Source organism: Eulemur rufifrons, chromosome 3 (assembly GCF_041146395.1).
Source record: "Eulemur rufifrons isolate Redbay chromosome 3, OSU_ERuf_1, whole genome shotgun sequence".
NCBI lineage: Eukaryota > Metazoa > Chordata > Mammalia > Primates > Lemuridae > Eulemur > Eulemur rufifrons.
This window is the reverse complement of record NC_090985.1, coordinates 89,485,847-89,557,935: the sequence shown is the minus strand read 5'-3', so window position 1 is coordinate 89,557,935 and position 72,089 is coordinate 89,485,847.

The following is a 72,089-nucleotide window of genomic DNA, read 5'->3' as shown; positions in this document are numbered from 1 at the left end:
GGCCTGTTCCTAAATGAGATTGCTTCTATTACTAACGATGACATGAAAATGGACACTTATTGATCATGTTTGGAAAAACAACTATCTGTAAGTTTATAAATGATATTCAGACAAAATCAGAAGGGTTTTTTACCCCCGTGGGGATAAAGTATCACACACAAAAAAGCTTTTGCTATTTGTTAGCTTTAGAATTAGATACATCTAGGAAAGCAAACATTAAGACTATGACATAATATATAATCGGGATATATGGGCAAAGGTGATTGATAATTGTGTCTTGAAAATGAAATCATATTGTATTACAGAATATAAAACTAAAGGGAATTTTGAAAGTTAAAAGTTAAAATTTATTTTCGATTATTAAATTTAATATTATTCAATGGCACTAATTTTTTCAATTTTAAGATAGAGTACTATAGAAAATAGTTCTTCCATAATAAAAAAGTAAATAGCTATTTTTATGCTAATAGATTTTTAAAAGTTCAAATAATTTTTTATTCAAAGTGTTAAAAAGAAAATATATATGTTAGTATAATAATGTATAAATAGCCATTTACAAATGTAATCATTTCCTATGTACCTGAGATCTGCTTTTACATAACTGATTGAAAAAAAAATAGACTTCTTTTGATGCTTCATGATACTGCTACAAATCATATAATAAAATATGAAAATATTGAAACTGGTCATAAACAGTACAAAACTGTAAATATATATTAAATCTATTTTAGGTATACCCAAGATATATTTTATCTTAACCATATACATAGTACAGACACATGGGAAATTAGAGGTCTGTTATTATTAAAATACACTACAGAATTAGTATGTTAAATGAAATGAAATTATTCCACAAAAAAGTGATATAATAAAAAATGTATTTTCATTTTAATGTGAAATAGTAAACACTCGTTTTTATACCACAAGAATTCTATCATCATCATTTTAAATGCAATATTTTGTGTATCTACATGAAAGTTCTCAAGAAAATTGAACCATAGACTAAAGAAATGGAAGTATCTGTAACCATTTGTCACAGGAATTTATTTTCTTCCAAAAGAATTTACCCTATAACTTCAAGACATTACTTGGAAACAAATGTATAGCTATCATCACCTTCTTTAAGTTTACAGCAACATTTAAAATGTTTTTGTAAGTATAAATATTGATTTGATTAAATAGCATGGGGATTGAAGTTAAAACTACCTTATTGCTTCAATAAAAAATACTTTTGTTTGATAGAAAAAAGTGCAGAATTATGTGCAAAAAATTTGGCCATGCAAAAATACTTACAAGAAGCACTGTTTTTGGAAAGAGCTGACTTATTTTTGTCCAAATGGGATAAAAAAAATTAATGTATTTTATAATTGATGAAGTGTTTGATTATAAAAATAATTTGTTATAGTGTAATTCAAAATGAGTGTTTGTTTAACTGTACTGTGACATTGATTTATAAGACATTTGATAAAATTACTGTCAAATTTTCAGATTGTATAAAGCAGTGTAAATAATTTGTAAAAGGCTATTTAGAATGATTTTAATCTTTTTTCCTGTTTTATTAGTAATTTTTATATGAGTAAAAACACAATAAGAATATTTCTAAAGAATTTCATAAAGGTACCTAAATTCTATATGTGTTTGTTTAGATTAACATTTCCAGAATTTATGCTAATTTGGAGCATGTAGTGCTGATTCTTGTTATTTCCTAAGGAAATCCATAGTATCAATAGTATCAATGTTATTGCTTTGTATGAAAGCATTATATGAAGTGATTTATATAACAAATGATACTCTAATCCTTTATTGAGAATAACACTATTCTGCTTATCCAAAATCAATTAACATGTGCTATATTTTTTTAAATAATTTGATAAAGATGGTCAGGAATGAAAACACAAGCTGGGATCTCGAAGTAAAATCCGGGTAACCAAATACACATAAAGAAGAGCAGGTTTAAGGCTTAGTATTACACCTGAATACAAATTCTGCACGGTGAAGCCAAACTGCTACAGATACGCAGAGGTGCTCTCCAAGAGCAGGTGCAGGGCAGAGGCAAGGGAAGAGGACAGAGGGACCTTGATAACCTTAAGTGAGGTGACCGATTCATTGATGTGGCTCCTACCATCTCCCCAGAATGATTTGCACCGAGAAAGGCTGGGCACCTAGATCAAAGCCACACTACCCCTCTCGACTCTGGCTAACTTGTCCTCAATTATAGATGACCTTTAGGCAAAGAAAGTAAAAAAAAATGTTTCCTTACTATTAAGTGGAACAAAATTCGTATTTTAAAATTGCTGAGTACACAAGCACAACTGCACTCCAGACAATTTTTAATTTGCCTTTGCTCCACCAACATTTAATTTACTTACTATGTAGAATTTGGGAAGAGGGTTTTCACTTATTATGCATACCTTTAAAGAGCATAATCAAACCTTAATAAGCTTCTAAAATTTCAACTTAATCTATGTAAAAGAATCAAAAAGCATATAGAACAATGACTTATGGGAGTTTTTTTTCTGTAAAAAATTAAATCAGTGTAAAACCTGGATTACTGCTAATGAAAATAATATCAAAAGGGTTGCTAATCATATAATGTCTTGTAGCTATGCAAACACTGTTAGCTCTGCTTGAAAAAAATCCCTTAACCTGTTTACCAAATATTTGGATGATGCTTCAGAGTTATAAGACTGTAGACTATAATTTGAATAAGAAAGAGTTCTGCTGGCAAACCAAGGATTCTGTTTAAAGTATCTATAAAGGACTTTGGTATTTTCAAAATCACCTTTAACTTTATGTAAATTATTTATTTTTAACACAAATACAATTTTTGGTTAAACATACTACTCTAAAATTCCACGTGTAGAAAAGAGAACTCTCACAGAATAATAAGAGTATTGTGAAACAAGAATTCTTAAATATGAACACATTCCCCTCTAGCTAGTGTTTAGTTAATAAAATTTCCCTTATAATTAGGAGTTTACTTTAAGAACTCTAAATCACACACTCAAGTTATCTAATCTCTACTCAAATCATTGTTTGAATCTGTTAAGAAACTTTTTTAAGGTTTATAGGTATCTATTAAAAAAAGAGCATGATCATGCCTGCCCTTCCTTACATCAGGTAAAAACACTTTAAAAGTTTCCTCTAAATTTCTCTCATTCAAAGAGAAACATCTTTCTAAGTACTTTTTTCTTTCTTAAATCCATTGTGTAAAATATTAATAAAAATAGGGAAAAATGTGTAACAAGAAAATAAATCCCAATCCCAACAACCATAGGCAACCACTGGAAATATTTTAGAATATTTCCTTCCAGTCTTTTTTCCCTAGGAACTTGCATTTTATAAAAAATGATATTATAAATTATATATAACTCGGTATTCTGCACTTTTGTTCCAAAGTGTGTTATTAGAATTTTCCCATATTACTGCATGCTCTTTGTAAACAATACTGTAAAAATTATACGATCATTCGTTATATGAAAATGTTTGCTAAATCACCTTTCAGAAACAAGGAAGGAAATTTGTTATTTAGAAGATACTATGATGAATACTTTTGTGAAGATAATAACCACCCAAGTCCTTTTTTCCTTTCTTTTCTTACTTTAATAGTTTACAATTTTGAGGGTTATTTAGATAAAAATAAAGTTTAACAAAAACTGAGTTATAGCGAAAATTTATCACATAAATAGCCCAGCTTTACCGATGTGTCTTGCCTAAAGCTTACAAAGTATTCCTCACTGAAAGGCAAGTGAGAAAGGGCTATAAGAAGAATAGCTGAGATTAGCTGGAGCCAAAGCTCACATAAATAAGAATGTGCAGGTTTAAAAAGATAATGCTGTAATCTTACATTTATTCAGAGCAAACCATAGACATGCAGTGTGACCATTTGCAAATGCCATTTAAAAAGGACATGTACCTATGAATTCCATATTCATTTCAGATAACATTGTTGTTTTGTAGGTTGAGATGACACTTGTGTGTGTGATATGTGTACATTCACCTTAAAATGTTGTACGGAGAATCAAAATCCCAGAACTGCTAAATGAAATAATGAGGAAAATGTGCAAGAAGGCATGTAAACAGGGTAGAATACTTAAGAATGTTGCAGGTAACATAAAGATTTCCTTTCTTTGCTCAATTTCTCACTATTAAAAAATTTCCCTGAAGGAAACAATGGTCCCATTTATATCAGTAGGGTTTTGGAGGTGTTTAGGAACATCTTAATGAAAAATCAATAAGATTTCCTGTCTTTCTTGCATAGATATTTCTGACATACGGCCAAACATCTTGTTTTTCCTCTTTCACTGATCAGTCTATTTGACAGAAATGACCTAATGCTAAAGATAGAGTGGAATACCTTGAGATAAATGTAATGATCAATTTTACAGTGTGACTGATTATTTAATTTGATTGAACAGTTATTTTGCTTAATTGATTATTTTATTTAGGTTGGGGGATGTATTTTAGAATGTGTGCTCTGGGTGTGTGTGTGTGTATGTGCTGAGAGAGAGAATGATGGGTAGGAAACTTTTATGCCTAAGGAGAAGTAGAATGATCACAGATGCAAGAAGTATTTAAAATCATCCACGCAGCCATCTCTGAAGCCCTGATTACAAGTGTCGAATGTTTCTCAGATGGCTCAACCATAAAATAATCCTGGTTCCATTACTTTAGAGAGTCAAAACGTGATGGTATTTGCATGTTAAAGGTCCACATGCAGTATTAATTGTACTCTTTCTTACTGGAATTTATTTTCAAACCAAGTGCATACTATTGAACACATTTAGAAATGTGGTACTATAGATCCAGACTTGTGAAAGGGAATAGAATTGATTTAAATGACTCTGTAAAAATGAATATGTCCTAAAATGTGCTCTCTCAGTTGTCTTGCTGATTTATTTTAATATTAAAAAACCTAATCTCTGCTTGTTAAGAAGATCATGTATGTATTCATTTATTTAAAATTAGGATGTGCTTGATATCATATTAGTTCCAGACATACAAAGCTGAGAAAGAATGATGACCCCAAATACAAAGCAAAAGTCTAAGCTTGAGTATTTTATTATGACCCTCATTTTAAAAAGTAACAAAAATGTTTGTTCTTCAGTTAATGAAAAAAGTAACAGTTTCTACTTTTTCCCAGCAAGTCATGAAATTGAAGAATGAGCACTACTAGACTGAGGGAAAGAGAAAACTAAAGATGTTCTTTCATGTTTTCCTTGGGGGTGTAAAGAAAGATTGTTCTTTTCCAATTTATTTCATACCAGGAAGTTAAATTTTATTTTGTGGATAATTTAATTACCTTCTATTCCCTCATAGATTCAGAATATTTCAAGGAATGTTTCCATTTTCCCCTTTTCCTCCATATCTCACGTAACCACTCATGGAATGACAGAAATCTTTGAAATGCTAGTGTTTTCACATGACACTGATCCTTTGAAAAAATTATAATCTTTGTATTTTTAAGGGAACTTACATGTGAATTTAAAAGTCATATCTTAATATATTAAAATATACCCAATCCTTTTAAAACACTCAGTCAAATATCCCTTTTCACTTAGCCACTTCCTTCCAAGATGCTACAAACAATTTGACTCACAGCTCCCATTTATGCATCATATAATTATTTCCCGATTTGAGGTATCAAAATTACATAAAGCATAACAGTTTTAAGTATAAAGTAATGAGATCAATCTAACAAACAAATCCAAACTTACATTTTCAAATAAGTTATTTTCATTCAGAGGCATCACCTTAAGAGTATGTATTCGTTCCATTTATATTACCATTCTTCTCTTTAAAATGACTTTCTTGATAGGCATACTGTTTGCAAATCTTCAATGAGGTTATCATGTATTGAGAGGGTTTATTATATCATTCAGTGCCAATATATTGAAGAAGTAGGTGATCTAGCTTGGTTGAGATAAAGAAGAGAAGATAAAGAAGAAAAGAAAGATTATAAGAAGCTCTGTGATACAATGTGACCAGTCTTTCTTGTGTGATTCAAGAACAGATTCAGAAGGCAGTTCTAAAAAAAGAGTTTCAAAACAAGTTTTCAGCAAAGACAGTAGTATTGGTGAACTGTATGTATGGGCTCTAAGATAGCTTACTTGAAGGACAATGCTCATTTGGGTATACACATACTCATTTGCTGATTTTAAATACAGCAATCGCCCCTTATTGGAAGATGTGTTCCAAGACCCCCATGGATGCCTGAAACCATGGATAGTACTGAATCCTATATATACTATGATTTTTCCTACACATACCTACCTATGGTAAAGTTTAATTTATAAATTAGGCACAGTATGAAATTAATAACAATAATAATGAAATAGAACAATTATGCCAATATACTGTAATAAAAGTTATGTGAATGTTTTATATATACTCATTACTTTACGGCGACACTTTGTATGCCTCTCACTGCATTTATATCTAGAAAGAGAAAAAAAGGGATGAGCTGTGCAGTTAGAAACTGGAGGCACAGAGTGGAGCTCAGGCCCTGGTTGCCTATTTTCTCCCAAGTTTTGCCATTTGTTACGCAGAGCTTTCCCACTTAGTTCCAACTCATTGTGTTTTGCCTCTAGAATACTTTATTTGATTATTTCTTCTATTAGTCATGCAAGAAAGTCAGTCTTATTACCTTAACATCACAATTTTAGACCCCCAAAATGGCACTATCCAGCTTGGATTACTCAATTTGTAAAGACTTGGTTTTGAATGAATTCTCATTGTTTCCAAAGCCAAAATAATCCTCAAAGGAAAACAGGTTTTCAATCTTTCATGGTAGTCTGTGGTTTGAAGAATATGTTACAGATTGTGAAAATAATTCCCAAAAGTTCCTCATGGTAATATTTTGACCAATGCCCACTCATTAGTTTAAGATGACTATTTGAAGGGGACAGCACTCTGTCCAATTTTTGATGTGTGCATTTAAAAAGTTTTCACAAGAGTTTATTTTTATATATCTATTATTGCAGAACATATTATTTAATATAAAATTTTAAATGCAATGACTATAAGCCAACTTTATCACCTTCATCCTATGAATGATCTCTCAGGGGTTAAATCAACTCAGAATACAAGCTAGATTGAAGGGCACCATAAAACTAACTTTAATCATCAAATAAAATCATTCTAAGGTATAATATTTTGTTTGCTTTTGCCCTCAATTCTAGGAAAATGGGTTGTTAAAATATCATGTTTTGTTGGGAGAAATTGTTTTTTTTTTTTTTTTTTTACCACAAATGTTTGGAATATGAAGAAACTAATATATTTCAACACATTGTCAGAAAGAAGTGAAAAAAAAAAAACCTCAGAGATATTAGTTTTATCAATATGTAATTATGTGCATTTTATCTACTGATATACTTAAAATAGTTAGATGTCTATGGATTATATAGGATACTGGCCAGGGAGCCAGCAAATCCATTCATATATTCACCTGGACCAAGTTCTTATGTGCAAGGTAGGGTATTTTGAAAGATAAGTATATGGAGCAGTTTAATACCTCTTTTTAATTTCCTCTTGCTTTATTTTATGTAAATGAAGAAATCTACAAATTTCTGTTAGGGATAACCTTTATACAGTTGCTGTGAAAATTCATAGCTTGATAGGTTTTTTTTTTTTTTTTTTTTTTTTTAATCTCCTACTCCTTAAGCCTTAAAAGCAAACTTCAGGAAAAATGTCTTGAGCCACATCTATATCTAGGGCACAAGAATCTTCTGAACATTTCAAAGCTTCCCCCGCTTCAGATTTTTTAAACACCAAACATAATCAGTCAAAATTATAAAATATGATTGATCAATATATTATTTTCAGAACAAGAAGAATTTGGTAATAATTTAGGTAACTCCATATTCTGTATACAGGAGGAAACCAAGACCTGGAAGCATGAGGTGCCTTGCTCAGGTCAGGGCCATCGGTATCAGTAGAGTGTGAAGAACTATTCAGACCTTGTGTATTAGGACACACCACCCTGCTCCATGGAGAGTTGAAAAAAAAAAAAATACAATCACTTTTTCTGGATCCATTTATATTTAATGGATCCAATGCTGGTAATTATCTGAAGAGATTTGGAACTCATTTAGGTGTTTATTTTTAAAATTTTTTTCTGATCATGCAAAGATACATTTTTCTCAAGGGAATAAAAAAGAAAACAAGACTAAAATAGGTCAAGCTTTGAAATCACCAAACTAAAGCTGATTCAAAACTTTTCTGAGACGGTGTTTCTCACTATCAGAGTGATGGTAGCTAGCAGCAAGCTTGAATCCAGCCCCTGTCGGTAGGTAGCACTGCCTAAGAGGGGGAAGGGGGCCTGCAAAGTGGGTCGCAGGCTGCTACAGGGATGACCCCAGCGGCGGATTCTTTAAGGAAACCAAAGGATGGGCATTTCAGGATGTTCACTGTGTTCTTCCTTATTTGGAATTCTGTTTATGCTCTAACGTTAATGTAGATTTTCCTTAATGAGTACTTTCCAGCTGGAAGCTGGTGAAAGATATACTATGTGAATCTTTTAAATATTAGTTCATTAAATTAACACAGCTCTGATTTGCAATGAGGCCTTTGTGTTTTGATGTTATACCCAGGTTTTCAGATAATGTTCATGACAATGCATGTGTTCCTTGCAAAGATGATTTTTTTAATCAAAGTCATTTAATATTAGCGGTCTTCTGTAATAATTTGAAAATTTTTCTGTCTCGTAGTATAAAAGTCAATGTAAAAATTTGGCTATTTCATAATTTGGATCCACGCATTTGATTGAAACCATTTTTCTCCTGCAAGTTTGGTGACTCTGCTGCCAAAAATATGTACATTTTGCTTCTTATCCCATCTTTTAAAATACAAGTGTTAAGTTAGGCTATTTTTCCTATTTTCTTATAAATGATTGGGGAAAGTGAGACTCTCTTTCAAAATCCCCCTATGCAAAACCAAAGGGAAAACATCACCACATTCATGATGATTGTATTTACTAAATCACTCCCAAATTAGATGCTTCAGAAACAACATGCTACACAAATAGCAAATATTCAATTCGTACATTGCCTGAAGGCTTTGGACTGCATTACCCTACATATCCATCACAGGAACAATAGAATACAATGATTCTGCAAGGTCAGAAAAATCAAACGCACTCAGCCACTTTTTATAAGGAATATTTGGATAACCAAGGCTGGATGCAAATATTTGTTACTAGCCATTATGACAAGCTGGGGACATTCCATGATCTTATTAGTACGCAGTCATTCACAGTTTGCTTTTTACATATCAAAACATGCACACAGATAATAGAAATAAATTGTTTATTTCCCATGTTACTAGGCAATTATAAATATTTCAGCAAAAGGGTTATACTGTGCCAAGGTTAGAATCTAGTAGAATAATTCAAGATGCAAATGCCATTGTTTAGTAAGCTAATGCTGATGTTCCCAAACAGTCCTCATTTGATTGGTTTCTAAGAAAAAAGACTTAAAACAGAATATGGTAAGCCATAGCTTTTAAAAAACTGCTACTGCTACTCCATCACTTATCACTTCTGTAGGATCTCCTTTATTTTTCCTTCCCCAGACAGTATTCACAGAAAATAATGCTACACACTGCACATAGCTATCAACACCTGGGAACCTCTTACTTCAATTCTAGAATATTTTAAACACAAAATTTACAAGAGTTACAAAGCTACTTGATTATCTTACCACTTTTATTATATAATGTTTTTAGAGGACGCTGTCTATATAGCATTGTAGGCAACTTTTTTCACTATTGTTTTTCATGATTCATTTAATGGTTTGCAACAGCTGATATGTAAAAATAAGATTTATTAACAGGTTATAGCTTCTTAGAAAAATAAAAATATAGTTACAGAACCATGGAACTAGAATAAACCTGAGGAATTTTTGAAGCCAACCATCTCACTCGACAGGTTAGAGAAGACGTGCCAGTGAAATAAAACAATTTGGCCTAAATTTAAGTAAATTTTTGGCAGTAGAGCTAACATCAGCATTAAGTCCACATAATGCCCTGTTTGGTGTAGTGCTCTTTATAGTATGTTACACTGTTTCTTCTTCCTTCTAGAACTTTGCTTCTTTTTGCAGGAAGTGGAGTGGGAGAAGCCTTGCTAAGAAGTCTATCTATCCCTTTTGCATTCCACAGTGTTATTCATAACCTTCTATCTCTGCAGAAATGCTGGACTATCCTATTTATTCACTACTTTCATTATACTTTGCACAATTTTTTTTTTTTTTTGGTATTTTTTCCATTGCAGAGAAGCTAGAAAGGATTGTTAAAATTATTTGTAGTTCTTTTAAGACATTCTGGGAAAACACAAGGACTCAAGATATTTTAAAGCAGGAACATTTCTTCAACTTCTAAGAAATGGTGTAAAGAGGACATTCTTTTCAGCAGTCACCAGGATATACCTATGGGTAGGAAATCAGGAATAGGGTATCTTCCAGAAGGCCTGGGCTTCTTTCTGATTACACTTCAATTGGCTAACTCTTTATTTGTCAAAATGAGAGTCTTATGCCCATTTTGGTAGAAAGCAATCATACGATATGTAGAAAAAAGGCAAAGTCTCTTTAATCTTAAAAATAACAAGGATGGACAGAAACAATATGTTTGTATTGATTTAGTATTTATCGTAGTATTGACTAATAACCAATATACATATTTGTTAGTTGTTTGTTTTCTATGTGGTGGTGGTAAATATCTCATATGTGGGTATCATTGAATTTACAAAGTTCAGAGTTTTTCCAAGATAGTCAAGGCACTTTTTATTTTTTTCCAAAATATGATTCTGAAACATGAAGGAGGCAAATACTATACTCATTGTGCAATCATTAAAATGAAGGCAAATCTAGATGAAGGTTGTTGAGCTCACCACTAGTAGATCCCAGATGAGAATACAATCTTCTGGAATACTTTTTTCAAGGGAATCACATCCTCAAATTTAAAATATCTCAGTTTTGAGATTCACGTTTTATGAGTTTTTACATAGTTTATTTATTAGCATGTTATTAAAGTATGGTCAAAGAGTATTAACAATACTATTTATTCTGAGTATATCAGAATATGTATGTGTCATATATTTTTATATATGAACACAGTTATTGATATAGTAAGGTACAAAGGATAAAACTTTATAGAACTGTATTTTTTTTTAAAAAAAGAAGGACATTCTGGGCTAAAAACACAAACTGTAAAGCGTAGGCTACTAAGAAGCACTCAAAAACTGAGAATGAGACACACTGTATTTAACATTTCCCTTTGGGGTGGCAGAAATGTTTCAGTAGGGTTATTTCTTCATTTCTAAAGGCATACAAGGGTTGGGACACCCAATCTTTAATGTGCAATAAAATGAAATGGCAATTTTCCAAGAGCTGTGAGACTGCAGCTAATTAGCACATTAATTTATATAAATAAAATTCTCTTTGCTGTTCCCCAGTGTCTTGCCTGAGAAATGCAACAAGATGAATGAATATGACAAATCAAAGTGAAATTTACAGGCTTATAAAAAGGATACAGAAATAATCTCATGACCTTATTCCAACTTTTCTGCCTGTCCTTCATCAGTGCCACTCTACCACAGAGACCCTAAATCTGTGGAGCTTCTCCTTGTTCCAGACTTAAATTCTAAAGAAAAATTCCCAAGAAGAGTACACTCAGTTCTTTACTCCTGGACGTGGGCTCACAACTCAAGAGAAGACTCTTGTTGGTTCCTAAATTTACTAAGATTTTGTCATGTACATTTTCTTAACAAAAACATAAACTTTTCTCCATTTAAAAAATATTTTACCTTACATACAAAATATTTTGTTTAATTATATTTAGCTTTAACTAATTTTTATGGTTAACCCAATTTTTTTAAAAAAACAAATATTTTCTTAAGGCAAAGTCAATATTTTAAATGGAATTGCTAGTTGAATAGGAAAAGCAAGGTCCTACTTTCTAGGAAATATTTTATTCAATTTATCTTTAATTATAATTCTTGAAAATAAATGTTCTATAATAAGTACTTTCAGATATGTGCATATAAATTCTTATTTTTACATACATATATACATATGTCTGGATATAACCCCCTCAACAAGATACAGCCTGCACCATCATACAGAGTGACCCTGATTATAACCCATTATTAAGTGGTAAAATCAAGGTTATGAGAAATAAAATAGAACAGAAAATAAGAGGAAGTACCTTATATAGGACATATAAGTACTGTTTGGTGAGACAAATTTATTAGTTGCATGTATCTGAGTGTATACATTGTGATGTAATATGTATTTCTTACTGCAAATCATGTTCATAAAAGTTTAGAAGATCCTCCATAAAACAGAACATAAAAAATACAGGAAAAAATAGAATCTGGACTATTAAATGCATCTCAATTCATATGTTCAATAAATATTTATCACTAGAGAAGAGCAGTGAAAAAGACAAAGTCTGTGGCCTCATGGAATACATGTTATAGTAAGAAATCAGAAAATAGACACGTGAACAAAATGTATATGTGATATGATCTCTAATGATAGTGCCGCGAGGAATAGAAAAGAAGATGGGAGGGTTGGAGAAAGACAACAGGGGTAGGATGGGGCTATGGTAATGCAACTGCTAACTGGAGGCCCACTGAGGAGGTGATGTTGGATCAGGAGCCTGCAGAGTGTGAACAGCACTTCAGCCAAGGGCACAGCAAATGCAGAGTCCCTGAGGTAAGAACAAGCTTAGGGTGTATTGAAGAACTGCAACAAGGCTATGATGAGTGGACTGGGGTGACCTGGGTCGGGGGGAGTGGGTGAAATGACACGCAGAGAGGGACAGCTGCAAATCCTATGGGACCTCATCAGCCTTACAAAGGACTCTGCATTTCATCCCAAGTGCATTGGTGAGGCTGGATCGAGACCTATAGCAGGATTTCCATTTCTAAAAGAGCTCTGGTTACTGTGTGGAGAACAGACCGTTGTGAGGAGGTTAAAGGAAAAAGGAGACTAATTATGAAGCCAACTGAAGTATAGGGAAAACAAGAGGACAATATCTTGGTATAGGACGGCAACGATGGAAGGGTGAGAAATGGTTAAACTTAGGATACATTTTGACCAATAGGACTTGATAATGGAATGTGAATGATGTCTGATGACTATGAAGGAAAGAGACATATCAAGGATGACTTTTTCACTTTGGTCCTAACAATTCTGTGAATGGTGGTGGAACCTCTCACTGATCTGTAGACAGTTTGGAGAGGGGAGAAGTAGGGGTGGGTGATTGGCTAATTGGGCACTTTCCCTTTTTCCTTCCATTAATATATTACCATTACTATAGAATTCTAACAAACATTCATTAAGGAATTGCGAAGAGCCAGGCTCCGTGCTAAGTGCTAGGAACATAAAATCAAAATGAAAGCAACATTTATGCAAATAAAACAAAAACAAAATAAAATAAAACTAGGAATTTTGGCATGCTGTAATTTGTGCTATAAAAATTATATAAAGGGGATATTTGAGCAGTAGAGAGTAAAGAATCTATATTAGTTTAAGGGGCTATCAAGTATTTCCAATACAGATGAAACTGAAGCTGTGTTTCAAAAGATGAGTTGAAATTAACAAGAATAGCAGTAGATGGAGAACACTAGGTGCAGAGAACAGCATGGGCAAATGTATGTGTGTTTGGGAAACTAGAAGTTCACTGTAATTGGCTGAAAGCTCTCTGTTGGTTATTGGCAAATGATGGCTAAAATGTTAGGTGGGGACAAGACAATAGAGAGTCTTGTTTATTGAACTAAGAGGTTTCAATTTTTGCTGAACTCTATAAAGACTTTACAGGGGGGAATGATATACTTAGATCAAGTGGATGGGGACCAGGCCAAAAGCAGAAAATACAATAAGGATGCTTTTGGGATAATCAAGGATAGAAATGGTGAAATCCTAAAATAAGGCACTGATAGCAGATATGGAAAAAAGGATACTAAGTTCTCACTCTTAAGGAAGTAGGAGTTATGAGGTGAGTGCTCTAGGAGAGAGGGAGATGATGTCAATGAATGGGTATTGAGAGTGTAAGCAAATTACACTTTAGATCCATTTTATGCTCTATCAGGAAATATTTAGAGAGTTCTAACCATAATACTTCGCCAGATCTCTTACCTAACTCTTGACTTCTCTAACTTAGACTCTTCCTGAGTCTCCAACCCTTTACACCCTGGGCTCTTACACGAGCTCCTGATTTCTGCCATAATAAACTCCCTAATCTTCCTTTTTCCTTTAACCTGTAGGTTTCTTATTGTTCCATCGCAAGCAGTGTATGGCAAATAGTGGTGTAGGTCTTACACCTAGTGCAGGATTAGCCATTAACCAGTTATTTGACCTTCAGTAAATTTCATTCTTTCCAAAATATAAGGGTATTAATCATAGGATTATTTGTCATTGTGAGAAATAAGACACATTAAAAATGCCCAATAATATATGATCAATTAAACAAAAAAATTTGAAAATCATAAAATATAATACTATCTAGCATTAAAGGTCATGCTTTTAGAATAATTACTAACATAGAAAATGTGCTTGGTATCTGTCATAAATAGAAAGGAGTTTATAAAATTGCATATTTTGTTTTAAGTTACAAATAAACATATATTATGAAAAAAGTTAAAATGATATATAACAAAATGATATTAATATTTATCTATGAAGAGTGATTATGGGCAATTTTTATTTTCCTCTTGGTGATTTTTCTGTTTTTCTTATATTTTCTATAAGAAAAAATAGGTTAACTTTATAATCAACAAAAAAGTAATTAAAATAATCTGTGCTTTGCTCATCCACAAGAATAATTTTAAGTACAGGATAGATCAGATTAGAATATATTCAGCTGCCAAGTACCAGAAACCTCAATTAAACGTGTATTAAAGGGACTTCCTTTTCCACTTAGGATAGAGGCAGCCTCAGGACAGCATTGCTTCTCTCTTAACAGAGAGAATAAATCTGATATGCTATACAGTCATAGCTGTGTTGTTGTGTTTGAAACCATCACAGAGCTGAGGATGCAAAACACCTAAATAACATGATAATAGTAATATAATAATAATAAAATAAATTGTAATATAATTTAGATTTTATTATCTATAATAATCAAATCTAGAAAGTGACAGGTACTTTCTAGGAGAAAGAAAACCCACAACCACTTTCATTCTTGGAGAAACAGTGAGGAGCACAGGACAGGAGGAAGAAAAGGTTACTAAAATTAAAAAAAAAAAATTTAAGGCTGGCTGGTACGGAAAAGCATGACTGTTTTAGAATGCAGTGGGCAGCAGCCACATACAGAATCTGCACACTCCCAGCTCTTTCCCATAGGCCTTCCTTAAGTGCTCAGTAGAAGACTCTATAGAGCTGAGGGTCTAGGGAGGGCTGAGGGCAGGGTAGGAGCCCCATCCATCATGGGATGGGAAGTGGTGGCTGCCTAAGGCTGGGGAAGGGACAGGAGAGCTGAGAGAAACCCCCTCCTGAGGTCCAAGCATGCAGGCCCTGACAAATCTGGGGCAAGGCAGAGAACTGAGAGAAACACCTCAAGGGCTCTCCAGGCCTTCACCAAATCTACCACTTCAGTGGTTCAAAGCGCGTGACAGCAGTTGTGGAAAGGAGTCTCCTAAGGTACAGAAAGCTGAGGGCAGGACTGGAGAACAGAGAGCTCCCCAGCAACTCAGCCAGCCAGTGGCTGCTGTAAGCATGATGAGATCTCCTGTGGTTTGAAAGCTGGTGGGGGACTCTAAAGCACAAAGAGGTATCTAGAGTATCCTGGGTGCTGAAATCTCCAGACTTGCTGAAAGGAAGGTCCTGATTTTGATCTCAAATTATTTAAAGTCATTGGTGAATTGAATCAAACTATAGCAACAGCCTCAACTCATTTATAGATTAGATTGGCTCAGCCTCCCACTCTAGCAGCCTAGGAGAAAAATGAGCCCACCCTTTCCTGGGTTTTACTACTACTTATTGGACTTCAGTCTTTACTGTTCTTTTGGACACAATATATCCTGCATACAATAAAAAGATAATGATGCATATGAAGAAAACAGGAAAGGTGACTCATCATCAAGAGAAGCAGATCCAGAAATGAAATAAATATTGGAATTATCTGGCAGGGACTTTAAAGTAATTATGATGAGTATGTTAAATGAAACTGGGAAAGTGGACAATATAAGTAAACAGAGAGGTAATTTCATCAGAGTCATGGAAATCATAAAAAAGAAAAAAAGAGCCAAATGGAAAAGTAGAATTGAAAACCACAGCATCAGAAATGAAGGATTCATTTCATTTGGTTGATCAGTACACTGGGCACAGAAAAAAAATCAGTGAACTTGAAGACAAGTCAACAGAAATTATCTAAACTGAAACACAAAGAGAAAAAAATAGAGTATCTGAGATCTGTGGGGCAATAGCAAACAGTGTAACATACGAATAATTGGAGCCAGGAGGAGACAAGAGGGAAAATGAGCTAGAAAAAATATTCGAAAGGATAATAGCCAAGAATTTGCCAAAGTTGTTGAAACACATCCACTACAATCCACAATAAATATGTCTACTTGTGAACCCTGAGTAGGTTAAATACCAAGAAAACTGTACCAAGGCATATCATAACAAAATTTCTGACAGACAACAATTGAAAAAAAAATGAAGTAACATATACAGAAAAAATATATATTATCTCATATCATAAGAGGTCTGGAGATGGAATACTTCCAGAATTGGCTAGGTCAGCATTTCATCTGCAACAAAAGCTCAAATTTTTTGCTTATTTCTTCTTTTTTATATTCAGGAAAGAACCTGCCCCCATTCTGGTCAAAGATGCTTACAGAGGCACCAAGGAAAACATCACCACACACATCCAAAGATCAGAAAAGAGAGAGAGTCTCTGTCAAATACTACTTTTTAAGAGTAACAAAACCATCTCAGAAAGACTGGCCCTTCCTGCTAGAATTGAACCACATGTCCATTCCTAAACTAATCACCAGCAAAGAAGAAATAATTATTATTAGCCTAGTCCGATTAATATTCACCTTTGAAGCCTCTTACGAAATGGTCCTTCATACCTTTGCCAGAACAAGAGTTCTTTTACTAAACAAGAAGAGGCAGTGTATGGTTGTTTGATACAAAAAAAAAAAAAAAAAAAAAAAAGCACATGCACACACTTGGCATTTATTGAAATGAAAATTTACTGGTGCAGTAAGAAGTTATTTCATATTTCACCATAGAAAGGATGAACATAATCATCCATAATACAATTGTATTACTCATAATTTTAGCTCATGTAACTATTTGATTATTCTTATATTATTATATTCCATTCTACAACCTGCACTGGGTGCTGAGGATACTTAAAAGGTGTTGTTTCAGCTCTCAGAGTTTGTTTTGTCTCAGGGAAAGATAGACCTAAAACAAACGAGTGCCATTAGAAGACATGATAGCAGAACACAGTATGACTTTAGCTCCTTAATTTACTAGCTGAATTACCGTGAACAAGTTACATAATCTCTCTAAGCCTTGCAGGATCTGCAGTGGTGAAAGGAACTAACGAATATCATTCTCATATAATTGTAGTGACTGCTAAATAGATGATTCATGAAGTGTTTAGGAAAAGTGTTCAATAAACATTAGCCATACTTATTAATATTTATTAATATGTTTACAGATTTTAGTAAGTGTGTATAAGAAGCAATGTCAAGAAAGTCAACATGGAAATGGTAAAGCTTAAACAGCTGTTCACCTATTGGAGAAAAGGCTGAGACAGTAGTAAAAGGCATGTCTGGAAGAATGACCAGGATGAGAAAATATACAGAGGCATGAAAAGTGAAAGGGAAGAGATTCTGGAAAAGCAAACACACCTGAGTTTTATGCGTGGAGTCTAGGGCTGGGAGGTGAAGATGTAGTAACAACACGCAGGTGAGGCATGGAGAATCACATAAAATGTGTTAAATTAAATTTGGCTTAAAGCTGCCTTTGTACTTTGAATCTCTACATAGCAAACTACAGCCTAACTTAGCATGTAAAAAAACTGCAACCTAATTTAAGAGTGTATTGTTGTATCAAATAGCTTAGCTTCAGCCAATCGTAGTCTCCCAACTGACCGGGCCATGTCCATATAAGGCAAATGTCCAGCTGTGACCAATCAAGCTGTTTCTGTAGGGCACTTCTTTTTTTCTGTCTATAAATAATGCCTGCCCACATTGCTGGGTAGAGCTCTCTGAATTTCTCCTTTTCTGAGTGCTACCTGATTCATGAATAGTTCTTTGCTCAAATAAACTCTGTTAAATTTAATTTGTCTAAAGTTTTTCTTTTAATAGATATGAGTAGGGTATCAGACGCTATTCTATAGGCAATAGGGAATCATTAAAGGTTTTCAAACAAGGTAGTACTACCAGATGCCACCTCTAAAGATAATTATGGCAACAATAGTTTCTGATGGACACTGGGAATGAAAGAGAATGTGACATACAGTGTCTTTTCCAGAAAGATACAGTGACATAGTAGACTAACTAATAATCTAGTTAATAAATCATGAGGGTCTAAACTAAGGCCATTAAGAAAAGCTGGAAAAAAAGGAGCAGGCATGAGTATAAGACATGTTATAGAAAAAACTTAGTTCATGGGAGAAAGGTAAGTCTGAACACTATAAAGTCTGAAGTTTATCATTAAAAAATTAAAAAGCTATTGAATGACTTTCAATTACAGACGGTAACATAAAAATAGTAAATAAAATGTTGTAAAGTAGGCGTTCTGCAAAATGTGCATGGATTATTAGGAAAATCATTTGCAAAATTATTATTTGTAGCCAGTAGGTACTATTAAGCTACTTAAAACCAGCCTGAATGTTTAAGAAAGATAAATATTTCCTTCTGCAGTAAGAGAACAATTTTATGTACTTTATTAATCTAATTCAGAAGTCTTTTTTTAAAGAAAAGACAAGTGTATGTTAAGGCTCAATCCATTAATGGTTGAACTATTGTAAATCATAAATTAGCAGATTGTGACGTAATGAGTTTTTAAAATATCTATTCTTAATCTCTATTACTGAAATTTAAATTTCTCTCTTATTTGTTTCTCTGGATATAAAACAAAACTGCTTTACCCTGGTATTTAGGATGTGGTTCTAATGGAGAACACATGTAAGTATCTTATGGATTCACCACTTAAATTATAAATGAATTAACATTTCCTCCTGGACAAAATCTCTGCATTAATCCTGGTGTATTGACAATGCCCTGTATCCCTCTTTCATGTCTTTCCCAATCAGTTTAGAGCAGTCTGTCAGGGTTATTCATTAATCCTCACTCCCTATGAAGCAAAGCAGTCATAGGCTTTATCCCCATTTCACAGATAATTTCTTTATTTAGGCAAAATTCTCTGACACATAAAGCCATTCAAAGGTAATTTTTGTACAGAATTTATTGCATGTATTCTTAGCTGTCAGTTACAAAAATGGAAAACTTTTCTGCTTTCTATGCTTTTCTGAAATTCAGTTAATAACACTTGAGGCTATAACCTGAAAGTTTGTACATTGTTGGTGATTTAGGGAGAAGATTTATCAAGTATTGAGCAATCTCATATTATAATTTTTATAAATTTTGTGATAATCCAATCTACTTTATTGAAGGATTATATTCCAGAAACCATTTTTGCTTTAAGAGTCTAAAAAGAAAATAGCGCCAGTTAGAAAGAGGTTTAAACTATAATAGCAGCAGGGCTCTGATCTCAGCTCTGTCACTAGTTGCACTTCTTTGGTTAATTGGAGTTTTCTGTATTCACTTGCACATCCCTAAATTAGGATCATGGCCCTTGGATCTACTTAATCTCATCAATGCTGTGTGAATGAATGTGATAATTTGTCTAAAGAAAATGAAAGAAAAATACTTCCTATTTTATAGCCATGAGATAAGAGGCTTCCTTTAGAGCCTCTACTGTATTAAAGAAAAATAACTTCTGGATTTCTACTTTTTAAGAAATTAATATTATTTTTAGATGACAAATCATAATTATGATTTATGGGGTACAATGTAATTTCTTGATCTAGGTATACAAGGTGGAATGATTAAATCAAGCTAATTAATATACCCATCACCTTGCTTACCTATCATTTTTTTTGTGGTAAGATTTGAAATTTACTCTCAGTTATTTTGAAATATTTAACACATTATTATTGGCTATAATCACCCTGCTGTGCAATAGATCTGAAAATTTATTTCTCCTCTCTATCTATCTGAACCTCTGTAACCTCTAACCAATTCCATTTTTCCCTACCCCCATCCTCTAGTAACCACCATTCTATTCTCTACTTCTGAGTATGACATTTTTAGATTCCACTTATAAGTAAGATTATGTGGTATTTGCTTTTCTGTGCCTGGTTTAATCCTCTTAGCATAAAGTCCTCCAGGTTGATCGATATTGTCACAAATTACAGAATTCCCTTCTTTTTTAAGGGTAAATAGTATTATAGTACTGTACAATTTTACTTGCTTGGATTAATTGGTTTCTGATCCTTGTAAACTGCCTTAGATAGCAACAGAATTTCTTTCAGCTGCTGCAATGTTCTCTTTGTTTTTTGTTCATACACAGCAAAGCTAATGCTATCCATTAGAGGTGAAGTAATTAAATGTGTCTCTTAAATACTTGGATCTAAGGAACAAATAAACTTCAAGTTACTTCCGTCTGACAATTGCAATTGTTTAGAAAGCCTCCTCAACTCTCCAACACAAAGGCTACTGTCTACTGTTCAAAACCACCCATATAAAACACCAAAATAAATTACTTGAAGGTGAAATGATCACCACATTTAAACATCATTAGAACAACCAAGTCAAAATAAAAACAGGAACAAGCTATGACTATATATATATATATATATATATGCAACATGTATATACATATATGTGTATGTGTGTATAGACATGTTACAGATGCTGAATTAATGTTGGAACCTTAGTAGGAGCTCTTAGATATTTCAAGATTCTGGTCTTCACATTCTAATCTGAGATTCCAATTGGGCCTCTACCCTTGGCATTTTAGTGCTACTGCGCTGGCTGCAATGTGAGCCCAGTGTCTGCAGGCTAGGACTTGTATTAGAAGCTTGAAACTCTGGTTATTATCCAGGCTACTAATCCATGCATATCTTTATTTGAAGGGCACTAAGTGCTTATTAACTAACTTGCAGCATGCTTTTCTTTCTTTATGAACACTGCATCTTCCTTCATTCAGACTGGACCCCAGGAGCCTGGCACGTTACTTAGGCAAGAGTGTAAATTCCCATTTGGCCAGTGCAGAGCTGCCCTTGGAATCGACATCTCTGGCCACAGTTGTGTTTATCCTCAGCATCTTGTTTCAGTTATCTTTTTTGTGCCATTTTGGACTGTGATTGGTTTGTTCCGTTACTAAGTTTCCTACCGTGGAATGGAGAACAGGGCCACGGGGAAGTGGCAGAATGTGGTGAGGCTCGGCCTCATTCCTAGCCCCGTGGCATTTAATTACCGCACTTTGTTTGCCAACGGTTTCTTGGCATCTAATTTAATTTGGGGACCTGCCTAATCATTTAATTGAACTTGGAGAACTCCGTTCAAATATTTATACCACTTTCTCTTTCTCCTCCTGCTACATCATCAATGACTGCACCACATTTTAGATCAGCCCCACTTTTTTTTCCCAAAAATGCTTGGCATTCCTATTTTTCTATTAAATATATTGCCTCATATCCCTAATCCTAATAAGACTTTAATTTTTCTAAAAAAAAAAAAAAAAAATTACACGTTTGAAGCTCTGACTCGGGGCAGGGGGCGGGCAAGGGCAATATACGTAACCTAAACTTTTGTACCCCCACAATATGCTGAAATAATAATAAAAAAATAAATTCATTAATTAAACAAAATTACAGTTTTCTCTCCTTTCCTTCTAAACCTTTTCCTGACTCATAGCTGAAGAATTTTATGCTTTCTCTGTCCATAAAATTTTTTATACCCTCATTTCATTCAACTTGTATCTCACCCTTCTAATAATTTCCTTGTATAAAAATAGGCAGCACAAGGAAAAGAACATTGGATTTATTGTACTCATTACGGTCATGTAAGTTTCAATCTCCTCATCTCTGACCACAACTCTACCTCCTTAGTTTTTTTTACTAAGTTACATTTAATGAGCTCTTGAATTTCATCAACATCTACAGTTTCTTGACAAGTCTTACTTGATTTCTCCATCTATCAGTATTCTCCTGGTTTTACGTCCTTCTGCCTCTAGCCTCATCCTCACAGGTCATCATTTTTAGTAGCCTCTTCTTGGCGCCCTCAAGCCTGTATCAGTTTGTCCTTCTGTAACCACCACTTTTAATTTCCAGGGCTGGAACAATCCAATCATGCCCTTCTTAACTCTGATACAAATACACACAGTACTACATGGGAAGGTACAAATCAGTACATATGGTTTCCAACTCCTTTGGGGTTGCAGTGCCTTTCATCTATATGTATTGTTTTTCGTCTTTCTTCCTCTACCTCTCTTATTGCTCCTAAGTACCTTTTCCAGACATTGCTAAAGCTTCCTAAAGCACAGAACCCATATTTCCTATCATACTTTCAGTTGGGGATTTTCCCTACCTATCCCCACCTCCTTATGCTAGAAGTAGATATATAATGATTTTATTCACAATACTTCAGTCATTTAAAAAGTGTTATACTGGTGCAAACATTGCAAACCAAATGGATAATCTAGAAATAAATTAAATATTAAAACTATTGAAATTAGTAGGAAAATAGATTATTCAATCACTGTATATTTCAAATGGCTAGCCATCTGAAAAAAAAAGTACCTCATAACTTATACTAACAACAAGAACATAGTAATAATTTCTTTTGCATAAATGAAACCATAAACTTACTCATAGAAAACAATGCTTAAAATATTTATAAATTAAGTCTAGGGAAAGCCTTTCTAACCATGTCATAGAAACTGGAAACAAAAAAAAATATGGATAAGTTTGAATAGATCAAAATTTTGTATGCCCTAATCAGAGAAACAAGAAACAAATAAACAAAGCAAATAAACAAAACAAGATGATACAATAATGTTATTGCAGCATTATTCATTAAAGTGAAACTTACAAACAGTTTACATATATATCTATATGGGACTAATTAATTAAATTATAGTTTATGCCTATTATAAAATACTATACTAAAATTAAGACCAAAGCTATAACATTTAATGACATGGAAAGGTAGCCAGACATATTGTCAGTGAAACAAAAGGAGGGCACAGTGCAGTATTATAATATTAGACCAGTGTATGTATATGTGTGTGTGTGTGTGTGTGTGTGTGTGTGTGTGGAGAGTATATACAATATATGTGAATTTCTATAATAGGAAGTTTAAAAGATCCTAGATTGTTTTGAGTTAATATAATATCTCATCCTCCATTTTAACCTATGTGATAAGTACTATTCTGGGCAATTAAAAACACCTTTTCCCCCATTTTATAGGCTGCAAACAATTTTCGAAAGTATGAGCAACTTGACTTAAATGAAGTTGTTGGACAGTGATTGAGCCAGAGCCCAGGTGATTTATTCTTAGTCCAATGTTTGTGCCATCACGTGACAGCTGATCTTGAACAGATCATTTCAATTTAATCAGTTATTTTCTATCTCTACAAGGCAAAGCAGGAAAATAATTAAGATTAATCCACTAGTATAGATATTATAAAGTGTCTTTCTTTCTCTCTTTTTTCTTTCTTACAATAAAGAAAATCTGACAGTAAACCACTGTGATAGGTACCAAAGAAAATGCCTTCTGTTGATTTAACTGCAGTCTCGCCAAGGAGCTACCACCGCTAGTGTGGTTCCCAAGGATAACATCTCTTGGTTTAATATGGTACATAAGATGGACTGAGCATAGCCTAAGACATTTGAAACCAGGTAACATCTACCTCAGCTATTTGAGAACAGCTATTGAAAAAGATCTTTCTTCCTTAGCCTGTGATTCAATTCCACGAATCTCTTCTCAGCCCTGTCCCCCCAGAGATAAGCTTAATTCATACAAGGGATGTAGATAGAATGAGGGGAGATGAGGAAGTGGGAGGCTTATTGCTCATTTCCGAAGTGGAGGCCAAAAGCAGGATCACTCACTTGTCTTTATCCAGATGATTCCTCTCACTCAGGAAAGAGGGAACCCACTGAAGAGTTTTATTTCACAGTCAGAAGCTTCATTTAAATAAGTGGAGAATTATACAAAATCAAGAACAATTAAATACAAATAGTACAGTTATTATAAGTGTCAAAATAAATCTAAAATGGTGAAGGAGGAAAGGATTTAGTAAAACTCACTCATCTGGCACTTTAATCCTCACAACAGAGTCTACCTGACCCAAAGCCTGTGCAGGTAAGAAGCTGGCTTGAAATATTTGAGAAGAAAAATTACAAAACACAAAACCACCTCACTGTATTTAATGACTTACTTCATAAGTGATTATATAGAACTTCTGTGGCAAAAAGAAGGTATCTAGGTCAACCTTTTCATCCCCATATTTCATTCCTTTAAGTCATAGCACTGATTCTCCTGTTTCTGATCAATGTCTGTATTTGTATTTGCTACCCTTCTTCAAATAAAATGGTAGATAATTTCAAACTAATGTTGTAAATGGCACTTTTATACTGTAATTTGGCTAAACAGTGAATATTTAAAAAATGCAGCAGTTCTATTGCACATGAATTCTGCAAGAATATGTCTCCTGGGTTATTTTATAGACTGGTTATGGCTTCAGTGCAGCATAGCTAGTGCTGCTGTGCAGAAATTCTTTTCACAGCACATATATTGAAGTAGGCCTATTAAAGTAACATGCTCACTTTTTAGAAGATGCTGTTTGGAATAAAAGTAGCTAATGGGTGAAGTATAAAAAATATATATATATAGCCAGGAGTCAAAGCTGAAGTCACCTTGCATCATCTATTTTAATAAATTGATTATCAGTTATTGAAAAATATGTAAGAATCCCCAAAGTCTGTTTTTCCTTCAGATTTGACAAATGGTTTTAATGTGTGTATTAGAAAACAACTGTACTAGATAGGTTGCCAATACCTGGATTGGTAGATTTAAATCTTTTAGATATAAACATCGGGTGGATATTGTCACATTAAATATTCAAAACATGTTTTGAACATCTAGGATGAAATTTTCTTTAAAAGAAACAGAACACAAAAGACATTTATAATAAGAATAAATTCCTAAAATTGCGATATACATGTATATATGAAATTATGATTGCTTTTCCTGAACTATCAGATTAAAAGGACCTTATGTACCTTATTTCTGTCTTTTTTCTTTTATTTACTGTGGGATCATCTATAGCCCACACTAGCTGTATATAATGAAATATGAATACATTTATTGCTGCACTATTAACTTGGGTCATTTCTTTTAAAAAATTGAGGGACAACATATGCTTGTCTAAGCATGTTATGCAAATTATTGGCATAAAAGGATTTTTAACATGTACGTAGTGTAAAACATGTCATAGTGACAATTCTTACATTCAGTATTCATTTATCCCGACAATTACCATGGTTATACAGCCTTTCTACATATAGCCATTTCATATGCATGCTGAAAGGGAAGCATGCGTATGCGCCTGCAAGATATTGGAATTATATCCTGAACACTTTATCTCTGAGTTGTGGCGTGGACTCTGTAATTCTCCTCTGTTAATAAAATCGCATACATGAGATACCCCAGCAAGGTGAGTTTGTCTATTCAAAATGTTTGAAGCAGAAATATGTTAACATGGAAGGAATTTTCCCTTTGCTTATTTTAGACTCAGTCACGTGGTCGGAGGCTGGAATTTTCACCAGACATTTTCAGAAACCTTGTGGTAGCCATATTATTGCTTTCTTCAAAAGACAATCACACATTGCCTGTGTTCTAGCCGCCTTTGTAACTGTACTGCTCATGACACAGTCTTCATTTTTAAAATGTACTTTCCTAAACAAGTTTTATGTTATACAGGAGAAAAATATGACTATCATCCATGCAATCTGCTATTCTGCATTGTCAGATATGTCTTTTGAAAGAAAAACCCTATAGCAACCAATCATGTGACATTGTGAGGTCTCTCTCTCTCTCTCTTTTTTAAAGAAAAGAATACCATATTTCATCTATGAAGGAGGCAATATAAAAATGCTACTAAAATATCAGCGTGACTTTTTAGTCATTTGCAAATGCACAGAGTCCCACACTGGCTGAAATAAGGTCTTGCAGAATCCAGCTTGTCACTTTGAGCAATTGTGTGGGGATGGGACAGATGGGTAGTTGTTTCTTTTTTTAATGCCAGATTTATTTACTTGAAATAATGTTGAAAATGGTTTTCTAATTGTTAAAAAAACATAGACTTGTTTATAAAAGAAAATAAAGTTGTAGACATTGAGCTATTAACAAAAGAAAGGTAAGTCTCATTACTTGAATTAAAATTCCCTCACTCATTTTAACTGAAAACAATAGATTTTAATGGCTGTGCTCTGCTGATACTGATCATTTGTATCATAATTGATAGAAAAACTATTTTTTCAGTTTTATAGAAATAACAAAAATACAGATTAAGTCAAATTTGAATAATCAACTAGGCATCATTATTTCTTTGTTAGTGCTTATAGATTTTTCACATTTTGATACCAAATATAAACTCCTTAGCTGTACACTGCAACATAAATTAATTCAAGCTAAAATTATTTTTGAAACCCTTTTGTTCATATAAAAATGACAAGAAAGAATGCCTCTATTTTTAAATCAGCATTTCTTTCTTCTTTCGTAACTACTTCCCCACATTATGAAAGAATAAAGGTTTAACTAATACTCTAACTAAATTGACCAAAGATTATAAATGATGACTTTTCACTATGCACAAATCATCTGTAATTATAAAGAGAAGCAAATAGTCTGTATTGAATGAACAGTATTTAATATATAAGTACTAAATATTGAATATACATGCCTTTATACTAGTGCTTACGTGAAAAAAAAAAAAAAAAAAAAGCTGTATTTATATCCTTTCCTGGGCAGAAACTCATATTCTGGGTGTAGTTCAATGGGGTAAAACATTCAACTCATAAAAAGTACCACACACACAAAAATAGTTTTAATTAGTTGAAACCAAAATGACTTTAATAGAAGGATTTTTAAATAGCAAAATGGGCATTATCATATTATGTTACTTGAGATCATTCCACATAATAAAGCTGACTCTAGAAACTTTCTATATTCTACTGAGAAATCTGAATTTTTTGCACTTCAATTAAGTAAAAATTATTTCATTGGTCAGTTCCATACTATGCAGCAATGCTGACATGTGATAATTTTATATAGGAAATACAGTTCTATTTAATGCTTTTAATGGATTGAATCTGTTAGTATAACAGTGGTTGATTAAAGAACCTATTTTAATATCTTAACTTTAAATGGACTACAATGCTTTATAACTCTAAATTGTTAGATTCCATTTTTAATTTCTTTAAAACTGATAAGCTTCCCTGCCCTTCCCCAAGTTCAAATTTAATTAAATTTACAACACAACCACACTGAAAGGAAAAGGCCAGTTTTATTTACATAACAGAACAATAGCAATAACAATGAATGAATAGCACTAAAGCAACATCAGTCTTAACCACAAAATATTACTCTCAACTCTTCAATGAGCAGCCTTTTTTCTACCCAGCCAGGAATAACATTCAATTTTGTATGAAAATAACTACTGAAATAGAACTCACAAATAAATGAATACATTTCTGGAAGTAAATCAGGGTATTCAACATCACCTTCGTCACTATTACATTTAATTTTTTAGAAACTAAGGAATTCTCCATCTTAATCCACAATATCAGCAGTGCTCAAATTTTATATCTTTTAGGTACCATAAAAATTGACATATATTAAGCTATTAATATAGTCTATGAGGAAATTAAGGTGCAGGTTAAAAAACCGAAGGTATCAAGAGGTTCAGGGGACAAGATCAGAGAAAGAAAAGTGGTAGAACCAGATTTTCAAGCAGTTCCTTTTCCCCAGGTGATATTCAGAGCAGAAGTCTGCTCAGGTACAGTCAGAGGCTGAGTTTCCCTGGAGCAGCTGGCCTGGAAGGAGAGCACCGTCACTTTACGAACCACGCCTCAGACTAACATCTACTCACAGTTTGGGAACTTTGGATTAGGTATGTACTAGCCACTAAGTCATGCTACATACTTGCAGAGTCAAACACATGTGTTGGATATTTGGGAGCCAGAATTAAGGAATTTCTAAGAGGGGCTTTCACAAAAGTTGAAAGGTAATTCACAAAATGGGTTGCTTAAGATCTAACCTACATTCTCCTCATAGTGAATTTTTGAACAATTTCCTAACAGCGCTGTGGGACACTAGGTCACCGTGTCCACTCTGTTCTCATGATTGCTTAAACTTGTCCTCCTTTGTTTGGGATGAGATTCATTCTTCCAAAGAGACCTCGTCCCTGTACTAGTGCTCATTTCTTCTACTTTATTTTTTTCGTTTAACTTTTATTTCTCCTTTAAATATGTTTCAATTTCCAAATCTTAAAAATTCTTCCTCTTTGAAACTACTACTCTGTTTTAGTTCTCCTCCTATCATTTGACATTATTTTATAGCTATGCTCCTCAAACAAACAACCTACATCCAAATTCCATTGATCTCATGGCCGGGCGCGGTGGCTCAAGCCTGTAATCCTAGCACTCTGGGAGGCCGAGCTGGGTGGATCGCTCGAGGTCAGGAGTTCGAGACCAGCCTGAGCAAGAGCGAGACCCCGTCTCTACTAAAAATAGAAAGAAATTATCTGGCCAACTAAAATATATATAGAAAAAGTTAGCCGGGCATAGTGGCACATGCCTGTAGTCCCGGCTACTAGGGAGGCTGAGGTAGTAGGCTCGCTTAAGCCCAGGAGTTTGAGGTTGCTGTGAGCTAGGCTGATGCCACGGCACTCACTCTAGCCAGGGCAACAAAGCGACACTCTGTCTCAAAAACAAACAAACAAAAAGAACAAATTCCATTGATCTCACCACCTATCCCTCACTTCCTTAGACCCCTATAATTTGAAGAGACACAGGTTTGAATTCTGTATCTATTTCGAAGATAGATTAGACAAAATTTGTTGATAGACCAGGTATGAGAAAAAAGAATCAAGACTGACACCAAAGTTTCTGACACCAAAGTTTTTGACAAAGTACCTGGAATAATGCAGTCACCATTAAGCGGTGTAGGTAAGTGAGCAGAAGCCACACACCAATATCTGAGTTTGAAACTTTCAAGTTGGAGTTAAGATGCCTCAACTCTTTAAGTTGGAAATGGACAAATGTATATCAAATAGACAATTGGATATATAGGTGTGAAGATATGAGGAACATTCTAGCTATGGTATATAAATTTGAGAGTTATAAACATAAAAAATGATATTTAAAACCATGACAGGGGAATGGGAACACCTTGGGAGTGAATAAAGATAGGAAAGATAAAAGATCTAAAGATTAGAGTTCAGGAAAATAAGGAACTGATAAAGGCACTGGGAAGAAGTAGCCAGAAACATAAGAGAAATGATGGACATCAAGAGAAAAAAGTAATTTTATAAGAAGTAGGGGATCAGCTGTGTTCAAATGTTTCAGATAGTGCCCAAAATATGAGAATTGGCCTTTGAAATTATCAATATGGATATCTTTGGTGACCTTGAGAAATTTAATAATTCCAGTGGCATGTGGGCAGGGGGAGGGGAACATGATTGCAATAAGTACAAGAGAGAATGGTAGGATAAATTAATGACAGTGGATTCAGAACTTCCTCAAGGAGTTTTGCTACAACAGAGAGAAAGACATGGGGATGAAGCTGTGGACCAAGTGGCATCAAGGAGAGTTTTTATAATGGATGAATTAACAGTATAATTGCACGCTAAATGGAATGAATGATTGGACAGAAAGAAAAATATGCATAATGTTGCTGAAAGTATGGAGAAATGTTGGAGTGGGCAAAAATAGATGGGATTTTGTGCACAGATGGAGATGCTGGCCTGGGTAGAAGCACGAATGGACATGGCAACAAGAGGGATGTGGAATATAAGAGCATAGCTACTGGTGGGTGGGTGATAAATTATGGGAACTTGTGGAAGGTCTCTTTAGAATGCTTCAATTTTTCTCAGTGAAATAGGAAACTAAGGCATCAACTAAGAGTGGTGATGAAGGAAGAGGTGCTGGAGGTTTGCAGACATAGAAGAAATCATGAAAAAATTATCTAACAGAGTAGAAGAAAAATGAATTAAGAAAATATAGTATAACTGCATTAAGGACCCACTTGGAGCTATCGATAATAAATTTAAAGTGAGACCAGTTATCATAGATGTGTGTTTTTCTTAGTTTCCCCAACCATACTGAACTATACAGGTGCAGCCATGTAGCAGGATGAAAGTTTTACTCAACTAGAATTGTAGTTTCATCAGAAAAATATGATGATAATGTAACATTTATTATATATTCTCCCCATTATTCAGCATCTTTATAAAATTATTTAAAATAATAATTATAAAAATATGTTGCTGGATTTGTAACAGGTATACATGTACTATATATAACAATAATAGCACAAAAAGGGAAGAGGAAATAGAGCTACACAGAAGTAACTTCTCTGTATCTCACTGAAATTAGTTAGTATAAACATGAAGTAGTTTCTAATAGGTTAAGATGCATATGATAAGAAAATAACTCCAAAAAATGAAATGAAAAAAATCATTACCAGAATTAAAAGATTACACTAAAATATTCACTTACAGCAGAAGAAAGCAATAAGGTAGCAATAGAAAAATAAAAAATAAACAACATTTAAGACACAAAGGGAAAGCAGAAGAAATAAAACCAAATGTATTAATAGTAACATTAAAAGTGAATGGATTAAACAATACAATAAAAAATTAGAGATTGTCAGACTACATTAGCAGGAAAAGAAGTTCCAATTATATGCTAGTTTAGAATCCAAGGTACAAATAGGTTGATTGGGAAAAGATGGCAAAGTATTAATATATAGTATACAAATAGCAACCATAAGAAAGTTGAAGTGGTTATGCCAATATCAGACAAAATAGACTTTAAGACAAAAATGTTACTAGACATGGGATATTTTACAAAGTGTTGATTTATCAAGAAGATATAACAATTATAAACATATATGTACCTAATAACTGAACCCCAAAATACACGGAGCAAAAGGTAGTAGAACTGAAGGGAGAAATAGACAACTTACTAGTAATAGCTGGGGGCATCAATACCCACTTTTAATTTTGAATAGAACAACTAGGCAGAAGGTTAATAAAGTAATAAAAGACTTTAACAGCACTATAAACCAAATAGTCCAGCAGACATGTATAGAATAATCTATTCAATAATGCTAGAATACACATGCCTTTCAAGGGTAAATGAAAAAATCTCCAAAATAAAACATAAACTAGGTTATGAAACAAGCTTCATTAAATTTAAAATAATTTAAATCATGTAAAATGTGTGTCTGGCCACAAGGGAATAAAATCATAAATCAATATCAGAAATAAATTTGAAACATTCATGATATACAAATTAAACAATGCCCTCTTAAATAGGCAATGAGTTAAAGATTTGTTTTCTAAATAAAATTAAAAAGCATTTGATATCAATTAAAATAAAGATATAACATACCAAAACTTGAAAGCAGTGAAAGCAGTTCTGAGAGAGAAATTCATAGCTATAAATGCCTACATTAAAAGAGAAGACAGATCTCAGATTGGTACCTTAACTTTCTTTCCTAAAAAACTAGAAAAGCAGAGCAAACTAAATCTAAAACAAGCAGAAGAGAAGAAATAATTAAGATCAGAATGTAAATTAATGAAATACAGAATAGCAAAACAACAGAGAAAATCAATGAAACCATAACTCGGTTCTTTGAAAAGAGCAACAAAATCGACAAACTTTTAGTGTGGACTAACTAAGAAAAAAAAATAGAAAAGATTCACATTATTTAAAACAGGTATGAAGGAGGGGACATTATCACTGACCTTACAGAAATACAAGAATTATAAGAGAATACTATGAATAATTACGTGCCAACAAATTAGTTAACTTTGATTAAATGAACAAGTTCCTGGAGACATAAAATACTGAAACTGACTCAAGAAGATATAGGAAACCTAAATAAGCATTTAACAAGTAAAGAGGTTGAATTATTGTATTGGGAATCCCCAAGACCACCCTAAGAATGGGTAATTTGCTAGGAGGTCTCATAGTACTCAGTAAATAATTATATTCATGGCTATGACGTTTTATGGTGAGAGAACACTAAGCATAATCAACAAAGGGAAAAGGTGTGTGTGGCAAAGTGCAGGGGAAAAAGACACCAGCTTTCAAGGGTCCTCTCCCACTTTGAGTCACATAGGACATGCTTAATTCCCCCAGCAACAAGATGTGACAACGTGTAAAATGTTGCCAACTATGAAAACTCACGAAAGACTAAGCATCCAGGCATAGTTATGCGACAGTCTATGTCTAGCATGTACTAAAATTCCAGACTACTAGAAAGAAAACAGGTGTTCAGCATAAATCACATTATTTGGACAAACAGTTGAAGCACAGTGAGCCACTCTTATCAACTCTGAGAATGGTGGAAATCCTTCCAAAAATCCAAGTTCCCAGACACCGGCCAACTGTGAGCCAGTCTTTCTAAGAATCTTAGGCCAGCAATGTCAACTTCTTTATTCACAATTAAAATTTAAAACTTTTTATAAAGCAATGCCAAAACCCCAATTTTTTTTTTTGCTGGTGAACTCTACCAAACATTAAAAAAAAATTAATCAATACCAAATTCTTCCAAAGAACAAGAAGAGAGAACAAATCCCAACTCATTATGTGAGGATAGTATTATCTTGATTCCAAACATCATAAGAACTGAAAACTACCAACTAATTCTCTAATAAATATATATGCAAAAAACCCCTCAAAAAATACAACTAATTCTTGTTATTCACAATAGTTATGCTCTATAAAGTCAGTGAGAACACTGAATTAGTAAATACTGAACCATTGCTCCTAAGGAACTACAGGAGTAGATTCCCACGAGCCCCTGGTTACAACATTTTTATCAACTTATCAATACCTAGCCTTGTTTTATATGGGTTTCTGTTTAAAGACACCTTATTCAATATATATTGTTAATCATTAACATTGAACTCACAGCCAACAGCCTATAACTCATGGCTGAACAAAGTTTGTGCAACACGTGTATTTTCCACGAGGCACATCACAGCCTTCTTACACTTAGAAGTGCCTCATGTGGAAAATACCTGTGTTGCATAAACTTTGTTCAGGCATGAAATAATCGGCGGGGGCAGGGGGCACATTTCAATAGCAAAATCATTAACAAAAAGCAAAAAATTACAAAATATGTGACACTAACTGGACCACACAAAGGACACTTGCTTACAGTGAGCATGCTGAAAGAAGAAGGCAGAGCATTTCCTTTTTGGACGTCAGCTGGAAAAGTGAACATTGGGCAACTCAAATTTTTCACTGCTTGGTTCATGTCCACGAATGACGTGAAAGTGGCCCAAGTATTGATTTCGAGATTAAGAGTACATTTTGGAAAGTAAGTGAATTTACAGATATAAAAACTGCAAATAATTAAGATTGACTATACTAGCAAAATGATTTCAAATAACATATAAAAATAATTATACAATATGACCGAGTGGGTTTACCTCAAGAATGCAAGTTGGTTTCACATCCAAAAATCAATTAAATAATATACCATCTCAACATTAAAAAGACAAAAACCAGGTAATCATCTCAGTACTTCAGAAAAAGCATTTGACAAAACCCAATATCCATTTATACTAAAAACACTCAACGTACTAGAAATGGAAGGAAACTTTTTCAACCTAATAAAAGGCATCTATGAAAAGCTAACATTTTACTTAATGGTGAAAGATTGAATGCTTTCACCTAAGGTCACAAATAAGAAAAGTATGTCCTTTCTTACCACATTTATTCAACATTATAATGGAGTTTCTAGCAGGGACAATTAAACAAGAAAATGAAATAAATGGAATCCAAATTGGAAAGGAAGAAGTAAGATTAACTCTTTTTACAGATAACATGATCTTATGTATAGAAAATTCTAAGTATTCAACTAAAAAATTATTTTAACTAATAAATGAGTTCAGTATATTTTCAGAGTTCAAATCAGTACATAAAAGTCAATTGTATTTCTATACACTGGCAATGAACAATATAAAAATGAAATTAAGAAAAACAATTCCATTTATAATAGCAGTAAAAGGAATAAAATCCTTCAGAATAAAATTGATGAAGTTAGATGGAATAAGTTCTAATGTTCAATAGCAGAGTAGGGTGGCTATAATTAACAATGTATTGTATATTTCAAAATAGCTAGACAAGAGGACTTGAAATCTTCCCAATACAGGGAATTAATAAACACTTGGGATGGTGTTTATTAATGCCTTGACTTGCCCTGACTTGACCATTACATGGTCTATGCGTGTAACAGAATATCACATGTATCCCCTAAGTAGGTACAAATATTTGTATCAATTAAGAAAATAAAAACTTAACAAATAAGGACAAAACTTATACTCTGAAAACTACATTGTTGAAAGAAATTAAAAAAGACTTAAATAAATTCAAAGACATCCTTAGTTCATAAATTGAAAGACTTAATATTGATAAAATGGCAATACTTTTCAAATTGATCTACAGATTCAATACAAGCACCTAAAAATATCAGCAGAACTCTTTGCAGAAATGGACAAGCTGATCTCATAACTCACATAAAATTTCAAGGTACCCAAAATAGGTAAAACAATCTTGAAATGGAAGAACAAAATTGGAGGACTCACGCTTCTTGATTTCAATACTTATTATAAAGCTATGTTACCCAGACATTGTGGTACTGGAATAAGAATAGACATAAAGATCAATGGAATAGAGTTGACAATCTAAAAATAAACTCTCATAATAACAGTTAATTAATTTTGGACAAAGATATCAAGACAATTCAATTGTGAAAGAGTAGTCTTTTCGGTAAATGGTATTGAGACAATTGCATATCCACATGCATAATAATGAAGCCAGACCACTTCTTCACACCATAAATAAAATTTAACTCAAAATGAGTCATAAGCCTCAATGTAAGAGTTAAAACTATACAATTCTTAAAAGAAAATATAAGAGTAATCTTTGTGAAACTGGGTTAGACAAAGCCATCTTAGATATGATGCCAAACACAAAAATGAGAAAAGAAAAAAAATAGATAATTTGGATTTCAGAAAAATTAAACACTTATGTGTTTCAGGGACTACTATCAAGAAAATAAAAAGGCAGCCCATAAAATGGGAGAAAATATTTATAGACATATTAATATATCTGATAAGGGATTTTTATTCATAATATATAAAGAACATTTACAACTCAATACTAAAAAGATAAATAGCACAATTCCAGAATAGGCCAAGGATCTGAATTGTTATTTCTCCAAAAGAGATATATAAATGACCAATAAGCACACTACAATATATTTGACATCACTAGTCATTAGGGAAATATAGATCAAAACCACAATGATATATCACTTCATGCACACGAAGATGACTAAAGTCAGATAGATTATAACAGATGTTGTCAAGGGTTTGGAAAAATTAAGACTCACAGTACTGGTTAGAATGTATAATGATGCATCCAACTTTGGAAAACAAGCTGGCAGTTCCTTAAAATGTTAAATACAGAGTTACCGTGTGACCTAGCAAGTCAATTCCTAGGTGTTTACCAAGTGAAGTGAAAACATAGATGTGAACAAAAACTTGCATACAAATATATATAACAGCATTATTTACATTAGTCAATGAGTGGAAATAATCCAAATGTGTATCAACTGATAGTGGGTAAAAAATGTGATATATCCATGCAATAGAATATTAATATTATTAAGCAATAAAAATGACTGAAGTGTTGATTATGCTACAAGGTGGATGAACATTTTGCTAAGTGAAGGAAGTGAGTCACAAAGACCCCATAGTGTATAATTTCACATATTTAAAATGCACAGAATATACCAATCTATAGAGACAGAGAGTAGATCAGTGGTTGCTAGAACTAGTGTGTTAGAGAGAAATGAGGAGTTACTGCTAACAGGCACAGAGGTTTATTTTAGGGGTTATAAAAGGGCTCTAAAATTGATTTTGGTGATAGCTGCAAAACTCTGTAAAAGCCAGTGGATTGGATACATTAAATGGGCTAGGTGTATGGAGTGTGACTTATGTTTCAAAAAAGCTGTTTTATATATATTATAAAAATCACATTTTCTTATCCATCCATGTCGAAGTGTGACAATACCTAGTGCTAGCATGTATGTTAATGCCGTCTTCTAGTTCATGCCCTAATCACCTCCTACATAGATTACTACAAGTAACCTACTACAGAAACTGTTTCCAGTTTCAATGAGCCATCTGCTGCTGCAATATTAATTTTATTAAACTACCACTTTCATTAAATCACTCCCTTGCTCAGTATCAACGTCTCTAATCTCTTCAGTTGACCATTTAAGACTCATAATCAGCTGGCCCACATTACCCATTGTGTAGAATAATGGCATCTCAAGGATACCCGCACCATAATTCACAAACCTTTACATATGTTACTTTATTGGGCAGAGGACACTGCAGATGTGATTAAATTAAAGTTCCTGAGAATGAGGGGATTATCCTGGATTAGCCAGTTGGGCCCCATGTAATCACAAGTGTTCTTCTAAGTGGAAGAGGGGAGCAGGAGAGTTGGAGTCAGGGACGGGATACGAGGTAGGACACGGAGGTCCGAGTGACGTGGGGCCACAATCTAAGGCATGTGGGAAGCCTCCAGGAGGAGGAAGAGGCAGGAAACAGACTCCCCCAGAACCTCAGAAGCAGTGTCTCCCTCCTGACCCAGTTTTGACTTCTGACATCCAGAACTATAAAATACTAAATTTGTGATTTTAAGAGCCACTAAGTTTGTGGCAATGTGTTATGGCTGCAAAAGGAACAATGCACCCCTGCAGCCATCTCACTAAGGCTCCTCTGTGCAGTCAAATCAGTCTCCTTCCCCATCCTCGACTCAAATATCCCTTCTCCACTTGCCGGGAAATGCCATTCTTTCCCTCGCTGCCAGCTCAAGGCCTACCCGAATACCTACATGCTCGAGAAGTGTTCTCCCACTGACCACGTCTCTTTCACATTTTCATTCTGACCAATATTTCTTTAGAACATACTTATGCCATCTACAAACGACTAGCATCCGCATTACTTAAGGATGGTCATCTGGTTTTAAACAGCATGTGAAAGGCACTTAGCACATTGTGCGGAAAGAGTGCTATGCTGACAAGTTGACTCTTAAAATAATAAAAACAAAAATGCCCTGATCTATAGTGTTTGCTGATTAAATACTCCTAGCAAGACTGACTTCAAGCCACCAATGGTTGACCACTGGCTCCCAGAATCCCTGAATGTTTTGTGCGCTAGTTCAAGCCTCTGTCTCAAACCGAGCAGATCCTTCTCTCATATTTCTTTCCTTCCAATCTATGGTTACATTATAAATGTGTCCTCAAGTAAAGACTTATACCTGTATCTTGCTATAGGCCCAATGGTGCTTAAACATTTCCGAGTCTCCGAATTTAATCATTGACTAGGTGAGGACTCATTTACTAGTTGGGGAGGTCTCCTTACCATTAACCTTCATTGGTTTATATGATTAATATCTACTCTAGGGTGTATAAAATATTTTCCTCTCATGCCACTTTCTCTCTGGCCTTGCAATCCTACTTTTTACATATTTGTAGAAATACTTTTAGTCAACAAAGAAAACATTTAACAATCCTTAAATTTAAAAATAAAAATAACTTGAGGTTAAAAGTCTCAAACTTCAATTTGTGAAAGAACCTTGTCATTTATCACCAGTGGGGAGGAAACCGAGGGCTCCCTACCTGCACAGAGCCGTGGCATCACCCAGTGTAGGCGGCGTATGTTCCCCAGCGTGTGTTTCTTTATTACGTCCCCACTGATCTGGTTCACATTCATTCACTCAACAAATACTTACAGATCGAACTCTCAAGAATGCTCAATATAGGAGGCAAACATATTATTTGGAGACACCTGGCACTTTACTGTCCTTTTCCGTTGCTACTCCCCAGCCCTACTGTATTTGTATTCTATTGTTTTATGACAATTTAGCACAAGATTAGTAGCTTAAATCAACACCCATTGATCATCACACAATTCCACAGGTCAGAAGTCCAGCATGATGTAGCTGATTTCTCTTTTTATGATGTCTCAAGGCTGAAATCAACATGTCAGCTAGACTGAGTTCTCACCATGGGAGACTTGAAATAAAATCCAATTTCAAGATCATACTTGTTATTAGCAGAATTTAGTTCCTAGTAGTCATAGGCCTGAGTGTCTGCTTTCTTGCAGGTTTTGAGCCGGGGCTAATCTTGAATCCTAGAGGCTGTCAAAATTCCTTGCCTCACAGCCACTTTGTCTTTATGCCAGTGATGGTGTATCAAATATTTCTCATGCATTGAATCTTTGACTTCTTCTTTTGCAACGGGCTGGAGAAAACTCTCAGCTCATAAAGGGTTCACATGATTAGGTGAGGCCCACACAGATAATTTCCGTAAGGTCAACTTTGTCATACAACACAAGCTCATCCAGGAATAAAAGTCATCTTATGCACAGTCCTGGGATTTTTCAGAACACATAGATGTGGAAAGGAGGACAGAAAAGATTGAAGGGCATCCCACCATGGCCTTTTTAGTGCTTAGTTTGGTCTAAGAACAGGAGAAACTGGTATTTATAAATACAGAGGGTAACATATAGGCTATTAGAGTAAATTCTTACAGAATGAGGATGTAGCAAGAATTAGGCTTTCTGTATCCAACATCCTACTTTGGGCCAAAAATATTACTCCCAGGTAAGTGCTGTTTGTAGGGTCTCAGTGAGTCATGGAAGCTTCACTGGTAAGTGTGATATATGCAGTGGTAGCCATCTCAATTTTCACAAAATTTCATTTATGTAGATCATGAAATCTCAAGCTTAATTTACTTCAGGAGAGGGGGTACTGACAAGATCTAGAACACCAGAAATAATTGATGTCAAAGGTGACAGCAGTTGGTGTCAACAGTGAGACCACACCCTACCAAAAGACAGACATGCTTCTTGTTTTCATGGAACTTACAGTCTAAGCAAGAGATACAGCTAAAAAAGTAGATGACAAGGAGGCAGTGTGCTGATGACAGTCTAGACAAAGGAAGCAATGTGTGCAAGTGGCCTAGGGAGAAAAAAGGGCACAGTGCCTTGGAGGAGCTGGGAGTATCTCAGTGTGATTGCCTGGTGAAGGAGGGCGGGGAGTGGAGCAGAATGGAGTAGAGGCCAAGAGCTGAGGCTGGCAGGGCAGGCAAGGGCGAGCCTGGTGTGCCCCAGGAAGGTGACGTATCCTGAAAGTAACTGAGACTCCAGCAATTCCATGTGTAGGAATTTATCCTAAGGTGATAATCAGATAAATAAATAAAGATTCAAGGACCAGGAAATTTACTGCTACCTACTGTAAAAGCCACCTATACCACCCCAGGGAAATAAATTCAATGTTCATCAGAAGGGGATTGACAAAAATAACTGATGGAGTTGGCAGCCTTAAAAATGATGACATTTGCATTCCACATTCCTTAACATGGAATAACTGCGTATTGAGGGTGAGGATATAAAGGTGGAATTGGAGGAGGAAGAGAAGCAGCATTTACTGAGTGCTCGTCACGCACCAGGCAGTGAGCTCAGCCCTTTACATTTCCGATGACATTCTACCCTCTCACCCACCCAGTGAGATGAGAACTATAATGACTTCTATTTTACAAATAAGGAAACCGAAGCACAAGTGAGTAAGTAACCTGCCTAAGTACACACATGTATTTAGTAACAGAGCTAGGATCAGAATCCGGGCAGAGGCAGTGTGAATCCAGTCTATGTTCCTAATTTGAATTCTGAAAAATAATGAAGAGCAGAGGAGGGAGGAAGGCAGGAAGTGGGAGGAGACAAAGAAAGAGAGAAAGACAGCAGGAGGGAGAAAGGAGGCAGAAACAGAGAATGAATCATGATCACTGAAAAGAGTAGTTTATTTTTGAGTTGGAGTATTTTAGGTAATTTTTTTCTTTCTCCTTTATACTTTTGTGACTTTGAATTTTTACAAGACCAATTTTGATTTCTTTTAATGAATAGATTTTGTTTTTAAGATCTTCTTTAGGTTTACAGAAAAATTGAACAGAAAGTGCAGAGAGTTACAGACTATACCTGTCCTGCCACCCACAGTTTTCCATATTATTAACATCTTGCATTAGTGTGGTATATTTGTTAAAATTGATGAGCCAATATTGATACATTATTATTAACTAAAGTCCACAGTTCACCTTAGGGTTCTCTCTTGGTGTTATACATTCTATGAGTTTCGACAAGTGAGTTGTGACATGTTTTCATCATTACAGTATCGTACAGAATAGCTTCCCTGACTTAAAAAGTAAAAGTAAACTTTGAAAGACAAATAATTATCACATATTTACTTATATAAATATAATAGACAATTTTAGCCCAACTTCCCTGAGTCTAGTGCCATCTCTTATACAGGGATGCTTTTCATAGAGGAAAAAAAAAACAGTTTTATATAAGTTTCTCTCTCAGCCTTGTTGCTTAGACTCAAGCTCTGTCTTAACTCATAGGGTATTATCTGTCCGTTCTGTCTTAATTCCATGGCAGTATCTGCCTATGGAAAATGGTTAATGGCAAGTTCAGGGACTCGTAGTCTGTTACGACTAAGAGCATAGAAAGAGCAGCCCTGCAATGCAAAAGATCCCCTTGGTAGTGATGCCCACCCAAATAAATACACTTTCCGTAAGTCTGAGAGAAGAATTAAAACCCAAGGAAAGCATCATTTTCCACTATAGTTGCTTTAAGTGTGTAGCACTAGAGCAACACTTTGATTGATGGCTGAACAAATGTTAACACATATAGGAATCATTGAAGTGTTTTCTTATTTGTCTGGTTTATTAGAAGTTCTAGAGAAGGAAGAAACACAGTTTTTTTCTACCCACAGTTATATATCTTTATGTTTTTGGTTCCTTGTATTTGAATATTATTTTTATAATGTCATTATTTATGGCATTTTAAATGTTAGCATATTTACCAGAATTTTATTTACCACTAGAAAATTGTTGATTTTTTTTGTTCTTCTCTTGAATGTTAGTGGTATTTAAATTATGAATTAGAATTTGATAACTAAATAACTAAAGTGATTGTACAATTGGCTGAAATAGAGATTGGTACATTACAGTGAACATGAAGAGAAATAAGAAAAGAATAGATTTATAGTAATAATCAAAACATAAAATCAATTTAGGCAGATCATCTGATTAAAAAATATATGTTACAAGTAAATTTCTCACCATAGGGAGTGAAAAAATTGAGGGCTACAAGGTATTTAATATACAGTAAGTTTTGTAAAATTAGTATACCTCCAAACAGTAATACAACTCAGGTGAAAAAGGCTATTATAGGATGAATACCTAATTATTCAATAATTTTTTATGAAGATTATTATGATACCTGGCATAAGATTATTTTTTAGCCTAAAAGGTATACATTTCACCAAGGCATGAGGGAGCAGTAATCTATTTGCTTGTAGAGAATTTGTCTAAAAGAGAAGATGAGCAAGTTCACTGAGGCTTTTATAAAAAGAGAAAAGAGATGTAGAGGTGTGCCAAATTTGCGTATAAATCTGAACTGAAAATATCATCTTGAATATGAATTCTTGAAATATTACAAGTCTCTTTTTACATCCCTATTCAGTGAATACAACTTTAGCAGCTGTATCTCAATGATTCCAAGACTTATAATTAAGCTCAGAATTATCTCCTGAGCAGTAGACATTTCTATCCAGTTGGGCATTCCTTCTCAGATCCCCAGTGGGACCTTGAGCTCTGTATGATCCAAACCAACCTCTTTGTGTCTTCTCTCTCCTACTTTGATCTAAAATTTTCCCCTCTTTCTCCATTTTATTTCTTGGAGTGTCACACCAGCATTGACCCATTTGCCCAAGCTGGAAACCGAGAGGTCATCTTACATTCCTCCTTTTCCCTTATTCCTCTGTGCACCTTGTCATGAAATTGCAACAATGGTACTTTTAATACCTCTCACCACCCTGCCTTGCCTTCATGTCCTGTTGGCCACTGCTCAATTTCCTGCCCTTCCTTGCGTTGGTCTGCATTTTACTCTTTATATTTCCCTTTCTGCTACTTCCTCACACGTAATTTTTCACATATATACATTAACAAAAGAACTCTTAATCTGCTTCCTATCCATATTCCACCCAGTACTGCAATTCTGATAATAGATGTGCGTCAGGAAAGTATGATTACCATGCTTAATATTAATTAAAGAGATAAAGGATTTAAGTATTTATTCCAAAAATATTTCTAGCTCCTTATAATATCCTAATATGACTGGATCAATCATGAATTTATAGAAACCAATTTGTACTCATTTATATTTAAGCTCTTGGAGCAATACATTCCACAGCTTATTTGACACTGTATATAAGGACATTTTCTTAAATTCTTCTTTCTAGGGCCTTATGATATTCATGTAGTATTCTGGGAAGTGACGAAACTGTCCATGAAGATAAATAATAAATGTTAAAAAAAATACGTTAGTGAAAGATCACCAAATGTTCACTAATGAATTGTCTATGCCCTGTGTGTTCACCAGAATATTTTTTTAACCTCACCTCAAATATTCTTAGATATGAATTGAAAGAATTTAATCTATAAAAGCCTGCTTTAACAAACTTCAGATAATACCATGGATTTTTCCAACACTTTATAACACAACCAAATTAAAAGACCATCCTGGGCTACTGTACAGTATTCAAATGTGAAAAATAATAAGACTATAGATACGGCACATACTTCTTTAGAAAATGAATGAAAATAAAGTAAAGTAAAAGTTGAGCAGAGTAAATAAAAATTTTGCTGCCTCACAATATCCAAGTTATCTGTCTGCATATGTTTCAAAATCTGTAAGATTGTTTTCTGTGAAGTTTCATTAGATATGTTTTATCTATTTCATATATTTAAATATGCTAGAATGAAAGGCTTTCAAAAAATTCTAGACTTTAGGATGAAATTATTATCACCATTATCATCATCTAAGAGAAAATTAGATTATGATAGGGAAGGGAAGGTTAGGATAACACATTAAAAATAAAATATAGCAAGAACGAAATAATTCTCCTAAATTACATAAGCTATGAGTACATACACTGGGAACAGGATGACTGCATTTCAAGGGTTAGCACTGAATCTGTTTTGCTCCATGAAAGGTTGTTTATGACAATCAATATTGTCACTCATTTTTGATGATCTTTTGTGTCCTCTGTGCCTCACATTAAATGCATCAACATGTTTGATTTTTAATTTAGCCTTGTTAAAGTAATTTAGTTCAACCTTCACTGTGGAAATGGTGTTATTTGCAATGGCAGTGGATGCTATTCTACCTCTCAGGGCAAATGGACTGTCAGCCTTATTGTCAAGTGTTGAGTTGACATAGTCAAGAAGCTAATGAAGAGGGAGGACAGTTGTTCTCCAACTTTTAACAGTTGGGTGAAAGGGATTTATTGCTTTTTAGTTTAGTTTTGTTTTTTTCTAATCTATCACATATTTTTGATTCTATGAAAGTCTCCACTCTTCTTCTCATCACTTAGGGTAGAAATCTCAGTCATTTTTGATTCTTCCATTTGTATACCACCTATCCCAAATCATATTTCACGCCTAAGTCAAAATTCTGCTATCTTACAACTGTGTAGTTTCAGTGACATTATAATTGATCCCCTCACCTTTAGTTTTTATGTGAGAAAAGCCACCAAATGGATTACTGTTATGTTAATCATTAAAAAGCCTCACGTCTTTATTTAATGGGTACAATGTCTGTTACTCGGGTGACAGAAGCCCTAAGTGCCATGACTTCACCACTACACAATCTATGCATGTAACAAAATTTCACTTGTACCTCATAAATTTATACAAGTTAAAAAAGGCTCATTTCTAACCATGTATCATCCAAAATTTGAGTGTCTTACATAACCTACAAACTAAAATTCTTCGCCTAGCAGTTAAGGTTTTTGTTATTTGCCTGAGTATTTTAGTCGCCCTTGCAGTTATCAACACACCCCTTACTCAGGTTAGTCTCTCTTTTTCTCTTCATTCCATCCCTTTGCCCAGAATATCATCTGCATTCGTTGTAACTCTGCTCCCAGACATCTCAGGACAGACCTCCAAGACAGTTCTCCACTCTGACTTCTATCAGCCATGTCACTCTGTTTGAAACCCCACGGAAGTTCTGTTTCTTTACCACTAGTTTGGTCTTGTATACATGTCCTTGAATTATTAATTACATCTTGAGCTATTGGATGGCAGGGACTTTACTTCCTCCTAAGCTATGTACATAGGCACTTGGGACTTAACTTACTACATCTATCATTTCATTCCCATTGGCCATTGATAACATAGAATATGCAGAAGAAAATAATTCCCTATGCTAGAAGAATCAATCCATATTTTGTAGTAAAGGACAGAGTTCTGTGTATGCATGCATGTACTATTCTATAAAGCTAATTTAAAAATTCAAATAATTTCAGGGACCTCTAAATATTGCTAAACTTTATAAAAGTTAGACTTATTCATTTAATTGTTTATTGCCTAACATTCCTGTCCTAACTAAAATATGAATATTCCACATGAGAACTTGGTTCTCCTGCTTATCACTACATCCTTAGCCTCTAGAAGAGAATCCAGCATCTAGTAAATATTAAATAAATATCTGTTGAATGAATGAATGTATTGCCAGTACTTAGCAGAGTGCATAGTATTTAGTAAGCCATCAAGAAACATGGATTAAATGAATAAAATAATAAATTGCAAACATTAAGGAACAACATAGCACAGCCAATATTAGCAATGTGTGGGAATATTTTAAATACCATTCTAGAGGCCACTTAGCACTATTACTATAAAATTTGGAGATAACATTTGCCCCAAAATGCTGCTTCCTAGGGAACAAAGACCCAAGCATTAATACGGCATGTGAAGACATAGGTCTGGAACCCACCCTAGCTATCCCAGGATAACGTGGCTGGCCATCATCTTCATCAGACCAATTCCCTCTGGATGGGGTTCAAAGCAATCAGTTGTGTTGAAAGAGAAGAAAAAGAGGGAGGGTCAGTACAATCTTAGGAGGTCAATGCAGGAGATTCAGAGTACAGAGAAGCAGAAAGGACCTATTATACAATATAAGAGACTAAATAAAAACTGAAAATGCAAGGCCCCTTGTTCAAAAGGCAGGATGAAAGTACCATTAAATGTACTAAAATATAAAACATTGCTTTCCCTATAATCTCTCTTGACCTGTCATGGTGCATTTTATTTGCTATTTAAGGTCACACTCTCTTAGCATGAGAATATGTGCCTGGATAATGCAGATGCTCACAGGCGCCCAGGAAACCCACTTGCAACTAGCTATGCATGAGGCCCACTGCTGCTAGGAGCCCTTCCTGCCAGCCACCTCACACATGCGTTGGACCTGGCCAGCACTGGAAAGTCAATCTCCCCTTCCCATGGCCACCACCCAACACAGAGTGGGCAGGCATCCTTCCAAGAGATTGTAACCTCTGTGCCTGGACACACTAGGTTCCTGGACCCAGGGGAGTTCCTGGGTCACCACTGTTGAATTGTCTGGGCATTGCTGCCACCATTTCCTACCCTGGGATACAACTGTGTGTGCACTATTGACCCCAACCCAGCTCGTGTCCTTGTCTGGGCTTGTCAAAGGTCAAGTGGAATGGAGAAATGAGGGTCACAACCCCATGGCTACCCCAGACGGAAGGCATCAACAGTCATGGGGCAGGGGCAAAAAGGGGGCTGTTGGCATTGGTCAGGGCACTAAGGAGCAGAGAGCTGAGAGCTGACCAGAGACCCATCCCAAGAAGGTAGATCTCATGTGAGCCAGGTTCCAAGTCCCTGACATATACTCTATTATTCCATCTAATGTCACTTACAAAATATAAATTCAAAGATAAAATCCTTAAGAATTTCAAGACTGGAGGGGAGAACACTAAACACCAAGAGGGGGAAGCTTCTTTGTGTGACCATACTAGTCACAGGCCCATGAAGCCAGCCTGAGGGCACATGTCCAAAATGAAATCAAGCTGGGGACGTGGTCTTAAAAATCCTGACAGACCAATGAGGAGTGGGGGCCGGGGTTCACTCTAGTGATGCCGATGGGCCCCATCACTAAATGTATCCAACTGCCACTGTCTAATCTCTGTGTAGACCTATAACATAGTGTGCTGTGGTTTCTGTTGCAGATGAATTTACTGTAGTTTCTATCAGCCAGTGATTATAAAAGAAAAGGAAAAGTAGTTGGAAAGATAGCAAAGTATTTCATCCAGAGATTCAAAATAAAAATAGGAAAATGAAAGACGAGAGAAGAGCAAAGACAAGAGTCTTCATTGGGAATGGTAATACAGTACTTATTTGTATCATGGTTTTCTGAGTTTACAAAGAATGTCATATTTTGTTTAGATCAATATAACTACCACAAATAGATAAATAATATGATGTGAACCCTCTTATAGCACGGGAAGTTTCTAAAATGAGGAGAAGTTCATAACATTTGTTGAGGTCAGTCTATGTCCTGGGAACTTAACAAACATTATATTTGGTTCTCACACACATAATCTAAGGCAAAGATTTGTCTTCATTTTTCAGATAAAAATATAGAGCAGTTATCCTAGCTGGTCAAGGGCATGTAACTAATAAGTAAAATGGCAAGAGAGGAGGAAGGGCAGAATGAAATGCATTTTGGACTTAACACATTTTCTACAATGAGCACATAAAACTTGGATAGCCAGAAAAATATAATAAAAAATGGAGAATGAATAATAATCATCTATTCCTACTGGAGAAGTTAGGTTTATGAAGAAACAAAGAAGGTAATATTTAAAATCATTCATTAGATGTATATTATCCATTATTCTTTGTTTTCCTCACAAGTCTCAGAAAATAGTATTTTGGGAAGAAAATAAATCTCTTTTATACTAACATACTTTCACCTTATACAGCTATATATGCAGAATGAGAGTATTGCCCATAGCCGGAAGTAAAGGTAGAGCTGATTATACAGTTTTTTTGCAAGTGTGTTCCATGCACATATTTTAACAAACATTCTAAAAATCTCACAGAGTTCTGAAAGTGTTTTAATTTGTAATTTACCTTTATTTTTATATTCTCCAAGGAATATTTTCCATTTTTAAATGTTTAATTAATACTTTTTTGGCCCCTGAGTTTTTCTACCTAAAGTTATTTAGAGACCTGTAGAGTGTGTATGGGTATATGTGTGCTTTCTAATTCAGCAATGTTTACTTTAATAATCATTATCAAATTGAGAATTTTTTAATTTCATTTTTTAAAAGAAAACAAATTCATTTTGAAAAGTTTCTCCTAAGTTACTCCTCTGAAGAGATAGCCTATTAGTTCAATTAAAGCAAAATTGGTTGAAGATGGTATTAGAAATTTGTCTGAGCTGAAATACCAAGTCATAAAAATCTATTGAAGCCATTCTATTTAGTTTCAAAATACTTACAAATCAATAGTTTGCTTAAAATTCCAAATTGAGGATTTTAAGTGAGAGTCAATTTTTATAAATAAAATCTTCTTACTGTATTTTCCAAAATCCTAAAAAGAAAATTTCCTCAAAAATATTTTAGGGTTTCTTACTGGAACAAGTGATCAAAACATTTAATCTCACAGAAGACATATTAATATATTTTAAAAATCCCAATTCTAAAATAAAAAGTCAAATCTCTATAACTAAATGAATGTCAAATTTTTAGTTATTTCACTTTTATCATCAATACCATAGGATAATAGTCTTCATATTAGTGAGAAAAAAGTGAGTCATAGTCAATACACTAATATTTATCTGTAACATCCTTGATTAAGTCTGGGGCCGTCTTCCACTTTGTTGTTACCATTTTGCTATGAATAGTGCTATCTGGGTCCAATATCAATTCTAAAAGCATTAATTTGATTCATTTGTTAGGCATGATAATAAAAAAGACATATAAGAAACTAGAGTTGTGTTCATTTAACAGTTGTTAATTATAGCCCCTATAATTTAATATCTGTGTAATATTGAATGATAGTTCTAAGCCAACTATCTGTTTTTTTTTCTTAAATGTCTGATTAAGCATTTTATTTCATTTTTTTAATTTATTTTTAATTTTTTTTTATTTCATCTTATTATGGGGGATACAGAATTTCAGGTTACATACATTGCCCATGTACCGCCTGTCCCCCCAAGTCAAAGCTCCAGGCGTATCCGTTATCTGTTGTCTTTTACTCAAAACATATCATCAGGGTTCCTGAATAAATAGCCATAATGCAAAGGGAATCCCATTGGCAGAAATGAAGAAATAAAGTACAGGAAGGATTAACCTCCAGCCTCCTATGCTTTTATCTCTAGCATGCCTCAAAACCAAAGAGATACTACCTAACCATTAAAAAAGATTAAAGGTGTTAATTAGACTAAGAGATAGAAACCTATCACCCTTATGTCAGGCAGACCAGGCTAAATCTTCTAATGGATTAACACACACACACACACACACACACACACACACACAGAGCAAATTTGTCTCTACTGAAATCCCATTGAGGATTGTCTCATATGTATATTTCTGAACAAAAAATTTTTGTTTAAACCTATTAAAAATTTTGGACAGTGGTTTTATAAGTAGAGTTATTACCACTATTCCAGTGAAAATTGTTTTAACATTCAACACTAAAATATAACCAGAGTGGGCTTAGGACAGTAACCAAATTTTAAAACAATGAAATTCAGAATTGCCAATTCTCACTTCTCCTCCAATTGAGTTCATTATTAAGTTAATATCAGATTATGTAGATATTCTTTTAGCTTTCTTTCAGGAGGAACAGATTATAGTCATGTATAAAAACTATATGACATTTCAAGATGAATTTGAAGTATTCCAATGTTAGTTGTCAGAAGAAGGGAAAATAATCATCCAAGATAATTATGTATAAGTCATTTTATTTCTCTTTACATTTTATTGTTTTAAAATTTATACATTTCCATTATTAAAATATAAGGGAACACCCACACATGAATTTTATATCATATACAATAAGCATAAATATACATACATGTATAAATATATGTGTATATTAATACATTCATGTATGTATACATTAATATCTCCTTGTGTATGCATGTGTGTGTTTGTACATAGACACTCACAGTCATGTGCTGTATAACAACATTTCTGTCAGTGGTGGACCACACATACATAACTGTGGTCCCATAAGATTATAATGGAGTTGAAAAATTCCTGTGGCCCGTGAGGTGTAACCACTGTAACATTGTAGCACAGTGCATTACTCACCTGTTTGTGGTAATTCTGGTGTAAACAAACCTACTTCATTTCCAGTTGTATAGAAGTACAGCAGGACATAATGCTTGATAATGATAATAAATGACTCTGTTGTTGGTTTATGTATTTACTATACTTTTAATCATCACTTTAGAGTGTACTTTTACTACTTATAAAAAAAAGTTAACTGTAAAGCAGCCTCAGGCAGGTCTATCAGGAGGTATTCCCAAAGAAGGCATTGCTATCATAGGAAATGACAGCTCTATGTGTGTAATTGCTCCTGAAGACCTTCCAGTGGGCTCAGAAGTGGAAATGGAAGACAGTGATATTGATGATCCTGATCTGGTATGGGCCTAAGCTAATGTGTGTGTTCATGTCTTACTTTTTAACAAAAAAATTTTTAAAGTAAAAGAAAATTATAAATAGAAAAAAGCTAATAGAATAAGGATACAAAGAAAGGCAATATTTTTGTACAATTGTAAAATATATTTGTGTTTTGAGCCATTATTACAAAAGAGTAAAAATATTTGAAAGTTTTATAATGTAAAAAAGTTTATAATGTAAAAAGTTACAGCAAACTAAGGTTAATTAATTACTGAAGAAAGAATTCTTTTATAAATTTAGTGTAGCCTAAGTATATAGTGTTTATAAAGTCTACTGTAGTGTACAGTAATGTCCTAGGCCTTCACATTCACTCCTTACTCATTCACTGACTCACCCAGAGCAACTTCCAGTCCTCCAGGCTCCATTCATGGTAAGTTCCCATACAGGTGTACCATTTTTAATATTCTATATCACATTTTTACTGTACCTTTTTCATGTTACAATATATTTAAATACACAAATACTAATCTTTTTGTTATAATTTTCTATAGTATTCAGTACAGTAACATGCAATACAGGTTTGTAGCCTAGGAGCATGTAGCCTAGGCGTGCAGTAAGCTATACCATCTAGGTTTGTGTAAGTATGTTCTATGATCTTCACACAATGACAGTTACCTAATGACACATTTCTCTGAATGTATCCCCATTGTTAAAAAAGCATAACCGGGTATACATGCAAATGTGTTTCAGATTATATTACATGAAGATGTTCTCTGTTCTCTCTCTCTCTCTCTCAATACTAGATATTTTTATTTCATCATATTTTAGAGATAGTATGAAAGATGATGAGACTAGAAATAAATATGAAATAATCAAAATGTTATATGAAATAACAACATTTAAACATTTTAAGGCAACTGTTACAAGAAACATTGAAAACATTATTTTAAAAGAACACTTTGAGCGTATAATAAGAATGAATAAAAGACTCAAGTAACAATTGTATATGAAGATGCTACACTACAAGAGCTACTCTGTTGCTGCTCTCGGGTCTAAGTTGCATCTGCAACCATGCTGCCACTGCCATACACCCTACCAGCTGGGGCCTGAGTTGTGGTTGGGTTCCATCATCCCCAGGGCCATACTGTCACTGAGACATTCTCCCAGTAACCAGCAGGAAGGGCTTTCTGCTGCACCCTGTCATTCCTGGGCCCATGCCACTGCTGTGTCCTATTTTCCCAGGACCAAGCCATTATGGCATATTCCAGAGACCCAGACCCCACCTTTGTGGGTAATATGTACATGCACCACAGAACTAATGCTAAGAGGTATCTCCTTGGCTAGATCTTCCCTAAGTAGAGAAAAAGGAGTACAGAAGGACCCCTATAGCTATCACTACTGAAGATCCCAAGAGCCCTAGCCACTAATGCCACTGCAGAAACATTCAGCCTTGACTGTCAAGCATCTCTGCAGTCTTAACAGACATTGAACTCAGCTGATGGAGCTTTATGGAGGCCACACTGGTGTGTCCTGTCTAGAACCAGAGATACTATACCCAACCCTGATGGTGCCCTCATAGCCACCTGCCAGTGAAAGTCTTTGTCCACTGAATCCACTTCAAAAGGGCTGGAAGAGATGACTTTTATCTCAAATACACAAATATAAATGCAAGACAATTAGAAACAGAACAATAAAGACAAAAAGCAAGAGAAACAATACTCCCTCCCAAAGAAACACAATAATGTTCCAGTAAGTGACCTCAAAGAAATGTAGATCTACAAGTTACCTGATAAAGTATACAAAATAATTATTTTAAGGAGGCTCAGCAAGATACAAAAGCACACAGATAGACAGCTAAATGAACTCAGAGAAACAAACATCAACAGAATGAGAAGTTCAACAAAGAGGAATCATAAAAAAGAACCAAACAGAAATTCTAGAGCTGAAGAAAACACAATGACTGAAAGAAAAAATGCAATTGAAAGAATTAAAAGCAGACTAGATCAAGCAGAAGAAAGACTCTGCAGCCCCAAAGACAAATCTTTTGAAATTATTCAGTCAGAGGAGACAATAAAGTAAGAATAAAAAAGAGTTAACAAAGCCTATAAGACATATAGAACACCATCAGGTAAACCTAAATACATATTATAGGTATCTAAGAAGAAGGCAGAGAGAGTCAGAAAACATTTAAAGAAATAATGGCTAAAGACTTCCCAAATCTGGGAGAGATATTGATACACAGAGCTATGAAACTCAAATGTTCTCAAACAGATTCAATCCCTAGGGGACTTCACTGACACACATTATAATCATATTGTGAAAAGTCAAAGACAAAGAGAATTTTGAGAGCAGCAAAAGTGACTTATCACATACAAAGAAGGATCCGTAAATCTCTCAGTAAATTTCTCAAAAGAAACCTGGCAGGCCACGGGAGTGTGAGATAATATATTCAAAGGGCTGAAAATAAGAAGGAAAAAAACCCTGCCAATGAAGAATACTCTATATAGCAAAGTTGTCATTCAGTGATGAAGGAGAAATAAAGACTTTCCCAGACAAACAAAAGTTGAGAAAGTTCATTACCACTAGACCTGCCTTAGAGAAAATACTAAAGGGAGTTCTTCAAGCTTAAAGGATACTAATTAGTAATATGAAAACATACAAAAGTATAAAGTACACTATTAGTGGTAAATATATACTCAAATTCAGAATACTGTAATACTAAAATGGTAATGTGTAAACCATTTTTAAGGACAGTATAAAAATTAAAAGACAGAAAACATTAAAAATAGCTATAGCTACAATATTTGGTTAATTTATACACAATATAAAATATGTAAATTGTGATAGCAATAACATAATGTGTGTGGGGAAGAAAAAGTATACTGAAAGGTAAAAGTATAGAAAATTTGTATTGTCATATTATTGGCAAAAAATGCAAGTTTTAAAAAATAAAGATATCAAATGTCCTTATAATGATGTGTGTTAGACGATTTAACTAATATAAACACAAGAAAATATGATTTAGATACTAATTTGATTAATATTACTAGAAATAGTTTTTAAAACATTAGATCACTTCCCTTATTTTAACTCAAATGATCACAGAATTTTTGCCTAATTATCTTAAATAATTATTTGCTGGAATATCAGGGTATAGCACATTCAACAAGGTGACAAATGAATTATAATTTCTGTAAGATGAAAAATTGTACCTTGACTTTGAAAAATTTCTTAGCTTATCAATTTGCACGTTTAAAACATCAGGTCAACACTGGGTGCAGAATTCAGCCCATCAATTTACTAACAAAGATTAAAGACCTTGATGAATTGTATCATCATACTGTGTAATTGCAGAAATACACTGATAGCCAGATTCTGCAGAACTTTAGGGTACATACTCACCCTAACCAACCATGGTGCTGATCACTGAAAACCAATGAATCAGGAGATTTTGTCCCATTTAAACTCACTTTTTACCATCAGCCCTTTGACTATTTCAAGGGCTAATGCTCCATTGGTAAGGCTTTCAAGCCAGTTTGAAATAATAAATAAAAAAGAACAGGTGCTTTCATTTTAATATGCTTACTTCTATCATTTAGGAAGAACCCCAGCTGATCCACAGAAAATATCCTTGGGTTTCTCTTCTCCCTTTTAGTTGTCCCTGATTCTTGATATCCAATCTTGATATTACACATGAAAATAAGACCTAAATAATATTCACAGTGATTATAGACATCCTGATTTTCATAAAAAGGGAGGAAAAATAAAATACACAATGCCCGGTAAACTCAGGGGTCTGTTGAGTGGTTTGTTTAAGTTTGACAACAACACACAATTGGCAGCATTTTGTTTTGTGTATATGAAAAAAGTACAACTCTTTTCAGCAACAGATGGATGATATTTTTTAATGTAATATTTTCCTCTGGTGATTGCCCCCCACTTAGCAACCAAACTGCTTGAAAGAGCAGTTTCCATTCCCTACCTTTATGTCCTCATTTTCCATTCCTCAACCCTGAAATTTTGGCTTCCACCTCTTCACCTTCATTAGGTTTCTTCTCAGAAGCTCATATTTGTCAGGCACATTCACGACATTTGTCAATTAATCCAATGATTTCTTTTAATCTTTATGTAAATGGGAATATAACATCTCTGTAGCGATATAGCTGCCATGGTCTAAATGTCTCTGCCTCCCCAAATTTATATGTTGAAATCCTAATCCCCAAGATCATGGTATCAGGAAGTGCACCTTTTGAGAGTTGATTGGGTTATGAGGGCAGAGCCCTCATAAATGGGATCAGTGCCACTACAAAAGAGGAACCAGAGAGTTGTCTTGCCTCTTCTACCATGTGAGGACACAGTGAAAAGTTACCCTTCTATGAATCAGAAAGTGGACCTCCTCCACCAAACACTGAATCACGAGGCATAGAACCTGCCAACACCTTGATCTTGGACTTCCCAGACTCCAGAACCGTAAGAATAAATTTCTGCTGTTTATAAGCCACTTAGTAAATGGTATTTTGTTATAGCAGTCAAAATAGACTAAGACAATAACATTATTGGTTACTTCTTTTTTGTTTTTTTTCTTTTGGAGACAGAGTCTCACTCTGTTGTCTGGGCTAGAGTGCTGTGACATCAGCCTAGCTTACAGCAACCTCAAACTCTGGGCTTAAGCAACCCTCCTGCTTCGGCCTCCTGAGTAGCTGGGACTACAGACGAGTGCTACCACACCCAGCTATTTTTTTCTATTTTTAGATGCCTGACTAATTTTTTTTTTCTAATTTTTAGTAGAGACAAGGTCTCACTCTTGCTCAGGTTGGTCTCGAACTCCTGACCTCAAGCTATCCTCCCACCTCAGCCTCTCAGAGTGCTAGGATTATAGGCATGAGCCACCGCACCCAGCCAGGTTACTTCTTAAAACATTAATTTTCCTTAGCATCCAGATAACCAAGTAGGTTTTTCTCTTACCTTTCTAGGTGTTTCTTCCAAGTTTTCTCTTTTGAACCCATTTTCTTCTGCTCGTTCATTAAAAAGTTGGTGTCTGCAGAATTCTGCCCTTAAATCTGATCTTATCTATATCTTCTCTTCCCTCCTCTCTCTCTCTCTCTCTACATTCTCCCTGGTTGATCTTATTCTTTTTCATGACTTTAATTATCTATGTATACATGAATAACACTATATTTATAGTCCAAGTCTTACCCACAGAAAATTCACATATTTCATGATTAACTAGGCATCTCCGTGTGAATTTTCCACATTCAAGCCCAACTCAACATACTTCGATATAAACTGATCTTTCCCTCTAAAAACCTCTTCTTCCAACACATCACTCATTGTGAATTGCTCTACCATTTGTTGAGTTACATAAAACAAAAACGAAGGAATCATGTTTTACTCTTTGCTCTCCCTCCAAAATCATTCAACTATTAATGTTGATTAATTCTTCTTTAATATTCCACTTTTGTCTATTAGCTACCTTTACTCAGGTCATCAGTATCTTTCACATGCAATTTTACAAGAATGTCCAGCTTTCTAACTATTTTCTATGGCAGCCAGAGTGAGGTTTCTAAACTTCAAAACAGTTCATGTCATCCTTCTTTCTAAAACTCTATAATGGTTTCATATTTTGGGGAATAAAATTCCTTAGTCCTCAGTACTCCAGACCTGATACAGTTCCCTCTGAAAATCCACACCAACTTTCTCAATCCCATTCAGATTCAAAGACAAAATTCTCATCCTATGTCCTACTCATCCTTACTTGTTAAAAATTTATTTATTTATTTGTTTATTATAGATGCAGGGTCTTGCTATGTTGTTCAGACTGGCCTCAAACTCCTGGGGTCAAGCAATCCTTCTCAGCCTCCTGAGTAACTGGAACTACTCTCACATACCATCTTATGTTTAAATTTAGACATCAACTGTGTCAATAAATCTCCCCTAAAACCTAAGCCTAGATAAGGGACTACATTTTGTCCCATATTGGCCCAAGATTACATTATCACATAAAATCCTAGTTGCCTCTCCAGTAGAACACAGCCATCTAAGGCCAAGATTGTATAGTGTGCCTTGATGCTTAGCACATGGTAAGTATTCAATCAATATTTAGTGACTTATTGGTTGTCCAATGATAGCTGTAGTGGAGCAATAGTTTGTTTCATACATGCATGTCAGGTAAGACGGTATTCATTCAAAAAGACGTCCTTTTCTGCAGAGTTCTTTTTGTTGAATATTTGAATTTAAATGTTGGCACAACCTGTCAAATGACAGAAACTTGGCAATGATATAAGCTGCCTCAATTGAGACATATTATTTAGTATGAGCACCAACATTTAGAAAATTGAAATCTCTTTCAGAAATCTTTTAATTAGGTAGTCTTTTTTTGTTTACATATGATATTGCACATCTTGTCACTAATAGAAATTAACTTGGATTTCATTTGGAATGTACACTGATAATTATTCTTACTTCCCAGATAAATGCAGCAAAGGATAGCAAGGAAGAAGTTTCACTTTAAAATTGAAGTTGGTGTAACTCCAAAAACCCTGAACATTCATTACAGACCCATAAGCTCTGTCATTTCTAAAGACTACAGCCAGGATTGAGTGCCTTTTCAGCTATTTTTTCCAGTCATGGTAAACTGTCACCTAACCTACAATTTTATCTTGTTCTAATTCTAGGGCATCTTAAGTATTCATGGATAAACTCTGAGTATTTTATAAAGCCCATAAAATTGTTTTCCAAAATTGTATGAATATGTGAGCATTTATCTAGGACAGGGACTAAACTATTTATTGGGTTTCTAAATGGAGTCATAATGCCAAAGAAATGAATAGCCACTGGTAATCACTTTATAAATCAAATAAAAAATTATACCCAATTAAATATTTCCATATATGAAGAAATTATCTTTGGGGGAAAGAAATAGGCATTTGTCAAATCAGTTAAAATCAGATAAAATAGGCCGGGCGCGGTGGCTCACGCCTGTAATCCTAACACTCTGGGAGGCCGAGGTGGGCGGATCATTTGAGCTCAGGAATTCGAGACCAGCCTGAGCAAGAGCGAGACCCCATCTCTACTAAAAATAGAAAGAAATTATATGGACAGCTAAAAATATATATAGAAAAAATTAGCCGGGCATGGTGGTGCATGCCTGTAGTCCCAGCTACTCGGGAGGCTGAGGCAGGAGGATCGCTTGAGCCCAGGAGTTTGAGGTTGCTGTGAGCTAGGCTGAAGCCACGGCATTCACTCTAGCCTGGGCAACAGAGTGAGACTCTGTCTCAAAAAAAAAAAAAAAAAATCAGATAAAATAGTTGTATTTTAATTTATTTTCTGGCACATCAAATTATAATGTAGAAATAATGGAAATAAGGGAAGTACCTTTGGGATTTTAATTTTTAAATGCAGGTGAAGGCCACAGAAGTGACTTTGCCATATAGAGCATTTAGAGTCCTATTTTATTCAAACCAAAATACTTCTAGAATACTGCAAGAGTGCTTCCACTAGCCCCTTAAGCGTAGCTTTCTAGTACTTTCTCTATATAGTACCTTAACTATTTTTCACCTCCTCTGCTGATAAATGAATCTTTCATATTTTCTTCATTAGTTTTCCATTTCCCTCTGACTTTGCAGACCTAATATTCCATTTATTTGTATGATCTAAGGCTTTTTGATTGAGTTAGAGTCTATTTAGGATCTAGAATCAAAACAAAAACAAATGATTTCGAATAAAAAAAAAGAAACCTCTCCTGAAATACTTTATTTGAAAACACAGATTAGAATCTGCTATAAGAGGCCATGCTTCCAATCTTAGAACATTTCCTACACTGAAGAGAAAATGGCATAGATCAGCTAAAATTTCCAGAATATCAAAATCTTCTTAAAAGGGAAATATCATTTTTAAATGATATTTTAAATAAATCTAATAAATATTTTATTATTTTCAATACTTTTATTAGCATATTAGAATATTCTTTGTTAGAATTTCTTTTTTATTCAAGCAAATGCATAGAAATGACTTTTCAATAAAATTATATTCTACACATGATAGTGTTTGGTGGCTTTTTAGTTAGTAAGGGTCTAACATTATTTTGGTTGGTATTTCAAACAACTGCTTCGCAACACCTCAGCAAATATCAAAAAGTTAAGAGTTTTAAAATAAAAGATGACAGTAACTATATGCACCCTTCAGTTAGAGACAATTTTCATTTTTCTAATCCCATACTGAATGACTATCTCAGAACTCCAGTGTGAAACCATGAAAAGGTCCTGGAAAGCTGCCTTTTGACTTCCTCACGGTTTTCACTAACTTTTACATAGATAGCTTTGATCTTGTCCCTGAACTCCAATGAGATGTTTTGCACTGCCCTTCTGAGTGCTATGGTATAACTCTGATTCTAAGTCTAAGACAGAAAAAGGAAAAAAAAAAAAAAAAGAACCCACTGAGAATATGGTAGGCTTTGAGAAGAACTGAGAGGAAGGAAAAACGAACTCAAAAATATAGAAAAAAATAAGGTCACCATGGTCTGGGACTGATCTTGAAGTTAGTAAACCTAAGTTAGAGCTCAGTATGTCTCCTGTAGAGAAGACCCATTTTGTGCTATATCTTTCTGCTTAACTTGGCAACAAGGTTCACATCAATGATTGCTTTGGGCTTACCCTCTATAGTACTAATTAACTTTTCCTGCTGGAATTATTGTGTTACTTTTGTGAAGACCCTGTAAAAAATTATAGGTAACTTACACATAAATACAAGATTAGACTCCATACATAAAAGAAACCAAAAGTTTGGAATGATTAAACAAGGATATTGATTGATATAGTTGTTACTCAAGCTCCTAGAACTTCATGAAAACAAAAAATGTGGCACGAATGCTCCTAAAGGAAGGTTTTTAAAGAAACATTAAACCTTATTTACAATGCTCTAATAAACCACTTTAGCCTGAAATCAACAGTTAAATGGGTTGTTTTGAACGTAAAAGTTATTCATTCCAGAAAATAAAGAATAAGGTTCTGAAATTAATGAATCTGCTCTAAGCAGTAAGCAGGCTACATGTGGATGACAGAAGAGGGGACTAGGAATTGATTATGCATCAGATTATGCACCATAGACACTCTGGGCAGTCAGATGATGAGACCCCTAGATATGTCACTTTTAAATATGCAGGGCAATAAGTAAGGCTCACATGCTCACACATTCACACAAACATACAGACATACAGGTTACTTTGAAAGATCCAAAGTGTGTTGACCTTCATACAGTGCCAGGTCTTTCAAATATTGATTCACTTTAATCTTTCTTTACTGAAATGAAATATATACTCCATGTTACACTGAGGTCTGGGCTGAGGATGCACTTCTGTAAATTGAAATAATAAATTAAATACATTTTCTTTTAGTTACCATTGGATATAAAGGTGGCTACTTTCCAGTGGAAGAAGACGTTAACTCTCTGTGCAGCTTTGCACTTCTTTCTTGAGCTGAAAAAGGCTTTAGGATATTTGAAAAATATTAACTACATTCTTCAGTTCTTAGTACTTCAAAGCATTTATCTAGAGTTTGCTAATTCTCCTATATAAATTATGGCTTGTCATTTTAGTTCATGATCCATGAAACCATTGTGCCCATCAAAAGAATGAAGAGAAAATGGGGAAGCAGAAAAATCCATTTTACTGCCAACTTGTACCAACACCTAAATAGAGCCTAATGCAAAGAGAAGAAACACTAAGATGCATATTCTAGGGCTTTAAGCAAACAAAATCTTTTTTTAAGCCCTGTTTTTCTCTTTCAGTTATAGGGAATTAATGTTTTATTTAGCTATTAATGAGAGATTAAAGATGATTTCATACTCTAAATAATTTTAATTTTCTTTATTTAAAACCACCAATGAAGGTTGTCGTTTGCCCTTCTTTTCTATTCATGGAATTAAAGACTCAGAGAGAGAAGGAAGGAATGTAATTGAGGCCATCAGCTCCCAAATGCAGTGCTTAGATCAGGGCGGATCCATGTTTTTTGCTGGCCCATGTAAAATTGAGAAAAATAAAAATTATGTCCTGAGCTTTTTTCTTAGAGTTAAATTTATTAATATTAAGAGAATCAGCTCTATTATGAGATTACGTCTATTCTAGTAGTATTCTGTGAAGTGATTGTTACATTGATAAAATGGTAATGGTGGATGGAATTTTGTATTTATCTTGATTTAAAACACTAAGAATATTGAAAATTAAAAAAGTTCTTTTTTATATTCAGCCAAATGTGCTTCTAACTATAGCTACTCATTGAATTCTTTTCTCTGGAGCCAAAACAAAAAAAATAATTCTATTTCATAAGAAACTGACCAAATAAAAACAAAGATAATTTTCCACAAAGCCTTCTCCAGGTTAAACTTGTCTAGCTTCCTCAATCATTTCCCCAACTGCATTGTGCACTAACAATTTTCCAAACTGCATTACTTGGAAATAAACACGTTACTCCAAATGTGGTCTGACTGGTATGGTTACACCATGGCGTTTTGATGATACACATTTGTTAATGCAGACCATAGTTACCTACCATTAATAGTTTAAGGGAGGTCTACACCTGCTCTCCTAAACTTCCACTTAAGTTTCATAACCTTCCTTTTGAGAACAGCTTTTCAGTGATATTTCTTGAACATGAGGACAACACTCAGTTCAGTTCAATAAAAATTACTTCAACACTAAACACTGTGTGTGTTAGAAGTAGCCCTTGGACACCAGGAGAAAGATTTTTAAACAATTTTAATCAGTGTTTTCAGTGCCATGATAGAGATATACCCCAGGAGCTTCATAGCAGTTGAGGGACAGGAGGAACTGGATGGATACTCACGGCAGATAAAGAAATATGATTTTCACCTCCTTTGTTCCCAAATATCCCACAGAGTTTCTCATTTTTATAAACCACAGTGAAAGAAAAAGGAGACATGATATGAAGAAATAAGCACTCTATAATTGACCATCTAACCGTATTTTGTCAAGTAATGTGTAACCCATTGCCATTTTAAACCAGGACCAAATATTCTTAATTCCTTCATCTCTCTCACATTGACGATATCATACTATTTACATTTCTTTGCCACTGTGTCCAGAAAGTTTAGAAGTTTGTAAATGAATTTTAAAATAATCAGAACCTACATATGTCTCTCACATGTGTATTTACTGGCATTTATAAAGCTCTCTCTATATATATACTTACTAATTTGTATAGTTGTCTAGACTTGCTTTGGTGGCTTTTATTACAATCTCCTAGAAAAGTAGGTCCACATACATGGAATTCTACAACAAAAAATTCATAGGGAGCTGCAGAACACAGGCAGTTTGGGACATTTGTCTACAAAGCTATCTTTGACCTTTATGAAATTCACTGAAGTTATCTCTACTTTTCTCATTTGCCACAGCTCTATACGATTTCTGTCTTGGATCAACTATTTTGAACGACTGCTGGCTTTTGGCCTCCTGTCATAATATAAATTTTCTCAACTTTTTTCTCCTGAAATTTAAGAAAAGGGTATCAAACCAAAGATTTTCTTAGATGCAGTATATTTAAGTCTTGGCAGTGAGTGCCACTTGAATTCACATTGCGCTTTTCTTCTGAGCACCTCAAAGTCTATACAAATCACAGATGACCTCAGAATACGGCTGGAAGAAGGAGGAGGCTGGGCATAGTCAGTGCAGTGGTCATGGCCATCCCATGCCGAACTGAGAGCTCAGATGATTTTCACAGGGCTTCAGGAAAGGGACACAAAATAAAGCATTAAGGCAAACCTACATTAATTATATTCACATGATGAAGAATAATCTTAATTTACTCAGTTTCAGACAGAGGCAAATTAAAATGTGCCTGGCCTCTAAAATACCAACACTAAATTACAGAAATCTTTTTGATCTTTCTTTGATAGTAAGTTTTGAAATAATAGAACCCAGACCTGCTCTGCAGCCTTATCACCCCGCCCTCCCCCAAATCACGTCAGTTGCATTCAATTGCCAAGATCTCCTAGTATAGATGACATCTACTACTTTTATTCTTTTTAAACTAAATATTTTTTAATTGATTCTTTCGCTTTCTTCTGGGATATGTTGAAAATACATTTTGAGTGATGTATATACTGACTGTGGTTCCATTTACAGCAAAACAATGAAAGCAGTTGGTGTTGTGATGGTGTTAATATATTCATGCAATACATTGTTAGACATATGGGGATCCAGGTTTTTTCTGTGCTTGTGGAATTTAAAAGGAAACTTCTAGACATGCATTTTACGTACATAAAATATAGTGTTCAAATAGGGACAATGTATGAGAACATCAGTACTTGTCAGCTATGTGCTGTCAGCAAAGATGAGTTTTCAGTGCATGGTATTTTAGACTTCATTATATTGTCCCATGGAGCGTTCCAAAAAAAGTACCAGGTGAAAAATCAGGAGCATTCAAATGAAATGATACTCAAGGGGGTGAAGAGTGTTTTTTTCCCCTCAAATTGTCTCTATTGACAGAGTTGACTTCACGTTGCCATTGAACTATGACAAGGTGATTATTTTTAAAAACCAAAATACGGTGCATAATACATTTTAGCCTGAAGCTAAAAGTTAAGTGTGAATATTCATTCATTTTTGCTCTTCCCTCAAAAGAAAAAGTGGCCAGAGCAGCAAATAAAGTATTAAGTTCTATCAATTACATGGAGGTAATGAATAATGTCTAAGTGAAATAATTTTTAACACATGAGAAAATTTTCTTCATCTTGACACTGAGATTTTGTTGAAGGGGAGAGAAATTACAGTTTTATATTTACAGTATCCTGAATATCAACATATCATGAAAAAAATAACAAATTTAAATATAATAAAGTATATTGTCTCCACAAACAGAACACACACCCTCTCACACAAAATTGACAAAAATAAGTGCACCCTGTCAGCAGATACATGCTACATGGCCAGAAATTTGTGCAAAGAATGTTAGACCAATCTTAAATTAAGTTTAAGGGCTGGCTCTGTAATGTCCTCCCATAAATAGAATGGATATAGTGTCCCTTTGTTTCGATTCTGCAATTGGCCAGAGTTACAGCCAGTGGCATGACTTGACCAGGGTCAGGCAATAATTCAGTGGACAAGCTCACCCGCTCCTACCTACACTGTAATGGGTTACCCATCAAGCCTGGTTTTCTAATCTGGATAGAGTTTTAAATGCAAATGCCCTTTTCAAGAACTAATTCAGAAGGTTGATCTGGTCAAAGCTTTGTGAATTAGGCCCACAGAGACCTACTGAATTTTTTTTATCTGGAATTTGTGCTTAGCCTAGTATGTTACTTTTAAAAAAGTACCTGTGTATTTAATAACATTTCCATACAAGCCTACAGGAAGGAGCCCACAGATCTTGGGTAATACAATTTCTGGTCATATATCCTTTTCAGTTTTATTCACTTGAGTTAAATCAAGCAAAATTCACTTCCTTTTAAATGTTGGCAGGGAAAAATGAAGTCAGATAGACAATAAGGGATTCTTTACCACAATCCAGATAACAAAATCATCATATCAGGTACCATTTGCAAAATTCTGCCTTTAAGTGTCAAGATACAGTACGTCTTTTCTCATGGACCCTCCAAATATCAACCCTGATTGTCTCATATTCAGTCATAGGACAATGACTCTGCTTTTATGGTCAATCTTCCTTTCACTTCTGGTATTAGTCACAGAAATGAGCTTTAAGAAATTATTTTACTTTCATGAGGAGTAAAAATTACAACAAAGTTCTCACCTTTATATGAATAGGGTGAAGTGAGTTAAGCAATTCTCTTTGTTTTTTGGTTAACGCTACTGATTTTAATATAATATTTTAAATAATATATCAGAAACAAACCAAAAACAATAAAATCTACTTTGATTCAATATGAAAGTTCACAAATTTAAGTGATATTTATTAACCCTTTCATGGTGTTTTCCAAATTTCACTTCTGCAGGATTCCTTTATCTTCTTATGATACCACCTAAAAGAAATTGGCTGGCTCTATGTAGTTTAATATAACCCAGAAGGAAGAAAAAAGTCAACATTTAGAATGCCAGTTACTATAGGCAAATGTGTTGTAAGATTTTATTTATTTAATCTTCATTAAATTCAAGTTTATTTAAATAATATCAGAATTAGGTTAAAGTTTCTCTTTTCTTTCCTCTTCGATAACTATCTTTAAGGCTGAAATAAGATTCGAGAAAAGTCTTAAATGATTTAAGAGGTTATAACGAATTTTAAGAATTTCTATATTATACAATTACAAACACTTAATGTAACAGAAACAGCCAATGTTGTGATATTACTTGGGGTTAAGGAGAGATTAGTTTACACCACAGGTTATGGTGTGCCCAATGGAGAAAAGCCAGGGCATGACCATACAGAAAAATATTGACAAATCTGACCATGTAAAAGCCAACAATCTGTGCATGGAAAAAGAAAACTAGAAATAAAATCAAAATGGCAACTTGGGAAAATATGCAATGCATCTTATAGAAAGAAAGTAAATTTCCCTGTTATATAAATTGATTTTTTCACAATAATAAGAAAAACCACCCACCAAATAGAAAAATAGGCAAATGGTTCAACAGTAAAAAAAAAAGAAAAAAAGTGTTCAATTTTACTCATAACTAGAGAAATGGAAATTAAAACTATGCTAAGGTAATATTTTTTACCTACCAGTTTGATGAAGATGAAGAATTTGATAACATATTGTATTGGTAAAGAGACAGAAGACAAACAGATGCTCTTTTACTTGAATGAAGTAAATGCAAATTGATAAAACCCAAATGAATACAATTTGATAATATCTACCAAAATTTAAAGCTCACATCCTTTGACCTAGCAATTCCTAGTTATTAGAAATTTACCCTACAGATAAATTTGATCACATTCAAATAACATGTATATTCATGACAGAATATTTTCTAATAGCAAAGTGGAAGCAAACTAAGTACTTATCAACCGAGGACTGATTACACATATTATATTCAGAAAACATAATACAATTGAGCTATAAACACAAATGAGGAATTTTTTTTGCATGTTGATATACAAAGAACTTGAAAATATATTTTGAAAGGGAATAAAGTAACCATGAAACTATGTATAACCTGCCACCTCTTATGTTATAAAAGGGGGGAGAATAGGTACCTATGTTTACTTGTGGATGGATACAAAATAAAAGACTAACATAGACGCCCTTGGGGAGAGGACCTGCGTAAATTGGGGAGGGACAGAGACTCCTTGGACAGTCCATTACATTCTAAGATACCATTTAGATGCACAAATTAAGGAATTCATAAAAGAATAAAGGGTTTATCTAAGTTTTAAACCCACCAACAAACTAAAAAGCTCAGGACCTGTTCATTCTAAAGTAAATAGTCCATGGCGTTCTCAAGAGACAAAGTCCTCACAGTAGTGTTTAACTGTAGCCTTACATAGTTAAATACAGAGGTGTCATCAGCTAGCCTGTGAATCATCTAGATAATCTTCATATCATCATGTGCTCATGAAAAGATCCCACATGAAGAGGCAGACAAGGTTGTCAGTAAACTACATAAAATTAACATAAATATTACATTACTGATTCAGCATTAATAAAGAATAAGCACGTTTATTACCTGGAGTAAAGACTGTGGACTTTACTAATATATCTGCATTTCCTTGTTAAGACATCCTTGTGTAAAAATGTCAAACAATTTTAAAATGGCCACCTGGGCACAATTTGGGATAGAAAACAAAGCAAATCTAGCTAGTTTATAGGGAACAAACTAATTAGATTGCTATCATTAGCACAGACCTTTAAACAAGTAAGTTAATTTAACTCTAAATTACACAGGAAAATTGGGAGTCATGTTGACCATTTTGTAGGACAAAGTACAAATGAATATTCTGAAAATTCATAAATCTGACTTAAAGAGGACTAAAATGCAAGTCAAGCTTTATCACTCAGTGTGTCTAAGAACAAAAAATCATTGTCTGTTTCTATATCTTAGTAAAATGAAGATAAGTACTGCTGTATGTACTTTTCAAAAACAGTCTTTTTAAAGTAATCCTGAGGGAGAAATAAAGCTACAGACATAACATTACCCTACTTCAAAATATACTACAAAGCTATAGTAACCAAAACAGCCCAGTACTGCATAAAAAACAGACACATAGATCAATGGAACAGAATGGAAAACACAGAAATAAATCCATGCATTAATAACCAACTCATTTTCAAAAAAGGTACCAAAATCGCACAATGGAAAAAGGACAAGTCTCTTCAATAAATGATGCTGGGAAAACCAGATATCCACATGCAGAAGAATGAAACTAGACTCCTATATCTCACTGTATACAAAAATCAAATCAAAATGGAATAAAGAATTGAATCCATGATCTAAAACTATAAAACTAGTATAAGAAAACATTGGAGAAATGCTCCAGGACATTGGTCTGGGCAAAGATTTCTTGAGTACACCCTCAAAAGCACAGGCAATCAAAGCAGAAACTAAAAAAATGTGATTACATCAAGCTAAAAAGCTTATGAATAGCAAACAAAACAATAAATAAAGTGAAGAAACAATCCACAGAATGGGAGAAAATATTTGCAAACTATTCCTCAGAGAAGAGATTAAGAACTGGAATATATAAGGAGCTCAAACAAATCAATAACAAAAAACCAAATAATCCAATTAAAAATGGGCAAAGGATCTAAGTAGACATCTCTCAAAAGAAGACATACAAAGGGCCAACAGGTATTTGAAAAAAATGCTCAACATCATTAATCACCAGAGAAATGCAAATCAAAAGCACAATGAAATATCATCTCACCTCAATTAAAATGGCAGGTAATAACAGATGCTGGCAAGGATGTGGAGAAAAGGGAACACTTGTATACTGTTGATGCAAACACTATTGGGAACAGTATGGAGATTCCTGAAAAAACTAAAAATAGAAGTACCTAGCCCCCACCCCAGCCCAGCAGAGACGAGTAAGTAGGTCTAATGGGAAGAAGAAAGACAAGAATTGGACATTAGAGTTATGGAGTCCATTGAGGAGATTACCCATCCATTTGGAAACTTAGGAGAATTTAATTTAGTTTAATTAAAAGAACTTCCTGGGGCTCTTAAGTAATTATGTTTAAGTCTCTTCTATAGTTAAAATTATAAGCAAGAAACTTTTTCTTCACCACTACCTCCCCAAGTGGCTGCCACTTTATCCAGATAATCCCATCAAGTAAGCCTCCCCAAAGAGTACCATTCACTAGCCATCATTTCTGCTACTGCTTTGCCATTCTGCAACCCACAGGATATGATTTCTTCCCCCAACACTGCAATAATTCTCTCTTTCAGTCCATGAAATCCATTCATTCTAGTATTCATTGAGTGCCAACTACAACATGCTAGACACTGTTATAAATATAGCAGTGAAAAAAACTAAGTTCCTTCCCTCAAGCTTACAGTGAGAGTGACAGGAAATAGAAAATAATTAAATAAATACAGAGAGTGTGAGGTAGTACAAAATACTATAGAACAAAATCAAGTCAGGGTAAGGGGACAAGCAGAGCCTGTTTATATGCTGCAATTGAGAAGGGCCTCACAGAAAGTAAGCATCCTGACTGTGTGAAGAATATAGGAAGGAGTGTATTTTAAGAAAAAACAAGAGTAATTCCCTGGGGTGGAAGAGTGCTTGGCATGCTTCAATAAGAGCAAGGAGGCCAGCTTGTGTGGTGCAGAGTAAATGAGGAGCAAAGAGGACAGCAGGGGGCAGATTGTATGGGGCTAAATCTTTTAGTTCATTAAAGGACTCTAGATTTTAAATTTACTAAGAAAGGATTAGATATTTTTGAGCAAAGGAGTGACATATTCTAACCAAAGTGTTAAAAATCCAAGGACAATGGGCAATAGAAATATTTTAAAAGTGTAAATATCACTTAGCATTAAAAGCATTAAATACTTAATTGTAAATTTGACCCCAAAATGCACTGAAAACTACAAAACAGTGTTGAGAAAGATAAAAGAAAGTATTAAGTATTGAAAGTCTAAATAAATGGAGAGGGATTTCTTTTTAAAGAAAGCCTAAATAAATGGAGAGATGTATCTTGTGTGTGGATTGGAAGACAATAAAATGTCAATTCATCCCGTAGTGATCTGTAAAGTTAGTGTAATTCCAATCAAAATCTCAGCAGGTTCTTTATAGAAATTGAAAAGTTGACTATAAAATTCATGTGGAAATATAAAGTCCTAGAATAATTAAAATGATATTGAAAAAATAATTTGAAGGATTTCAACACTTATATAAAGCTAAAATTATCAAGTCAATGCAGAATTGGTATAAGTGGAGACAAATAGATCAATAGAACAAAATAGAAAGTTCAGAAACAGACTTACATATGTAGGATTTCAAGGCAATGGGGAAAGAGTTAATCATTTCAACAAATCATACCGGAATAACTGGTATGAAAAGTCCAATAAAATCAAACCCTACCTCACACCATACACAAAGTTATACTCAAAATGGATCATAGGACTAAATATAAACTTGAAGAATTAAATATTCTACAAAAGGAGAAAAGCTTTGCAACCTTACCACAAGCAAGGATTTCTTCAACAGAACACACATACACACACACACACACACAAACACACAGATACACAAAACACTAACCACAAAGGGAACAAATGGTAAATTGGAGGCTCTGTTCTTCAAAGGACACTATTAAGAAAATACAAAGGCAAAACACAGACTGGGATAAAATATTGACAATACATATTACATATTTAATGTGTAAGTTATGTGTATCTAAAAAAATGCTTTTTTTTTAAAGTAACAACAATTTATTATTTCTCATGAGGCTATGAGTTCACTGAACTCAGTTGGCCAGCTTTTTGCTCTATTTGGTACTGGCGGTGGTCGTTGGTATGGCTGCATTTGTTTGTGAATGGAATTGGGTCTGGAAGCTGACAAATACTTTGCATCCAGACCATATAGAGAACACAACTCAATAAGAAGAAGATAAAATTAAATAAAAAATAAGCAATAATAATAGATACTTCACAAGAGACACAAATGGCAAATAAGCCCATGAAAAAGAGTTCAACATCACTAATCATTAGGGGAAAAGGACAGTGGTATTACCACTACATTACCGCTAGAACACCTAAAATTTAAAAAATTGACAATACCAAGAGCTGCTGATGGTGTGAAATGACTGGAACTCTCTGATTGAAAAATTTGCTTGTTGAAATTTACAATCTTATAGCCTCTTTAAAAAACTGATGGTTTCTCATGTTAAACATACACTTATAATATGACTCAACAAAATTACACCTCTACGTATAACATTTACCCAAGAGAAGGAAAAACACAACAAACAGCTAAAACAAGTATGTTCCCCAAACCTTTCTTAGTTACAGCCATATAGTGGAAACCCAAATGTCCAAATTGTGACATATTCATAAAAAAAGATGCTAATCAGCAATATGAAAGAACAAACTAATAGAGAAATAGCATGGATGAATCTGAAACGTAAGCTGAATGAAAGAAGTCTGGCACAAAAGTACAGTAGTCCCCCTGATCCCCTGGGATGTGTTCCCAGATCCCTAGTGGGTACCTGAAACTGTGAATAGTACTGAACCCTATAGTACAGTCATGTGCATAATGATATTTTAGTGCATAATGGACCTCATATACAATGGTGGTCCCATAATATCATCATAGAGCTGAAAAACTGTTGCCTTGAAACGTTGTAGCCATCGTAACCTCACAGTGCAACGCATTACTCACATGTTTGTGGTGATGCTCATGTAAAACAACCCGCTGCTCTGCTGGTCATATAAAAGTACAGCCCATACAATTATGTGCAGCACATAATACTTTATAATGGAAATAAATGGCTGTGTTACTGGTTTACATATTTACTATATCATACTTTTTGTCATTATTTTAGAGTATACACCTACTCATAAAAGGAAAAAAGTTAACTGCTGGACAGGCCTAGGCAGTTCCTTCAGGAGGAATTCTTGGAGAAAGCATTGCTATCATAGGAGACGACAGCTCTGTCCATGTTATTTCTCCTGAAGACCTTCCAGTGGGATCAGATGTGGAAGTAGAGGACAGTGATATTGATGATCCTGACAGTGTATAGTCCTATGCCCATGTGTGTGTGTATGTCTTAGTTTTTAACAAAAGAGTTTACAAATTAAAAAATAGTTAGAAATATTAAGAATAGAAAAAAACTTATAGAATAAGGATATAAAGGAAGAAAATATTTTTGTACAGCTGTACAATGTGTTTGTGTTTTGAAATATTATTACAAAAAAGTAAAAATGTTTAAAAATTAAAAAGTTTATAATGTAAAAAAGTTATAGTAAACTGAGGTTAATTTTCTATTGAAGAAAGAATGTTTTTATAAATTTAGTGTAACCTAGGTGTATAGTGTTTATAAAGTCTACAATAGAGTACAGTAATGTCCTAGGCCTTCACATGCACTTACCGCTCGTGGACTCACCCAGAGCAACTTTTAGTCCTCCAAGCTCCATTTATAGTAAGTGCCCTATATAGGTGTACCATTTTTTTATCTTTTATATGGTATTTTTACTGTACCTTTTTTACATTTAGATATGCTTAAATACATAGACACTTATTATTGTTTTACAATTACCTACAGTATTCAGTACAGTAACATGTTGTACAAGTTTGTAACCTAGGAGCAATAGGCTATACCATACAGCCTAGGTGTATAGTGGTCTATACCATCTAGGTTTGCATAAGGACACTCTGTGATGTTTGCACAAGGACAAAATCACCCAATGACACATTACTCAGAACATATTCCCCTTGCTAAGCAACATATTACTGAATATATTAATACTATGTTTTTTCTTACACATATATACTTATGATAAAATTTAATTTACAAACTTGATACAGTAAAGGATTAACAATTAATAATAAAATAGAACAATTATAACAATATACTGTAATAAAAGTTATGTAAATATTGTTCGTCTCTCTCTCTCAAAATATTTTCAAACTGTGGTTGACTGTGGGTTACTGAAACCACAGGAAGCAAAACCACAGATAAAGGGGGTACAGTGGGCCTTCTGTATGCATGGGATTCACATCTGTACATACAACCAATGGTGGATGAAACATATTCAGAAAAAAACCCAAAACAGTAAAAAGTAATAATACAATAATAAAAATAATACAAATAAAAGAAAATACAATATAATAAATATATAGCATTTATATTATTTTACGTATTATAAGTAATCTGGAGATGATTTAAAATATATGGAAGTTCCCTTCTAAAGGGACTAGAAAAAAATATATATATATGAGAGGATGTGCATATGGTACATACAAATACTACATCATTTTATATAAGGGATATGAGTGACCATGGATTTTGGTATCTATGGGGGTCCTGGAGCCAATCCTCCATGGAATTAAGGGATGAGTGTATATATAGTATATGATTTCATTTATATGAAATTCTAAAGTAGGTAATACTAATCTATAAGGGTAGAAATCAGATTGCCAGTACCTGGGAGTAGGCATGGGGGGTGGAAAACTGCCTAAGAAGGAGCACCAGGGGCATGAACAAAGTTTTTGGGGGGTGAGGAAATGTTCTGTATGTTGACTGGTATGGTGGTTACATGAGTAAAAATATTAGTCAGAGCTCATCAAACTATTCACTTTAAATGGGTGCATTAAGTTTATTGTAAGTGAATTATAGCACAATAACATTTATTAAAAGAATCTCATGGATATTATATCAATGCTTTAATCATATAAAATGATTAGATACAATGATAAGATACAATCTTATTTAAGACTGAAAAAAGTTTTCACATAGAAGAAAATGTGAATTTAATTTATAGCCTTGTGTAATAATATATAAATCAGTGAGTTTAGAAAAGAACACTATTATTTTAAAGCCTTATATTTAGTTCAAAACTTTTACTAAGTTTTAAAAAAGTAATAATTGTGAGTGGTTCCTCCAGGGAACTTTTACATCAGTTTTATACTTCTTCATGTTAATGAATTGAATCCACTGAGTCCCTAAGCGGCTAACTGCATCACCAGAAAAGGGTAAATTAGGAATTTTCTCCTCTGTCTGGACATTGAAAAACATCACTCTGTCTTTGTAACTTCTACCTTGTGATGAGGCAA